General features: G+C 42.4%; 3 protein-coding genes across 5 annotated transcripts in view; 1 reads left to right on the top strand and 2 right to left on the bottom strand.

The window, feature by feature from the left end:
- The first annotated feature begins 7,262 nt into the window (after positions 1-7,262).
- Positions 7,263-20,439, top strand: LOC106582726 (mitochondrial glutamate carrier 1). 2 transcript variants are annotated; one of them, XM_014166098.2, is made up of 10 exons: positions 7,263-7,408; positions 11,981-12,112; positions 12,299-12,424; positions 14,408-14,463; positions 15,585-15,675; positions 15,819-15,937; positions 16,030-16,216; positions 18,531-18,685; positions 18,794-18,869; positions 19,019-20,439. In XM_014166098.2, exons 1-10 carry the CDS (start codon positions 7,314-7,316, stop codon positions 19,164-19,166), a joined length of 1,185 nt encoding a protein of 394 aa, XP_014021573.1. In that variant the 5' UTR covers positions 7,263-7,313; the 3' UTR covers positions 19,167-20,439. The 2 variants fall into 2 exon arrangements, with proteins under 2 accessions (XP_014021573.1, XP_014021572.1); XM_014166097.2 differs by having other exon boundaries at positions 16,027-16,216.
- Positions 20,440-20,514: 75 nt separating this feature from the next.
- On the bottom strand, positions 20,515-36,895 carry tspan2a (tetraspanin 2a). The gene is made up of 8 exons (XM_014166099.2): positions 36,664-36,895; positions 30,159-30,261; positions 27,071-27,168; positions 25,951-26,025; positions 25,728-25,823; positions 25,530-25,592; positions 22,183-22,266; positions 20,515-22,040 (listed from the first exon to the last, which is right to left on the bottom strand). Exons 1-8 carry the CDS (start codon positions 36,730-36,732, stop codon positions 21,975-21,977), a joined length of 654 nt encoding a protein of 217 aa, XP_014021574.1. The 5' UTR covers positions 36,733-36,895; the 3' UTR covers positions 20,515-21,974.
- A 13,957-nt stretch (positions 36,896-50,852) lies between these two features.
- The window catches only part of ngfb (nerve growth factor b (beta polypeptide)), a 24,008-nt gene continuing 8,855 nt past the window's right edge, over positions 50,853-66,005 (bottom strand). The window contains exons 1-3 of one of the 2 annotated variants that reach the window (XM_014166101.2): positions 55,640-56,696; positions 55,390-55,533; positions 50,853-51,761 (exon numbers count right to left, since the gene is read on the bottom strand). In XM_014166101.2, coding sequence (XP_014021576.1) covers positions 51,135-51,749 — 615 coding nt within the window. In that variant the 5' untranslated portion in view covers positions 51,750-51,761; positions 55,390-55,533; positions 55,640-56,696 and the 3' untranslated portion in view covers positions 50,853-51,134. Of the gene's footprint in view, positions 51,762-55,389; positions 55,534-55,639; positions 56,697-66,005 lie in introns of those variants that run through there. The other variant, XM_014166102.2, reaches the window with a different exon arrangement.

Here is a 66,005-nt window from a genome sequence, read left to right as displayed (position 1 = left end):
CGGTAAAGTTTGATGGAGGAGGAATAATGGTCTGGGGCTGTTTTTCATGGTTCAAGCTAGACCCCTTAATTCCAGTGAAGGGAAATCTTAAAGCTACAGCATACAATAACATTCTAGACGATTCTGTGCTTCCAACTTTGTGGCAACAGTTTGGGGAAGGCCCATTCCTGTTTCAGAATGACAATGCCCCTGTGTACAAAGCGAGATCCATGCACATTTCTTTTCGAGATTGGTGGGGAAGAACTTAACTGTCCAACTCCATTGAACACCATTGCGATGAATTGGAACGCGGACTGCGAGCCAAGCCTAATTGCCAAACATCATATACACAGTGCCTTCGGAAAGTATTCAGACCCCTTGACTTTTTTCACATTTTGTTAGGTTACAGCCTAATTCTAAAATGAATTAAATCGTTTTTTCCCCTCATCAATCTACACACAATACCCCATAATGACAAAGCAAAAACCGGCTTTTAGAATTTTTTGCTAATTTTATAAATTGAAAAATAGAAATATCATATTTAAATAAGTATTCAGACTCTTTACTCAGTACTTTGTTGAATTTTTGTTATTTAAATGCAACCTTTATTTAACTAGGCAAGTCAGTTAAGAACAAATGTTTATTTACAATGACGGCCTACCAGGGAACAGTGGGTTAACTGCCTTGTTCAGGGGCAGAACGGCAGATTTTTACCTTGTCAACTCAGGGATTCCATCCAGCAACCTTTCGGTTACTGGCCCAAAGCTCTATCCGCTAGGCTACCTGCCGCCACTAAAGAAGCACCGTTGGCAGCAATTACAGCCTCGATTCTTGGGTATGATGCAACAAGCTGGGCAAACCTGTACGATTAGGGAGATTAATATCATGACGCTCTGAGAAAAAAAATGGAACACTGGGGTGCGGGTCTCTTCATCCTCCTGGATCCAATCACAATCCATTCACACCCGCCAGGGGTAGATCTGATAGCATCCGACTTTTGGCTAGGTTCAGAAGGCCGTAAGGTGGGGAAATGCTCAATATCAATAAAAGTTCCATTACTGGCATCTCTTTGAAAAGAGGCATCAATAAACGCAGTTAAACGGTTAAACGTGAAGCACCCATATTCAAAATTAGACTCATCCAGATGTTCAGTATCATCATAGCATCGTCAGTAAAAATTGTCTTTCACTGTTAGCTTCTCCCTTCAACAGTAACATGTGTCCAAGAAAATGTCCTGCTTTGGGGCAATTTATTTGGTTTCCATTCGTCAATATTTCTGTTTTTCCAGGGTGGGATAGTTAGCCCCACGCCCAACCCCCAACATGGAGGACCATGGACCCTTCGACCTGGCCAGCTTGGTTGCACCTGCCAGGAGTTTAAACCCCTCCGGCTCAGCACTCAGGGTCATTGTAGTATGCAAGCCTCTAAACCGTGGCCAGGTGACAGTCCAGGAGAGAGGCAATTAGGTTTATCTTATTAATTGAAGTGTGCTCGAGCTCAAATATAAGGACCATTTAATAGTTCAACATTATTAAGGGAATTATGTTGCAATCCTAAACCTTCTTCAGCATTAGTTATGTTATCATAATAGACTTACAGCTCTGGATATAAAACTATTTACCTGCTCTACTATAATATAATGCCATAATGAACAAATCAAAAAATGCAATAATGTATTAATTATATTATTTTAAAAAGCATTACAATATGCTTTGTGCATAACCCAAAAACAGTCATGAAGGAAAACAATTACCTCATAAGACCATTCATGTGCCTTCGCATGCATAATGGTGAGGAGAGTGTGCATTTTTAGAAGCTACTTCAACTATGGGCACGCCTGCACAACTTTCTGCAAATATGACCAGGATTTGCATGCAACATCGCAGCAGAAAAAGCCCACCGTGTCAGCAGAAGACAGCTCCTTTTGCAAGTACATTGGATAGCCATATATCTCGCCTCTGTACATGTTGACGGCCTTGAGGAGCACGCTGTGTCAGAAAACTGCTATTTCAAGGCCCTCCTCATCTACTTTGGCAGATGATTTTCCTGACGTCTCTTTGACCGCTGTCAACTCTGACGTGCCACACATTCCTTTGCCTGGTGTCTACAACATGAAAATCACAGTGAAGTGCAGAGATTAACTTAAAATAAACAAGTTCTAAACTGGGTGACATTAAAGCTAGGAACTGTAAGAATAATTACATGATTGGTCTTTGTATGGACACGTTTGACGAAGGATGACGTCATCGTCTTTCGCCAGGAAGACACCCGTCGTAGAAGCCCTTCTCAACACTACATGGAGAGTCAGACTGCAAGATGACATCACAAAATTATACATCAAACCAAACCACAAAGGCGTGGCAAGTAGCCTAGAGGTTAGAGAGGTGGGTTGCAGGTTCAAATCCCAGACATCTGACCGTGTTGCTCCAACCTCTCTGTGTGTGGGTCTGTGTCTGTGTCTCAGGGGGGGTTGGATAAAGCAAAAAGACAAATCACTGTCTCACAATTTTTCTTCAAAGAAAATGCCCTTCTAGTTGACAATTAATGTTCTTCTAAAAAAAAAGACCAACTGCAATATAACATCACACAAATATAATTCATAACACAAAAGAAGAGCAGCATGCACTTTAAGACGGTATAATTTTACCCTGAACAAAACATTGACACATGAGAAGGAAGTACAAACTCTGAGGCTTTCTGGAAGCGGCATTGCTTGCGATTCCCATCCACTGATATGGCATGCATCTCCTGTGAGCAGTCAGGACAATGGAGGAGATCGTGTCCAAGATGGTCTGGTGAGTCATGGTGGCTGTCCAGTAGCCACTATTTACAAGTTCATCCAGCCCCACTGTCCAATCTCTCAGACACCCGGAGAAGTTCAGAGCAGGAAGGGACAGGTTGTAGTGCCCTGAGTCAGGAGTAATTATTAGGAAGTCATTAATTACATAATTTAAACAACCACACAGCTGTGGCACAGCCATGGGCAAAAGACAAACTACAAACCTAAATGTGACACCAAAAAAAGAACAAATAAATTGTTCTATATATATAGTGCATTCAGAAAGTATTCAGACTCCTTGACATTTGTTACATTACAGCCTTTTTCTAAAACGGATTTTAAAAATCTACACACAATATGTAAGGGGTGTGTAACTGGTGGCAGAGAAGTCAGACGCAGGAGAGCAGAACTGGGTAATAACCGGAGCAGTTTAATATACAAAACCACCGGCATCCAGAATAACAACGTATGGGTACAAAACCCGTCGCGTACCAGACAACAATGTGCACAAGCACTTACAACAAACAATTCCGCACAAAGACATGGGTGGAACAGAGGGTTAAATACACAACATGTAATGAGGGAATGAAAACCAAGTGTGTGGGAAAACAAGACAAAACAAATGGAAAATGAAAAATGGATCGGCGATGGCTAGAAGACCGGTGACATTGACCGCCGAACACCGCACGAACAAGGAGAGGAACCGACTTCGGCAGAAGTCGTGACACAATACCCCATAATGACAAAGTGAATACAGGTTTTTAGAAATGTTAGCAAATTGATAAAATATAAAAACAGAAATACCTGATTTACATAAGTATTCAGACCCTTTCTTATGAAAGGTGCATCCTTTTTCATTGGTCATCCTTGAGATCTTTCTAAAACTTGATTGGAGTCCACCACCTGTACTAAATTCAATTGATTGGACATGATTTGGAAAGGCACACACCTGTCTATGTAAGGTCGTACAGTTGACAGTGCATGTTAGAGCAAAAGCCAAGCCATGAGATCGAAGGAATTGTCTGTAGATCTCCGAGACAGGATTGTGTCGAGGCACAGATCTGGGGAAGGGTACCAAAACAGAAGGGCCTTGGTCAGGGAGGTGACCAAAAACCTGATGGTGACTCTGACTAGAGCTCCAGAGGTCCTCTGTGGAGATGGGAGAATCTTACAGGACAACCATCTCTGCAGCACTCCAACAATCAGGCCTTTATAATAGAGTGGCCAGACCGAAGGCACTCCTCAGTAAAAGGCACATGACAGCTCGCTTGGAGTTTGCCAAAAGGCACCTAAAGGACTCTGACAATGAGAAACAAGATTCTCTGGTCTGATGAAACCAAGATTGAAATCTTTGGCCTGAATGCCAAGCGTTGAAGTGAATGCCAAGCATTGGAGAAAACCTGACACCATCCGTACGGTGAAGCATGGTGGTGGCAGAATCATGGTGTGGGGATGTTTTTCAGCGGCATGGACTGGGAGACTAGTCAGGATCAAGGGAAAGATGAACGGAGCAAAGTACAGAGAGGTCCTTGACGAAAACCTGCTCCAGAGCGCTCAGGACCTGACACTGAGGCGAAGGTTCACCTTCCAACAGGACAACGACCCTAAGCACACAACCAAGTCCATGCAGGAGTGACTTCAGGACAACTCTCTGAATGTTCTTGAGTGGCCCAGGCATAACCCGGACTTCAACCTGATCGAACATCTCTGAAAAGACCTGAAAGAAGCTGTACAGCGATGCTCCCCGTCCAACCTGACAGAGCTTGAGAGGATCTGCAGAGAAGAATCGGAGAAACTCCCCAAATACACGTGTGCCAAGCTTATAGCGTCATACCCAAAAAGACTCAAGGCTGTAATCCCTGCCAAAGGTGCTTCAACAAAGTACTGATTAAAGGGTCTGAATACTTACGTAAATGTAATATTTCTTATTTTTTATTCATTTGCTAAAATGTGACATGAAAATAATAGCTTGGCTGTAATAGCCGATAGCCATGTTGGTTAAGTGTGCCTCAAATTCTAAATCAATCACAGACAGTGCCACAGGCATAACACCCCCACACCATCACACCATCTTCCTCCATGCTTCACGGTGGGAACCACACATGCAGAGATTATCCATTCACCTACTCTGCGTCTCACAAAGACACGGCGGTTGGAACCAAAAATCTCAAATTTGCACTCATCAGACCACAGGACAGATTTCCACCAGCCTAATGTCCATTGCTCATGTTTCTTGGCCCAAGAAAGTCTCTGCTTCTTATTGGTGTCCTTTTGTAGTGGTTTCTTTGTAACAATTTGACCATGAAGGTCTGATTCACGTAGTCTCGTCTGAACAGTTGATGTTGAGATATGTCTGTTACTTGAACTCTGTGAGGTAAAATCTTAGGTGCAGTTAATTGCCAATTTCTGAGGCTGGTAACTCTAATTAAATTATCCTCTGCAGCAGAGGTAAGTCTGGGTCTTCCTTTCCTGTGGCAGTCCTCATGAGAGCAAGTTTCATCATAGCGCTTGATGGCTTTTGCAAATGCAGTTGAAGGAATTTTCAAAGTTCTTGAAATTTTCCAGATTGACTGACCCTCTGACCTTAAAGTAATGATGGACTGTCATTTGTCTTTGCTTATTTGAGCTGTTCTTGCCATAATATGGACTTGGTCTTTTACCAAATAGGGCTATCTTCTGTATACCAACCCTACCTTGTCACAACACAACTGATTGGCTCAAATGCATTAAGGAAAGAAATTCCACAAATGTAATTTTAACAAGACACACCTGTAAATTGAAATGCCTTCCAGGTGACTACCTCATGAATCTGGTTGAGAGAATGCCAAGAGTGTGCAAAGCTGTCATCAATGTAAAGGCTGGCTACTTTAAAGAATCTCAAATATAAAATGTTGATTTGTTTAACACTTTTTTGGTTACTACATGATTCCATATGTGTTCTTTCATATTTGTGATGTCTTCCCTATTATTCTGCAATGATAAAAATAGTGAAAAAAGTAACTATGGAATGAGTAGGTGTGTCCAAACTTTTGACTGGTACTATATGTCATTAAATTACATGTGCTTAACTATGTGGTTTTAATGTACATTAGCTGTGGTTCCTCTTATTTTGGGAGTAATATAACATTTTTAAAATCTATTTTCAATACATGCAACCTAAGAGTTCATGCCTGCAAGACAGAGGCTTAGGTTACAGTCAATGACAATATTATACAATTAACATGAGGCAGCCAGGACTGGTGAGGTGTAGTCCAACAGAAGCAAAAAGTGGATCCGATCCTGGGTAAAACTTGCTATTAGGCTACAAAAGCACACTTTTAAAGGCAACAAAACAAACGGAATAGAGAGCTCACCTCACTTTTATGGAGCTGATGCTGGCTATTTAATTGGGAATTAAAGGGGAAGTGTCCTATTGGAAGGAGAAGCAATGAGACGGTTCAGACAAATTCAGGGCCGTCACAATATGCTCTCTATTTAGGAACCAAATTAAATATGTACATAACATTTACCATGTCTTGAGGCCTTCTTAAACCTTTTTTGTCCAGGTCTTTGGTGAATTATGTTGCTGCAGCTGCCCCACTCTATCCATTGGACAGGGGAAAGGCTAATGGAAGGAACAGGCGACTCGCTTTGCAGCTCGCTCCTTCTGATCCTAAAGTATTTATTAAAATCAAACAGAATGGGAATCTGTCTGTGATTAAAATTTCAACAGTGTGGTATGTACCCAGAATTCAACTGCATTAAAAATATACAGGGAATTAGGAAGAAATGTCACTTACAGCTAGCTACATGTTGAAATTATATTGCTGTGTGTTAGCTTTCTTGAAGTGCCGCCTCAAATGCCACCTGTGCCGCATCCCGCTCTTTGCTCAAGCTTTTTTCTCTATTTGGTTGAACATAAGCATTATTGTATGTTGACACAGAAAAGCAAGTACTAAAATGTGTGATCATATACTGTGAGACACAGTCAAATATATAGTAGATTCACACGTCAGAAGTAAATTGGTATACATGGTTGATTTTCATTATCGTGGGAACTGCCTTATATTGTGCAAAAGCGAAAGGCAAAGCCTCCACAGTTAACATGTTTTTGTTATTTATCTGCTTTAACTCAACTTTATTAACTAGATTTGTATATTTAGATTTACACAATTTGTATACAGACAGCAAAATGAGAATTACAGTTTTGTTTAAAATGTGCAGACACCAGTGTAGCTATGTAATCATATTTCTATGGGACACACAGGCCATAACTAAACTAGCTACGCCATCAAATATCTAATTAAAAGGCTTTTTATTCGGTTTATTGGTTGCAACCCAGCCTCTCATTAACTATGTACAAATATGCACAATGTTTTTATGTACTAATTAATGAGATACTGGGTTGGACTTGACCATATTCTACTGTGGAGCGCATGCTACCGCCCACCACACACTCTTCTACAACTAAAAGGACCAATGAACCGTCAATATGTAAATCTGCAAACCACGATTGGATGGATTGGTACTCCAGGTTTGACGATTTGGCCCCTCCTTTACATGAATGAATGAATGAATGGAATTTTCCATTATCTCGCGTTCAGCAAGTTACACGACTACGAGACTGACGATAGCACAAGAACGAAAGATCTCATCTCACATTTATTTTAGGTGAGTAACATTATCGAACGTTGGCAAATATCAATATTAATTGTATTGACAATTGCTATGTCATCGTTGCTCTTTTTCCTAACAATGCATTATTGGAAGAGGAATTGCAGCGGCTAGTTGGAAGTTAGCCAACGATTTTGCTCGCTATCAAATAGCTCACGCTAGTGCAATTAAATTACATGTTAGAGATTTGAGTACGAGTTGTTGCTATAGATACACTTGATCAGTAATGTTTCAGCAACGTTAGCTATTGCTAGCGAAGTTATTGAATTGGCAATTTCCAGATAAATACAAGCTAACTAACGGTAGCTAGCAAGCTATAAGTTAGTCATTATACGTTACCCTGGCCTTTAATGTTAACATTAGCGAAGTCGGTAAATGAGGCAATGGTAATAACACATGAATGTTATTGAATAAGGTTGCTTATAGAAAATATCCTAGATGAATACACTAGTTAGACTGGAGTTGAATCTTGTTCATATGCTGACACGGAATGTGTCTTAGCTAACTTAGCAACTGAGCTGATGCCTCAGGGCCAAGAACACTTTCAATTCATACAAACGGATGCGTTTGGGGTAGCTACATCCAAAGGACACTGATTAGCGCTAACCCTTTAACAGTACTAGCTACACGCCCATTTTACTCGAGTAGTAAGCATTTTTACATTTACATTTTAGTCATTTAGCAGACGCTGGCCCCCCGTGGGAATCGAACCCACAACCCTGGCGTTGCACACACCATGCTTGCGTTGCAAACACCATGCTCTACCAACTGAGCCACAGGGAAGACCAAGCAGGTTGTAATAAGTGGGAAACTCGGACAGTACTACTTGAACTGGGAGCAACGACTTGTGCTCTTTATTTAATTTTTATTTAACAGGGCAAGTCAGTTAAGAACAAATTCTTATTTACAATCACGGCCTACTGGGGAACAGTGGGTTTACTGCCATGTTCAGGGGCAGAACGACCGATTTTTACCTTGTCAGCTCGGGGATTCGACCCAGCAAATTTCGATAACTGGCCTAACGCTCTAACCCAGGTGTGGGGAACCTTTTTGCCATCAAGGGCCATTTGGATATTTATAAATTAATTTGGGGGCCATATTATTACAATTGGCTATTTTCGGCTTCATTCATGTGTTAATGTGACTTTAATCACTGACATTGGTTTCATAGTTTAAATAGGACTTATGTTTCTTGTGTCCTTGAGTATTTAGAAAAGTGCTAGTCCTATTTAAATAAATATTAGTATTGTAAATAATGTTGTTATTTTGGTTACTTGTTCAAACTCGCCTCTAATGCGATGGCTGAAACGGCTTATCTTTGACGAGGCGTTTGATGTCAGCTGCCAGTGAAGATGACTCTACTCGCAGCTGGTTTTCCAGGTTTGTGTCAGTCAGTCTTGAGTGGAATCGAGTCTTTGCAAGAGTCAGTTTGGAAAAGAACTGCTCACGGCAGTAGGTCGTCCCGAACACAGATGCAAATTTAAGTGCATGTCTCCTCAGAACAGGAAAATGCTCAGCACTAATGTACATTTTGTAGAACTCAATGAGAGGTAGGTTGTTGTACCTGGCTTTGAGCTCGTCTTTGCTTTGCAGCTCAATGACGTCGTGTTGTAGGCCATCCGGCACATCCGCTTGTTCAACGTTAAACGGGGTTGCAAATATGTTCAACTCCAGTGGTTTACTTTTTACATCCTTAAACAGTTCACAAAATGACTTTGCGAGTTTTCCACACTCAACGGCATATTCCCACGTAATCTCAGGCTCTTGTCCTTGCGGAGTAGGAAAATGCACTGTGTTACCCCTTTCAAGTTGGACCTGCCACAGTTTTAATTTCGTACGATTTCACGTTTGACAGCAGATCGCTGAGAAGCTGGTTCGTCCCTTTGAGCTTGACGTTCAAGTCAGACAGATACTTGGTTATGTCCACCATGAAGGCCAAATCACACATCCATTTGTCATCACTCAGTTCCGTGACAGGTTTCCCCTTCATCGCCATTAATTGTTTACGACATCCTTCAGTCCGTAAAACCGCGCGAGCATATTTCCACTGCTCGACCATCACACCTCACAGTGGAAAACAAGATCACCATACTCCGATTCAAGATCACTCAATAGCTCCTTAAATTGGTGGTTATTCAGCCCTTTTGCTTTTGATAAAAATTGATGGTCGACACTACAGTTGCCATTACATTGTTCGGCTTCAGGGACTGTGCACACAGACTTTCTTGATGTATGATGCTGTTGCATACAATTAAATCACTTGGATCAAGACTGAGACAACTCATTTATTTTTTCACTAATGTGGTTAACCTCTTTTTCGAGCTGGCTCTCCATCTATATTAAGGCCATTTCCTTTTTCAAATTTACTCATAGCTGAGACAAGTTTCTCACACAAGCCCTCACCTCTGGTGGTGCCATGCATGGCTTCCAAAGACAGCAATTCCTCCCTTGTGTCAAACTCGGCGGTAATCCCACGCACAAAAATGGCGAATTGGGCAGTATTTGTTACGTCAGTCGTTTCATCACATGCCAAAGAGAACCTCGACATCTGGATTTAGGATTTTGATAATGTTATTATTGTGGGAAAACGACATCTAGAGTTTGTTTATTATATATATATATATATATATATATGAATTGGCTTGGGGGCCTGATCAAACGGTCTCGTAGGCTGTATACGACCCGGAGGCCGGACGTCCCTCACCCCTGCTCTAACCAGTAGGCTACCTGCCGCTTTGAGCTTGTTGAGAACGCCGATTGGCAAATAAACAGCATCAACCATAAACTAAAACTACAGCTTCAGTGTACACTACCGTTCAAAAGTTTGGGTTCACTTAGAAATGTTCTTGTTTTTGAAAGAAAAGGACACTTTTTGTCCATTAAGATAACATCAAATTGATCAGAAATACAGTGTAGACAGTGTTAATTCTGTAAATGACTATTGTAGCTGGAAATTGAAGATTTTTTTAAATGGAATATCTACATGGGCGTACAGAGGCCCGTTACCAGCAACCATCACTCCTGTGTTCCAATGGCACGTTGTGTTAGCTAATCCAAGTTTCTCATTTTAAAAGGCTAATTGATCATTAGAAAACCCTTTTGCAATTATGTTAGCACAGTTGAAAACATTTGTCCTGATTTTAAAGAAGCAATAAAACTGGCCTTTAGACTAGTTGAGTATCTGGAGCCTCAGCATTTGGTTGATGTCCTTGGTGATCTTTTTGGCCTTCCTGTGCTATAGGTGTCCTGGAGGGCAGGTAGTTTTCCCCCGGTGATGCGTTGGGCATACCGCACCACCCTTTGGAGAGCCCTGCGGTAGCAGGCGGTGCAGTTGCCGAACCAGGTGGTGATACAGCCCAACAGGATGCTCTCAATTGTGCATCTAAACATTTCTTCGGTCTCCTGAGGTTGAAAAGGCGTTGTTACGTCGGTGTGGATAGGGGAGTGCTGTTTTGTTGACGTTGAGTTTGAGGTTATTTTCCTGGCACCACTCTCCCAGGGCCCTCACCTCCTCCCTGTAGGCTGTCTCGTCATTGTTGACCATGGACCCTTCTGGCTCCTGTGTTGAGGATCAGCGAAGTGGTGTTGTTTCCTACCTTCACCACCTGGGGACGGCCCGTCAGGATGTCCAGGACCCAGTTACACAAGACGGGGTTCAGACCCAGGGCCCCGAGCTTAATGATGAGAATAGAGGGTACTATGGTGTTGAATGCTGAGCTATAGTCAATGAACAGCATTCTTACATGGGTATTCCTCTTGTCCAGATGGGATGGGGTGATTGCATCCTCTGTGGATCTATTGGGACATTTTGCCTGTTCGATTGCCTTACGGAGAGAATAACTACACAATTTGTATTCGGCTATATTCTCAGTCACCTTGCCATGGTTAAATGCAGTTGTTTGCGCTTTCAGTTTTTCGCGAATGCTGCCATCTATCCGCGGTTTCTGGTTTGGGTACATTTTAATAGTCACAGTGGGTACAACATCTCCTATACACTTCCTGATAAACTCAGTCACCGTATCCGTGTATTTGTCGATATTATTCTGAGGCTACCCAGAACATATCCCAGTTCATGTGATCAAAACAATCTTGAAGCATGGATTCCGATTGGTCAGACCAGCATCGAATAGACTTTAGCATGGGTACTTCCTGTTTGATTTTCTGCTTATAGGAAGGGAGAAGCAAAATGGAGTCGTGATCAGATTTGCCAAATGGAGGGTGGGGGAGGGCCTTGTAGGCATTTCGAAAAGTTGAGTAGCAGTGATCCAATATTTTACCAGCGCGAGTACAACAGTCAATGTGTTGGTAGAACTTCGGTAGTGTTTTCCTAAAATGTACTTTGTTAAAATCCCCAGCTACTATAAATGCGGCCTCAGGATATGTGGTTTCCAGTTTGCATCAACTCCAGTGTAGTTCTTTTGAGGGCCGTCGTGGTATCATCTTGAGGGGGAATGTACACGACTGTGACTATAACCGAAGATAATTCTCTTGGAAGGTAATGTTGCGTTTGTGCACCTCGTGCTCTAGACTAATGGTCTATATATAATCTCCCCATCTCTTCCCCTCCAGAAATCTACTCAGCTGCTCATCAGCACTTGATCTACTGACCACTACAATCTTCTTACAACTAGCTAAGATCTCACAGCTCCGTTCTACATCTGCTACCTATCTGAAATATACCATGGCCAAGCAGCAGATCAGGTACTGTCACTGTAGGTTTCTCTATCTCATACTGTATGTGCAATATCTAGATGTTACTAACCCAAGAAAATGAATCATCAGTACAGTTTTCATAAGGGCATGCATCCATTATATTTTATCTATTTCAAGTGCGTTGAAGTTCTGTGATACGCCAATCTGAACATAATCTCAAACTGTTTTTTCCAGCCTTACCGCTAAACTGATTAATGGTGGTATTGCTGGCATTGTGGGGGTTACCTGTGTGTTTCCCATCGACCTGGTAAAGACCAGGCTACAGAATCAGAGGCAAGGCCAACAGATCTACAAAAACATGTGAGTCCTTCACTCTGTCCTCCCTTCTCATGTCATGCCGTGTGACTGCATAGCTAAATCTTGATCGTTTATTGGATGATGATGATGATAATAACAATAATAAGAATTATTATTATTTAAAAAACCTCAAAGGCATGGAAGGATGACACTACCAGACCTGCCAACTTGCATGCACTTTGCATTCCATGCACACAATTACAGTTTAAAGTAGCTGGTACTCAACCGTCTCAAGTTGGAGCTGAGCCAATCAAACGACTTGGGCGAGTTGGAAAAATCTCTAGCGCTCCGTCCAGTGGTCGTAGTACTATTGTCCTTCCACCAACTGGATGGCAGCTCTCCACTTCGTCCATTGATATCACTTATGTGTGAGGGGGAAAAATAGAGAACGAATTGTTAACCAAATATATATATATCATTTGTACAGATGGCGGCAGGTAGCTTAGCGTTTAAGAGCGTTGTGCCAGTAACCAAAGGGTTGCTGGTTCTAATCCCCAAGCCAACTAGGTGGAAAATCTGTCTGCACTTGAGCAAGACAGTTAACCCTAATTGCGCCTCCTGTAAGTCGCGCTGGATAAGAGCGTCTGCTAAATTATTCAAATGTAAATGTTGGTGTTAGTCAAGCACAACCACTATTTTGTAGTTGGCGCCTTAGTTATGGCATCATTACGATGAAGGTAGTTAGCTACAGAGTTTAGTTAACTAAGTGAGAATACTTTCTTGCCCGCTCATGCTTTGATCTCCGCAACGGTAGTGGGTGTGAGGGCATTGACGAGCAAGGAAACGTACAGGGTTGCGGTAGTTTAGTGCGCGTCGCTGCATGGATGGAAACAGACATGGCAGAGAGAGCTATAACGCTAATACTGTCCTTCAGAGAAAGTTGTTAGGCCTACTAATCTGAACAGTCTATGTTCATTAATCAGTACTTGATCTGTCCTCTTGATATAGCTGTATGTCAACAGTAGACTGGTAATGATGTGATAATAGTCAGTTCACCAATGACAACAAGACATGCTGAATGAATGGGAGCCTAGTAGTCGGACCTAACTTGATGGATGAGGTCAGGGATAAAGATCTGCAACAAGCTCATATAGGCCTAGTTCAGTTGTTTCATATTCCAAATAGCCTACAGTAAACTAGAGTACTACATTGCATCCAGTAATTGAATTATTCCGAATTTTCTCTCCGAACAAAATTAAGAAGCCAGTTTACATTTTTACTAGACTATCCACATCGACACCTATTATTTAGAATAATCACTACCCCAAAATTTAACCTAGAAAAATTGTCATTGGGACTACAATTTTATTTAGGATCATACACAGGAAATGGCAGTTGGAGTTTTTCCTTCGTGACCGTAGGCCTACATTAGCACCACCTTGTCGGAAAATCCTAGGGAGAACCCTGATTGAACATTTAAACATATTTCTAGTTGACTACTGAAGAGCAGGCAATTACCAAGTACCCATGAGTCTATAGCCTACCATTCTTATTGAGGCAGTCTTTTTGCCAACATCATTATTAGGCTTAAAAGGTGCTCAACTGGTAAATTCTTCAAGGTTAGCAGATCTGCACTAAATATATAGGATGGGATATCTTGGTCAGTACTTCAAAGAATCGGGTTGCCATTGTGAAAGCATAGACTAATGCCAGGTTTTGAATCCGGTGTCTGTAATGACTGACTCCCGCCATTGTCCTATTCTATCCCGTTGAGTAATCCTGAGGAATGTGCGAGGGGAGATGAAATTTCCCTCTGCTCTGTGCACCCATTCAGCTGTCATCTCCACTCCAAGCCTTAAGCCCCTTGATGTTCCTTAGTTCTGTTTTACCTACATGGGTAGAAATGGCTGTACTTTGTATTTACATATTATTTGTTGGATGATGTCTTTTAAACTTTGTCATGAATGCAACTGTTCATGAAATAATTAGTAGTAATTAGTTGTTGTGAGAAATTTCCCTCATTCTAACATGTCTTTTCTCTCTCAGGATGGACTGCCTTGTCAAAACCGTTAGATCAGAAGGATACTTTGGCATGTATAGAGGTAAGAGTAATTCCATTTTTAGTCGTAGTTTTATAGTAGTGGTTCTATACCTAGTCAACAGGGGGGCTATTAGTGAATTTGCAACAAACTGATCAGAATTGAATTATATATTGACTTAAAGTATAAGCTGTCAAGTTGCTGTTCACAATTAATGCAGTTGCTCATTACTGATAGAAAAAAACAATATTCACGTGATCTTAAAAATTGATAGATTGTCACCGCAATGTAGTGATGTTTATATGCATCCTTCATTATGCAAATTGTTTGTTACTTCATGCTCATTTGAATTTTAATTGAATGATAAATGGTAGAATATTCTCCATCAATCCTTATAAAACGAAATTGCCACATTTTCAATTGATCACATGATCAGTGTTCAGTGAAATGCATTACTATAGTCTTACTGAAACTGAATATTGTATGTAACACATTTATGATGGGCAACAGTGTCTATTGTGGAGAGGAGGTTGGAGCCTGTTTTATGGGGCTCCATTTGTGTGAGGAATGCTTGTTTTTTTTGCATCTGTGTTTTTCATATTACAGACGTGGATCCCCCTGGGATATTGAGAGGCTAGCCGATATGGCGCAGCCACGCTGGAGGCAAATCATTTAATGGTTCTTACTACACTGCTCTATTTCAACTAGGCAAACATTGTTGTTTTCTTATGTGCTATTTGTGAAATATTTTGCTCCTTCATGTCTTTATACAACTTATTCTCACCTCTCCTGTCGACTCTTGACTTTCTCTGTTCGTTCACCAACACTTGTGATCATTGACATTCAGTGTTCTTGGGAAAATGTGTATCGTAGTAGTTGCTAAGGCTACCTTCATTCTCGTCTATCCATTCCCCACTGGCACGTAGACTAGCCTACACCTTAATCTAAAGTCTTCTTCCCACATAGTTTTCTAAAGAAATTTTGGTCTTTCTTACATTTGACTAGCTTAGCTTTTCACATTCTCAATTTTCATTTCCCATCCTCTCTGCATGCCCTTTTCTGGTCTCTTCTCTCATTCATGTTCTGCTTTCATCATGTTTCTCATGTTTTAATGTAACTTATTGTCTTGACTTGCTCGTGATGATTTTTAAGGTTTGACTAATGGTCAATTGTTTTGTCTTCAGGTGCTGCTGTGAATCTGACCCTGGTCACTCCTGAGAAGGCCATCAAACTAGCCGCAAATGACTTCTTCCGGCAGTATCTTAGCAAAAATGAGTAAGTGACCGTTTACATTTCTGCCATTTAAAGACAGTAGATTAAGAGGAAGACTGATGTAGTGTAATAGATGTATAATAATGTGTCCAACTAGTCATTGACGAGACCAATCCCATGCTTTCTAATCTGATTCTTTGTTGCAGGAAGGGCTTGACAGTGTTTAAGGAGATGTTGGCAGGTTGTGGTGCAGGCATGTGCCAGGTTGTCATTACTACTCCTATGGAAATGCTCAAGATTCAACTTCAGGATGCTGGAAGGCTAGGTAAGCAAGGTCACAGTATTTTCCTGATTTGATTGATGATGGAAGGTTATGCAAATATATTAATGTATTTTTGTTGTTCTTCATCCCAGCAGCTCAGCAGAGAAAGCCAGCCTCGATGTCACCCACTAAGCTGGCTGCCACCAGGGTGCTGAGCAGGTCCTACAACGCGGGGCCCAGCACTGCAGCCAGTGCGTTGTCTGCTACCCAGATCGCCCGGGAACTTCTCCGCACACAAGGCATCCAGGGCCTCTACAAAGGCCTCTGGGCCACCCTCATGAGGTAAGGGATTGTTACACATGAATGTGACTCATGTGAAGTAAAATGTTTTATGGGGCGCTGGGCTAGAAAACAAACAGGAATATAACTTATATAAGTTTAAGAACACCAATTCATTCTAGGGTTTTTCTTTATTTTTACTATTTTCTACATTGTAGAATTATAGTGAAGACATCAAAACTATGAAATAACACATATGGAATCATGTAGTAACCAAAATAGTGTTAAACAAATCAAAATATAGTTGAGATCCTTCAAATAGCCACCCTTTGCCTTGATGACAGCTTTGCACGCTCTTGGCATTCTCTCAACTAGCTTCATGAGGTAGTCCCCTGGAATGCATTTCAATTAACAGGTGTGCCTTAAGTCAATTTGTGGGATTTCTTTCCTCCTTAATGCGTTTGAGCCAATCAGTTGTGTTGCGACAAGATAGGGGTGGTAAAACAGAAGAGAGCCCTATTTGGTAAAAGACCAAGTCCATATTATGGCAAGAACAACTCAAATAAGCAAAGCGAAATAACAGTCCATCATTACTTTAACCTTTCTGGCGCAGGCGTTCCGCTAGCGACCCACCTTGACAACATCCGGTGAAATTGCAGAGCGCGGAATTTGAATTATAGAAATAGAAATATTTAACATTCATGAAAATAGAAGTGTCATAAATCAAAATAAAGCTTGTTAATCCAGCCGCTGTGTCAGATTTCAAAAAGACTTTACGGCGAAAGCACACCATGCGATTATCTGAGGACAGCGCCCCGCGTACAAAAGCCTGAAAAATATTTTTCAACCAGGCAGGTGTGCCACGAAAGTCAAAATAACAATTATAATAAATGCCTTACCTTTGAAGATCTTCTTCTGTTGGCACTCCAAAAGGTTCCAGCTACATCACAAATGGTCCTTTTGTTCGATAAAGTCCTTCTTTATAACCCCAAAAACTCAGTTTAGCTGGCGCGCTTCATTCAATAATCCACCGGTTTCCCTCCTTCAAAATGAATCCCAAACGTTACCAATAAACTTCTCCAAACAAGTCAAACAACGGTTATAATCAAACCTCAGGTACCCTAATACGTAAATAAACAATACAATTTAAGACAGAATCGTTATTGTCTTTACCGTTGATAAACAACAAAGAAAGCACTCTCATCCACGTGCATGAAAACACTACAGCCAAAATGGGAGCCACTTAGGAAAAACTACAAATTCTAGCAAATTTTTCCAAAAACAAGCCTGAAACTCTTTCTAAAGACTGTTGACATCTAGTGGAAGCCCAAGGAACTGCAATCTGGGAGGATTTTGCGTCATAATAATCATGACAGCCGTTGGAAACAGTGGTAGGCTGAAATTATTTTTAAAAAAATTGGATGGTTTTCCCTCGGTTTTGCCTGCCATATCAGTTCTGTTATACTCAGACATTATTTTAACAGTTTTAGAAACTTTAGAGTTTTCTATCCATGCATATCCTAGCTTCTGGGCATGAGTAACAGGCAGTTTACTTTGGGCACGCTTTTCATCCGGAAGTCAAAATACTGCCCCCTAGCCCAAAGAGGTTTTAAGACATGAAGGTCAGTCAATCCATAAGATTTCAAGAACTTTGAAAGTTTCTTCAAATGCAATAGCAAAACCTTTCAAGCACTATGATGAAACTGGCTCTCATGAGGACCGCCAAAGGAATGGAAGACCCAGAGTTACCTCTGCTGCAGAGGATAAGTTTGTTAGAGTTACCAGCCTCGGCAATTGCAGCCCAAATAAATGCTTCGGATGTTCAAGTAACAGACACATCTCAACATCATCTTTTCAGAAGTGTGTGTGTGTGTGTGTGTGTGTGTGTGTCAAGCCTTCATGGTTGAATTTCTGCAAAGAAACCACTACGAAAGGTCACCAATAAGAAGAGACTTGCTTGAGTGAAGAAACACGAGCAATGGACATTAGACCGGTGGAAATTTTGTTATTTCGTCTGATGAGTCCAATTTTGGTTTTTGGTTCCAACCGGTGGAAGAGTTGGGTAACATCTCACAGCAAGAAATGGCAAATCTGGTGCAGTCCATGAGGAGGAGATGCACTGCAGTACTTAATGCAGCTGGTGGCCACACCAGATACTGACTGTTACTTTTGATTTTGCCCCCCCCCCAAATTTCTGTTATTCACATGTCTGTGGAACTTGTTCAGTTTATGTCTCAGTGGTTGAATCTTGTTATGTTCATACAAATATTTACACATGTTAAGTTTGCTGAAAATACATGCAGTTGACAGTGAGAGGACGTTTCTTTTTTTGCCGAGTTTATTTACCAACCAGTAAATCACTTGTTTTGTGTTTCAGAGATGTTCCCTTCTCCATGGTCTACTTCCCACTATTTGCCCACCTCAACCGGCTGGGCCAGCCCTCTCGAGATGAATCGGCACCCTTCTACTGGGCTTTCTTCTCTGGCTGTCTGGCTGGCTCTACCGCAGCTGTGGCAGTCAATCCTTGTGATGGTGAGTTCGTAGTCTCGGTTTGTGACCCACTTTTATTAAGCTAGTGGAATGTGGGTTTGATTTACTGCTGTAGTTCCTGCTATAACAAGTTCTCGCACTTTATTCCAGTTGTGAAAACGAGATTGCAATCTCTTAACAAAGGCGCCAGTGAGGAGAGCTACAACGGTGTGGTTGACTGTGTCAGGTACAGTCTTTTTATCACTCTTTTAATACTTTCTATTTTCCTGCCTTTGATCTTTTTGCAACTTCACAACCAGTGAGGTCTACAATAATTGATTTACACACATTCCTGCAGTTCAAGCAGTGATTTATTTACTCTCTGTCCCATGGCAGTAAGATCATGCGTAAGGAGGGTCCCTCTGCCTTCCTGAAGGGAGCAGGTTGCAGGGCGCTGGTCATCGCTCCTCTCTTCGGCATCGCACAGGTCATGTACTTTATTGGCATCGGAGAGTTCATCCTGGACCTGTCCCCTTTCAACTAACTACCTGTCTGCATGAGATGAGCAACCCTGCCTGGCTGTGCATGGGACTCTCACACGTCGGATGAAAAGTATCTCAGCAAAAGATTGGCAGCTATACACCGTCAGTATATATTACAGAAAATAAACCCATGTTAGACTGTTGAGGTGTCAGAGCTTTGGAGCCTGGAAAAGACCGGAAAACCTCCTGTATGGTCTAATGGCTGTACTGCACTTCCTCTAAATGTTTTCCTGGCTTATTTAATGGGCTGTGACCAATGTTTTCGCCAGTTTGCTGAACTGGGGACCGAGAACTGCAGCAGTGGCTCTGCCTGGGGAGTCCCTCTGGTTCCTCTTTCTCTGTGAGGGACAGGAGGTTCAACACAACCACTTCAACACAACCAATGACTGAAGGCCATTTCACACCTATTTCTTTTAGTAATTCATTGGTTGTCTGAAATTTTTGGGGGGATAATTTAAGATTCCACTTTTGTACTGGTGCTTGAATGCAATAGTGTGGAGTAAAGAGATTTTGTGTGGGTATTTCAAAGCCTCAATCATGTACTGTATTTGCAATCATGTGACTTCAAGCCTTCTAGTAATCCGATTTACATGTCTGAATTGTTAAATTCACTGTGGTCAACTGAGGAGGCCAGAAATCTCTCTAAATATTCTAGAAGTAGCTTTTTAACTTTTTTTTATTTAAAGAAACACATTTTTTTTACTGGCACCATTTCACCAAGGTTTAGTTTGAGATTGATGGACCAAGCACTTAATGGCTATTCCACAGCAACACCTCATGGTTTGTTGCCAGACAGATGACCCCATCATGGTTTAATGAATTGTCAGCACTGTTAATATTTTTTTTGAATTGTTTTTATATTCTAAATACTTGTGAGATTAATTCATATAATGTAGTATATACATTAGAGTTGTGGAGTGTTCTGTTATTGTCCATGTTACTTCAGGGATATATATATATATATATATATGTGAAGACTTAGATTAGTTAATGGTCATTATTTAGGTGGGTTTTTTTAAAATTAATAACATGCCCCTAAATTCCATGCAAATAGTTTTGTATTTTCCTTATGAGTGGATTGGTATTTCTCCCCACTGTAAGGAAGCAATACTTTATCCAGACTGACTGAGCCTGCCAAGTGGCATCACTGATTCTATCTGCACCCAGGTAATCTAACACAGGAAATGACTGTTACATTGGTTTGTATGGTGTATTTCTAGTTTTGTTTTCAGTATATGTTTACCAAATAAACATCTAACATCTGTCTGCTCTTAACTGGGTTGAATAGTCTTTCATTTATTTGAGCTTTCTCTCAGGATATCCCAAACATTTTAAAAGAATAGAAACTTGTTCCCATTACTGTTTTATTTTACAGGCAATAAAGCAGCTACTAAATGGACATGCTGATTAAAAGCATTCATTGGTTTCTTTTTTTTGTTTGACATTATTAGCATAAACTGGATTCTACAACAGCCTACAATGCCTACAAGAATTCACACAAAATACACTAACTCACTGTAACTGTTCACACATTGCATGCTCTAATAGAGATCACTCAGGACAATGCAAAATACATTTATCATCTAGACTTCAGAAGGTTAGGCATTTACAGAATGACAGTACTTCATAAATGTAGCTGCTTCCCTGAACACTGATGACAATAGTCATTCAGAATGTCAGTCAAGTTGAAACAGGCTCTTTTTTTGGATTGTAGGCCCACACTCCCGGCTCATAAAGATGCGGGGGATACTTCTAGCAGAGCACCACTTTGCTAATCGAGGGCAAAAACCATACAGGTTGTTCAGGTGAAATATGCAGTTGCGTGAGAATAGGTTGCTTGGGCTTGTCTGTACAAAGATGCAAAATGTAGGCATGTAGTGAGTAATGAAATGTATGCTGCAAAGGTGCAAGTCCCAACAACAGTTAGGTAAAACTCCCAAGACTGGAGTTAAGGTTACTGACCTACATACGACTTTAACGAGCAGATGATGGGTGACTACAGTAGCCCTGTAGACACAATTAACCCTTAAATGGGAAATCTGCATTTGCTACATCCACTCTTGTACTTATAAATTAATATGTACCCATTGATTCTTGAATAATATAACGTATTAGCGCCTCATGGGCTTAGTTCAACTGTTGTACCCCATCATTTTTATATCATGGATGGCCAGTCCTTGCATCCATTGCTCTGTCTATTCATTTGAGAGTTGTTACAGCCCCATCCCTCAGCTTTTTACCAAAACGGGTTGGTAACACACTTTGTTTCAAATGCTGATTGCCCTTTTAAGTTGAGGTTACCAAAGACATTGAATCAATAACGTTAAAAAAGCACACAAAAAAGGGAGTTTGTATTTACATCAATGCTCCTCCGCCATCACATTCTTTCATCAAAAAAAGGAAGCCGTTACACGTACATGGAATGCTAGCAGTGTTAGAGGGTGCAAAAAATGGGGAATGTCTCAGTGTACTGCCAAATCCTGAGCCATGTTGTGCTTGGAGAGAAGCGCGAGAGGGACCAGATATTTAGTGAACAAAGATGCCAGAGGAAAGAGAGATGGCCTGGTCCCACTGGCTCCACACAGTGCAGGCCTCTGTCTAGGGGATGGGGAAATCCTGGTGATATTTTGGGTGTGATATCACACCCACACCACCAAATTGACCCTATGGACTTGTATGTTTGTGTTAAAAAAAAAAAAAGGCTCCCCTGTCATCCAGCCCAGATGTGATGTCGCCTCCTCATTCAGGCATGGTGATTACAAAGGGCTGATGGGTCTGCAGGGTGGGAGGGGTAGAGATACAGGGTCTTTCTATATCACCTCCCTGTTGTTCCGAATTGCACAGCAGAGGACCATACTGAAGATCATACCAATGACCTGAGGAGAGAGCAAAAAAAACATCTATATTAGTAGGCTATACGCTAGTAATACAGTTTTTTGCAGTATAATGTGTAACATTTTGTAAATAATCATATGTAGCATAATGTAATTTGTGCCCGAGTGTCAGTAAGATCCTTACCATTACTCCTGCTACACCAATCCCCACATATCCGATAATGTAGAGCTTTTCATTGAAAAAGTCCATTATTGCATTCAGACAGTCCTGGAAACATATAGATATAGGATAATGTCACTTACAATACCTTTATTCACTATTTCTTACAAAATAATAAGAGCACATTAAGGGTATATTAACCCTATGCTTTAAGCACAGTTAACTGCACTACTGTACTATAACTAGCTTCTAAAACTAAAAATTGTATTTTGTAATGTGACAAACACAACTGTAGGTCTTAGTAATGGCGCTCAGTAGGGGACAAGCAGTAGGCCTATGGTAAAACAATTTTTGTTTTCAACATAGAGGATTCATCTTTGTATCTGCCATTATAGCGTGACAGCATGGGAAGGGTTCCTTTTCTGTCCCCAGGAAATGCGGTGTCTTTTCTGTCCCACGGAAATATCTCTTCTTATTTAGTGTAAAATGTGGATTCCAAAAGGCTTTAAATATAAGGTCAGGTGTCCTTTACTTTAAATACACAAAAATATGGATCTTGAAAGGGAATTTAATCATTTGAAATACTTTAATTCAATGGATGTAGGCATTTTTACCATGTCCTCGGTTGTTATTCATCAACTTTCACAAGAAATACAGATATAAGCCATAAATAAAAATTCAAGCCTTCATTATTTTATAGTTCTAGTTAAATTCTCTCTTGTCAATAATGTTTTTTTTTTCCGGATTATTGTATTTATTATTATTTTATTTAAGCTGTTCTTTGTGTTCCTGATATCACTTTCTATCCTGTTAATTTGTTGAAATTCTCAGTTTAAGAAAACAACCTCTTCCTACAATGTCACCACATTCAGAAAGTGTCATAATTTCTTTGGTGGTAAAACAATGGTGAAAAGCTAAATAAATACACTGCTCAAAAAAATAAACGGAACACTTAAACACAATGTAACTCCAAGTCAATCACACTTCTGTGAAATCAAACTGTCCACTTAGGAAGCAACACTGATTGACAATACATTTCACATGCTGTTGTGCAAATGGAATAGACAACAGGTGGAAATTATAGGCAATTAGCAAGACACCCCCAATAAAGGAGTGGTTCTGCAGGTGGGGACCACAGACCACTTCTCAGTTCCTATGCTTCCTGGCTGATGTTTTGGTCACTTTTGAATGCTGGCGGTGCTTTCACTCTAGTGGTAGCATGAGACGGAGTCTACAACCCACACAAGTGGCTCAGGTAGTGCAGCTCATCCAGGATGGCACATCAATGCGAGCTGTGGCAAAAAGGTTTGCTGTGTCTGTCAGCGTAGTGTCCAGAGCATGGAGGCGCTACCAGGAGACAGGCCAGTACATCAGGAGACGTGGAGGAGGCCGTAGGAGGGCAACAACCCAGCAGCAGGATCGCTACCTCCGCCTTTGTGCAAGGAGGAGCAGGAGAAGCACTGCCAGAGCCCTGCAAAACGACCTCCAGCAGGCCACAAATGTGCATGTGTCTGCTCAAACGGTCAGAAACCGACTCCATGAGGGTGGTATGAGGGCCCGACGTCCACCGGTAGGGGTTGTGCTTACAGCCCAACACCGTGCAGGACGTTTGGCATTTGCCAGAGAACACCAAGATTGGCAAATTTGCCACTGGCGCCCTGTGCTCTTCACAGATGAAAGCAGGTTCACACTGAGCACGTGACAGACGTGACAGAGTCTGGAGACGCCGTGGAGAACGTTCTGCTGCCTGCAACATCCTCTAGCATGACCGGTTTGGCGGTGGGTCAGTCATGGTGTAGGGTGGCATTTCTTTGGGGGGCTGCACAGCCCTCCATGTTCTCGCCAGAGGTAGCCTGACTGCCATTAGGTACCGAGATGAGATCCTCAGACCCCTTGTGAGACCATATGCTGGTGCGGTTGGCCCTGGGTTCCTCCTAATGCAAGACAATGCTAGACCTCATGTGGCTGGAGTGTGTCAGCAGTTCCTGCAAGAGGAAGGCATTGATGCTATGGACTGGCCCGCCCGTTCCCCAGACCTGAATCCAATTGAGCACATCTGGGACATCATGTCTCGCTCCATCCACCAACGCCATGTTGCACCACAGACTGTCCAGGAGTTGGCGGATGCTTTAGTCCAGGTCTGGGAGGAGATCCCTCAGGAGACCATCCGCCACCTCATCAGGAGCATGCCCAGGTGTTGTAGGGAGGTCATACAGGCACGTGGAGGCCACACACACTACTGAGCCTCATTTTGACTTGTTTTAAGGACATTACATCAAAGTTGGATCAGCCTGTAGTGTGGTTTTCCACTTTAATTTTGAGTGTGACTCCAAATCCAGACCTCCATGGGTTGATAAATTGGATTTCCATTGATTATTTTTGTGTGATTTTGTTGTCAGCACATTCAACTATGTAAAGAAAAAAGTATTTAATACGATTATTTCTTTCATTCAGATCTAGGATGTGTTGTTTAAGTGTTCCCTTTATTTTTTTGAGCAGTATATAAACACTCTTTTATAAATTTTTCCATGTTTCATGTTGTTAGTCTGTATGTCCCACTCATACATTTCCACCCTATTAGGCTACATTTTTGAGAACATTTACCAAATTTCTAAATGTTAAAACACTATGTTTTAGAGAAATTAAAATCCTGTTCAAGTGATCAGCAGGTAGCCTAGTGGTTAGAGTGTTGGGCCAGTAACCAAAAGGTTGCTGGATTGAATCCCCTAGCTAACAACCTAAAAATCTGTCATTCTGCCCCTGAACAAGGCAGTTAACCCACTGTTCCCCAAGCACCAAAGACGTGGATGTCGATTAAGGCAGCCACCAGCACCTCTCTGATTCAGAGGTTGGGTTAAATGCGGAAGACACATTTCAGTCGAAGGCAGTCAGTTGTACAATTGACTAGGTATCCCCCTTTCCATTATGCTAGCTCAATCTTGCTCACTGACAGAGCTTTGGCTAATTTAGGCTCCAAATGTATGCACCTAACAGGTTGGAAAATGCACCAAAATAAAAATGAAGTGCTTGAGCTTGACCAATATGTTTTTCTGAAAGTCAAACATGTCCCTTTTCTGATAGAATAATTTTAAAAAGTCCCCTAAAGTTATGAGGTCCAAAAGCCACTGCATAGTATGAATGACCCGGCAGCGCCATTGAGGCAAACCTCCATTTTGATGTAGTCAGTTTTCTTCACGATTGGCTGATCCCTCCTGATGACCCGGTTGGACACGACTCCAACAGGGTCATCGGGAGGGATTAGCCAATGAAGTCCCACCCAGTTGACTAAATTAAAATTGTGGAAGCCCTCAATGTCGCTGCCCATGCTAATATGGCCTTATGGCCACTAGAGGCCTCAATCTGAGTTGTACCTTTGTGTCTTCATCAGCATCAGGACACAAAGGCGAAGGCATGGGGACACCACAGCAATTCAGCTACGGCAACAACAACAAAAAACATAGGATATCAAAAATAAACATTGTATATCCAAACATAGAAATGGACAACATTGACAGTGTGACATGATCATGTACATATGAGAGCAAAAAATAAAATGAAGTTTAACTCACAATGTTCTGGTAAATTTCAGCTACAGCAGTCCCGTTGGAATTTTCAGAACTCTCTGAAATAGATTCACTATAGAATTGTTGAACGTCTTCGATGATCTAAAACATAGATTAAGGGTGAATCAGTAATTCAAATAAGTAAGAGATCGAGATTGCGGTACAAACAATTGGTTGTCTTTAATTCCCATTTAATTAAATATCGGAACATTGATTAAAGTGGATATACCTTGTCTTTGCTCATGAATCCAAACACACCTGCAGCAACCTCTGCACCAAAGATTACAAGAAGGCAGGCAAAGAACTGCAAAACAGAGAAGGCAGTGTTATATTCATTCACAGAGTATCCTGTACATTTGGCCAGGAGATTTCCCTGGTCAGGACATATGGTCAGCTTAAACTCAAGGCCTACCGTATGCCAATACAGTCGCTAGTGAAAGTCTACACACCCCTAGCATAATCTTCACATTTCGTTGCCTTAAAATTAAATATAAAAACATATATATTTTTTTAACTGATCTCTACAACCGCCTTGTGGTGGCAGCATCATGTTATCGGCAGGAACTGGGGAGTGTCAGGGTCAATAGAAATATCAAAGGAGCAAAGCCCAGGTAAAAGTTACAGGAAAACCCACCCAAGTCTTCTGAAAACTTAACTCTGGATAAAGTTTTGTTTTTCAGCAGAACAATTACACAAATGTGAATGCCAAAGACACACCAGACTGGCTTTCCAATAGGTGTTGATTGTTCTTGAGTGGTCTGGTCTCAGTTCTGACTCAAATTTGCTTAAAAATCAGGGACAAGGTTTGAATATTGCTGTCCTTCAACGATTCCCTACCAAATGTACTGATCTTGAGCAATTTTGACAAAAACAATGGATATACAGTATGTTGCTCTAAGAGTTGTGAAACGCTGGTAGAATTTTATTCAAAATAATTCACAGCTGTGATGGCTGCCAAAGGTGCTTCCACCAAGTATTACCTCTGGGGTGTGAAGACATATCAAGACATTTCCATTTCTTAAATGTTCTATAGTTGTCATTCACTTAAAAAAAAAAAAGTGAGTTGGTTGTGTAGATCGGTAGGATAAAAAAAAAATGGTAATACCTTTTTAGATTAAATTTGGACTTTCACTCGGCTTGACTTCACTCAAGATGTTTTGGCGCACCGTTAAAATTCCATTCCACTTAACAGTGAACTTCAAAATGCATACTATGTAATTACAAATCATGATGATGGCACAACAGGTGAAACAGGTTATGATCTAACATGTACAGTACATGAATGACCTTAGGCTAAAGACACAACCTGAGGCTAGGCACCTAAGGTAAAACTCCCACCATTTACCCACCGACGCAAGGAGACACTGTGACTCCTTCACAGCTCCACAGCAACCGAAGAATCCCACCAGCATCATGACCCCGCCTGCACCAATCAGGATGTACACGGCTGAGGAGAGTAGAAAGAGAGAGAGAGAGAGAGGAGAGAGCGAGAGAGAGCAGTGAATCAACAGAGGGTGGCAGCATTAGGCAAGAGTGTTGCACATGGATTCTACCATGCAGCAACACAATCTAACTACAAAGTAAAGTGTTGGAGTATCCCGTATGTAATACTATCTTCATGCTGACTTTCTGAACTGTAAGTTCAAATGAGTCACAGAGGGAAAAGTGGTGAAAAGTCTCATCATTAAAACAAAGTACTTTCCCACTTCAAAGTGCTCATTGCATATTATTCAAATTTATTCTTGGTTGATTTTAATATATTTTGCATACCCTGGACAGCAACGTGTTGCTAAGGTAATCCAATGCTCCACTTTGCTGAATATGCAGCAGTATATGTCTCTGTAATCTGTCTCATCAACACAGCGCTCATATATTCAGAGGCCTGTGGATGTCCTCATTATCTGCTCCACCCCTGCCTGAACAACAGTAACCCTCTCAACACAAGGAGCAGGAGGAGAGACCATCATCGCAGGGCAGGCCTAACAAAGACTCTGCTGGGGTAGCATCTGCTCGGAGACTAGTGTCACAGTCACCACAGCACTGCGGCTGGGATGGTGTCATCTCATCTCCCCGGTGATGCTCCCCCATGCCCCCTCAGCCCAGCCTTCACTACCAGCCCTTCCCTGAGACAGTGAAACAGTGCGACACTTAGACAATGATACGGTAGAGTAATGGTACACCTGGGAAGTCCCCATGCTCAGTGTTTGGCTTAATCGACGACACAGGCAGGAACTGCTACGGCTGCCTAATTAAACCACATGGGGGCCTGTGGTGCGCCGAGGTTGTTTTCGTTGTTTAAGAACAATAGACAGGAGGTGAAGCGAAGCGGTCCGCTGTGGCTGCAATCTGGCTGGGGGAGGAAACTGGAAAGAAGAGGGCTGGCTAAGCTCATAGCTGATCTCCTGCTTAGCGATGGAAAACATCATGAGACAAGACAGGTGCCTTGCTTTACACAAGCAAAGCCGGCGATGTTGATAAGAGAGCCCTCCAATCCAAACACATGTACAGCTCCTTTTCAGTGTCTGCGATATCTAAGCATTTGCATTTCTGTGCTGCCCCAACATTGGTGGAGGTTATCAATGGGCAATGCAAATCTTTGAGCATTTAGTGTGCAAATCGACTCGTACTGTAATAACACTGCTCCCCATAGGCTTGCCTCAGCTTACACAGAGGCACAGAGGCACAGAGGTGACGGAATGGAAAGTGAATCATCCGTAGGGAATGCTGCCTCCTTGTCCCTCTCTGATATCCCTGTCTAATTAGTCTTGTCTTCAGTACAACTGCAAAAAGGTAACCTTTCCCTCACATATTGTTCTTATGCTGCCCAATATAATATTTATCTTGTATCCAAGGCTCCCTTGGACTATGACAAAACATGATCAAACTTAGTGCTATGTTTTTGCCCAGACATTTGTAACGTCTCCACATTAAATGTGAACTCAAATGGATCCGAATACGAGGTTATGCATGTATTGTTGGCTACAACAAATACAGAAAGCCTTATTGGATCCGATTTTGAGTTTGGTTTATGATTCCTGTTGCTGCTGTTCTATTGCTACCATTTCATTACTAATCAAAGCTGTCATCTGATGCTTTATGTGCTTTGCTTTTTACTGTGAGCTGGTCGTACACTTACTATCTGCATACTGCTTGCTTTTCTGCAGAAAAGTCTAGTAGTCAAGTTATATGTAACATGATTCCCAAGCCTTGTTTTATATAGCACATCTGTTCAGGACAGGTGATTGTTATACATTGCCTAGACATTACCAAACTCAGAAGTCCCTATGTTGGGGGTAGCTCTCTTTGTACCACATGGTTTGGATGCCCAGGCAAGAGCTGGTACGGCATTTGCATCGAAAGCCAAAATGAACTTATAGTATTATCATAGCCAGCTACATTGCATACATCATCCCAGCAGTGATGACACACCAACCCAAAAGGCTTGGGCATGTACCCAGCTCTTCTTTCACTGCATTTAACTAGGATTTAATAGAAAAGCTGGCATCAGATGTCAGTATCACAATGTGCAATGAATTATGCAATTGTTGATGATATCATGACTCTCTGGCTGATGGGAGTGGCGGTCGCTAGGAGACAGTCGCCTCAGAGGCCACCCAATGAGATACAGCACCCTGAGGGCAGCAGCCAACTGGGTGAAGGCATGGTGAAGAGTTGGTAAAGTGAGTCACCATTTTAGGTTACGCTCTAAATGGGAGTAACAAGAATAGGCTGCATTCTACTCATGTCCATGTAGGAGACCAATTGAGAGAGAGGATATTATACGGAACACCAATACTTAATACTGAACGTTGAGAGGTCACTTGAAACACAAGACAGAGTCTTTGAATACATACAGTATACAATGGCTAATATAGATTGTGACATGACATGGGGCAATGTGTGAATAATATGTTATTTCAAGTGTAGTTTGCATTTAACCGGATGCTCAGGAAAATGCCCCTCCATGCACTTTCTCTTCAACAAGCTCTTGTGGGGAATATGTGTCTGTTTTTGCAGAAATCAACCTATTATTATGTCCTACAAGGGTATGACCGCAGGCGATTTAGTGTGACTTTAATTTTAGAATAATCCATAAAACAAATGCAATGTTCCTGTCATAGCGTATATGTTCCTATGGGATAGAAACAAGAACAGGTTACATTGATGGGAAATGCTCCAACAAACACAAAGATACCCACCCATTAAATACTGTACTTCAAACGTATTCCTACCTAAGTAAACGTTGTAGGTAGCTGGGTCATGTTCAGTACAAGAATACGTGCAAAACATTTATGAAACTAGAGGAAATATAGCACTTTGCTATGGCTACGTTGTGCCATACTGACCATGGTAACTAAGTACAGTACAATAACTCCAATAGAACCAGTGGGGAAGGTGTTCAGCCGGTCTAGCGTCCTGGTCTGACTGTGGACTCACCTATGAAGAAGGTCTCGGGGGCTCCCTCTCCATTCAGGAGCTGGTCTGTCTTTGGGTCAAACATCAGCCATAACCCCACTGCCAACACCAACGAGCCACACAGCTGGGGAGCAGAAAAGATAAAGCATGAACATTCATGAAATAAATAAATCCTCAACATTCAGGGAATATTCACTGAATAACATCGCAACACAGTAATCAATTAACACATTTTGCACACTATTGTTTAGTTTACACAAATGTGTATTTTGTCATCATAAACCAGGGACCTTTTTTAAAGCATCATGTTGCATACTATAGATGTGAGATACTGTACAGACCGACTAGTGTCTATGAACGTTGTCTAATCTTGACCTGACCTTGAGAACAGATCAGGACACCGCACAGCATTGGTCCCCATGAGAGCTTAAATAGAATAACCCATTGATTGAAACCCAGTAACACAATGTGGTGTCACCCATGACTCCATGTGACTTTGTCACATGTACCATCTGGCCTTTTGTAGAGGCCTGGGCAGATACTGTTCAGTAAAATGTTTTACTCTGAAAACAACAATGCCTGGCAAAAAGGCTGTTTCAATGAACATTCAGTATCAAATAATTGACTTCACAACTAACTAGCCCTTGTGTCCGAGGTGTCCTAGTGTCGATGTCGGCGCCACTGCTGAAATCTAATTAGCATAATAAAAACATCCCCATCCGTCAGTTTAAGCTAGAGATATAAGTTTTTTTTGCATGGGCTGCGTCTCAATCCACCGCTTCCGCCAATGGCGGCCTTCCGCATCTGCAGTGGAAGGTGGCCAAGCTACAGTGGTGTTTGTCAGACGATGAGAGATCTCGAAACTCTGTCTGTAGCAATCCGAACGAACTAGTATGACCACTATATGGAAAGATGAGACTCTCACGAGGGTGTTCTCTGTTACGCGCTACAACCCCCACAAGCGGCACAGGACCGCCGATCTGCCAACTTCTGTCTGTAGCATCCAAACAGTTTGGGCTACACACTGATATGACCCCTCTATGTTTTGGTCTAGGACACCCACAAGCCTCAGAAGAATCGTCTGAAGATTGCTCGGTACCAGCTAAAATAATTTATGGAAGTAGCAATTATTGAAAATAGTTTAGTGCCAAAAAAAGGAGTTAAAAATGGGTCAAAATATATGAATAATTTCCTGATCTCTCAGAAATAGGACAGACACTTTAAAACAAACTTCCTTTTGATTTATTTTTTGACTATCTGTTTTTCCATGTACAGTTGAAGTCGGAAGTTTACATACACTTAAGTTGGTGTCATTAAAACTCGTTTTTCAACCACTCCACAAATTTCTTGTTAACTATAGTTTTGGCAAGTCGGTTAGGACATCTACTTTGTGCATGACGCAAGTAATTTTTCCAACAATTGTTTACAGATGATTATTTCACTGTTTCACAATTCCAGTGGGTTAGACGTTTACATTCACTAAGTTGACTGTGCCTTTAAACAGCTTGGAAAAGTTAAGAAATTGATGTCATGGCTTTAGAAGCTTCTGATAGGCTAAGTGACATAATTTGAGTCAATTGGAGGTGTACCTGTGGATGTATTTCAAGGTCTTCCTTGAAACTCAGTGCCTCTTTGCTTGACATCATGGGAAAATCAAATGAAATCAGCCAAGAACTCAGTTTTCTTTTTAGACCTCCACAAAGTCTAGTTCATCCTTGGGAGCAATTTCCAAACGCCTGAAGGTACCACGTTCATCTGTACAAACAATAGTACGCAAGTATAAACACCATGGGACCACGCAGCCGTCATACCGCTCAGGAAGGAGACGCGTTCTGTCTCCTAGAGATGAACGTACTTTGGTGCAAAACGTGCAAATCAATCCCAGAACAACAGCAAAGGACCTTGTGAAGATGCTGGAGGCAACAGGTACAAAAGTATCTATATCCACAGTAAAACGAGTCCTATATTGACATAACCTGAAAGGCCGCTCAGCAAGGAAGAAGCCACTGCTCCAAAACCGTCATAAAAAAGCCAGACTACGGTTTGCAACTGCACATGGGGACAAAGATCGTACTTTTTGTAGAAATGTCCTCTGGTCTGATGAAACAAAAATAGAAATGTTTGGCCAGAATGACCATCGTTATGTTTGGAGGGAAAAGGGGGAGGCTTGCAAGCTGAAGAACACCATCCCAAATGTGAAGTACGGGGGTGGCAGCATCATGTTGTGGGGGTGCTTTGCTACAGGAGGAACTGGTGCACTTCACAAAATAGATGGCATCATGAGGGAGGAAAATTGTGTGGATATATTTTAGGCAACATCTCAAAACATCAGTCAGGAAGTTAAAGCTTGGTCGCAAATGGGTCTTCCAAATGGACAATGACCCCAAGCATACTTCCAAAGTTGTGGCAAAATGGCTTAGGGACAACAAAGTAAAGGTATTGGAGTGGCCACCACAAAGCCCTGACCTCAATCATATATAACATTTGTGGGCAGGACTGAAGAAGTGTGTGCGAGCAAGGAGGCCTACAAACCTTACTCAGTTACACCAGCTCTGTCAGGAGGAGTGGGCCAAAATTCGCCCAACTTATTGTGGGAAGCTTGTGGAAGGCTACCCGAAACGTTTGAACCAACTTAAACAATTTAAAGGCAATGCTACCAAATACTAATTGAGTGTATGTAAACTTCTGACCCACTGGGAAGGTGATGAAAGAAATAAAAGCTGAAATAAATCCTTCTCTCTACTATTATTCTGACATTTCACATTCTTAAAATAAAGTGGTGATCCTAACTGACCTAATACAGGGAATTTTTACTAGGATTACATGTCAGGAATTGTGAAAAACTGAGTTTAAATGTATTTGGCTAAGGTGTACGTAAACTTCCGACTTCAACTGTATGAATCTGGTATTCAATGTGTTTCTATGGGCTAATAGAAGTAAGGCCAAATTCAATGTTTCATCAATAAAAAATGTATACACTTTTTTTTTGAATTAAAGGGGTCTTAAAATTCCAAATAAAATGAGTAAATGATCCTTGATATAACCATCTTCAGACAATTCCATATGTATTTCAACCCCCTAATGATAATGGCAAGGATAGGCAGAGAGTAAGCTGATCCTAGATCTGTGCCTACAGCTAAAACTCAGAGCAGGACAGCCCATGGTGTCTCAGCCACAGGCTGTGCCAGCCTCACAGGCCTACAGCCTACAGATGGGTGTCGTAACACACACTGGCATTGGCTGCCCGTTGGCACTGTACGCCAAACTGACGGTGTATGCTTTCTCCTGTCCACTATGACCCGCCCTCTTTGGCTCGTCTCACAACGCCACTGCTTTTTGTCTCTTAACTGGGCACAAAGGGCTCCTGTCTGACAAAGTGACATCACTCTTCCCAGTAAAAAGAAAGTTACATCACAGTGCCAACTTGTATGAGGAAGGGGGATAGGAAATATGGTTGGCCATCGTAGCTACAGTATGTTGGAAATGTACCAACAAACTGCAGTTCTGCAAGAACTTCAGTAGTCTTATACTATATGTATACACTGTAAAATATTTCCTGTAAAATTTACAGTAACTTCCTGGCAGCGATTGGCCAAAATGTGTACTGTAATATAACTTACAGTACCAAGTCAGTTACAGTAATCTCATTTACAGTTTAATTACAACATATTACTGTTATTACCAAGTGACATATTACCCAGTAGTCTTTACAAGTTTTAATTTGTACATTTTGGTCATTTAGCGGGCGCTCTTGTCCCTTAGCAACTTACATTTGGTGCATTCAACCAAGGTTGATTAAAAAAAAATAACACATAGGCCTATCATAGTCATAGCAAGTTAAACGTTTCTGTAACAGTTACTGAAAATGTTGTTGTAGTTGAGGATTCACTGGTCTTCAAAATAATTATAATTACAAGATATCTTATGATCTCTGGATAGTGTCAATACATTACTGAGATATTGACGAGAACTTGATGCCAGCTTGCTGTAAGTTACTATAATGCCAAAGTAATGAAACACACTACAATACTGTAAAAGTGACTAATAAACTGTAAGAACGTAATTTATTCACAGTATTTTACAAGGGATTGGAGCAAGCAGGTTGGCTGCTAGGCATTTGTAAAGTTCAGCATATTAATGAATACTATGTGTTTTTAATCACTTATAATTTTAGAGGCCTAAACAAAGGCTTCCAAACTGGCTGTGATTACAGGGCAAAACAGATCAAATGGACGTGGTTAAATATTCAACCATTAAAAGTTTAAGACCTGCTGCTACTCTGATCTGTCCCCTATATACATGTAACTGTTAGGGAACCACTACAACATATCACTTAAAAAGCATTCTTACGAACTGGTGCAACAAATATAGCCTCTTACAAGACACACCTCAAAATATGTTAATGATTCAGAAACATCAATACTATGCACTCGCTAGTAGTGATGTTACGTGTAATACTGGAGCTCTGAACACACCTACAGCGTTTCGCAAAATGGTACACAGCATCATCTGGATATGTGTGCAACAAAAGTTCAATATTCACCTTCTGCAACCATTTCTGTCAAACTGTCTACACATATAATTTGATGCATGTTCGATAAACCCAACGTATGCACCCCACAGAATGCACTGCAACTGCCTCTGCAACGCAATGCTGCAAGGCACACATAGCATTCCATTTGAAATGAATGTACTTCTGGTGTACCAAAATGCAAAAACACTGTTGGTGTGATCGAGGCGTAACTTCAAAGCAGTGTTCAGATGTGTGTATCACTTTATCAGAAGTACGTCATCAGCTTCGCAAGATCCCACTGATTTTACTGTGGTTCCAGTGCTTTCTTCGATTAAGCGGCTTTCAAACACCAACCTTACTGGATAACGTACTTAAAGATATATAGTTAGGATTTTGTACATGTCATTTCACCTGAATGGTAGATTACAAGGTTGAGTAGGGAACATTCAGGGACATCAGGGTATGAGGTTGAATCCTGTTTAAAGCACATTAGTTTGAAAATAATTGTATGTGGAAGCAAACATTCTGCACTGTTGTTCAAATATTCTTTTTATTTAGTATAGTATAAGCTTCTGAGTTAAGCATCCTAAATAATGCCATATATTCAGTTTATGAAAAATAGTCAACTTGAAGGCAAAAAAGGGAAGTATGACGTAAGATGCAATCCAACTGATTGTAGGCTATTAAAGCCAACAACTTACCGCTGTGCCACAGAGTTTTTATACAATTTCAACAGTAAAATGTTTTGTAAAATGTGCATTCTACAGTGTCTTAGTGTTGAAATCACAGAAAAGTATTATAGTGTGCTGTAAAACACATTTGCAGTATTTTGCTGTGCATTCTACAGTGTTTTACTGTTGAAATTAGAGAAACGTCGTACAGTGTAAATCACAACAGTCTAGAGCAAACTATGCATACTGCTGTAATAGATGTCGTAATTGTGCAATTACATAAACCATTTCATTAGTATTTAAATAACATTTTATGTGGAGGTTCATTCACACTTTGAGTTGACACTAAACATGAAGTTCAGTCAGTCCTGTGAAGAACTGTGACCTCAGAATCTCAGGTACAGATGTAATAAACAAATCAAATCCAAATGTATTAGTCACATGTACCGAATACAACAGGTGAAATGCTTACTGACAAGCCCTTAACCATCAATGCAGTTCAAGAAATTGGGTTAAGTAAATATTTACCAAATAAACTTAAAGTAAAAAATACAATAAAAAGTAACACAATAAAATAACAATAACGAGGCTATATAACGGTGGTAGAAGTTAGTCGATGTGTGGCACCACCTAGTACATAGGTCCTGGATGGCAGGAAACTTGGCTCCATTGATGTACTGGGCCGTACGCACTACCTTCTGTAGCGCCTTACGGTCGGATGCCGAGCAGTTGCAACAGGATTTGAACATTTAGTCCATTAGTACAGTTGCTTGGTCAGTGGTAAGACTATAAACTGGACAAAAGTAGGCTACATGAGAAGTGGAATACTGTTATAACCAAGTGTTAGTGCGGGTTTTCAGTGAATGTATGTAAATCATGAAGCTCATGCGCAAATTCTCAACAACAAAAGAGTGATCAAACTAAGATCCTTCAACTACATCTGGAAGGAGGTGAGTCGTGGTTAAAGGAGTTACCATGAGAACATGTCTTTGAAGAAATACTGCTGTAAACATTTAATATAACGTGTGCGTGCGAGAGAGCGCGCACACGCGCGCTTTCTATCTCAACCATCAAATAAGAGAATATGATTATATTTGGTAACAACATGCTTCCATGAAAATGAGTTACGTTGATAAAAATCCGACAACAACAGAGGACATGTACTTTCCCTCCGGACCGGCAGAAGAATATAAATGAATCAGCTACAGCAGCGTGAGAGATGGATTTGCTGCAAAAAGCATATGCAATTTATGAGGAATCACTATAAATCACAATAAATTCTGCACAGATGCAACCATGTTAATGATCGAATAAATGTATCGGTAGTAGGATCAACACTTACCCAGAATATGAAGTTGAAAACAAAAAGAAGATATTTCACGCATTTCATCCCACCTTGCACTTTACTCATGATTCCAGAGATTCTGTAAATCCGTCTCTAATACGACCAATAAAAGAATGAAAATACAGCGATACTTTGTTCTACATGCGTCTTTGACATCAACAATAGTCTACAACCGCGCTGCAATCTCAAAATGACAACATTGGAGAAGCTTTACGCGCGTTGTTGGACCGCCCATTTCCGTCATTGGTTTATGAGTGGTACAAATTAATCAGATGGCAAAAATGCTGTGCCCTCATTAAATAAGCCAATATCAATATTTTGGGATTTTAAACTTCCACTTAATTTGATTGTATTTGTTTCTTGTAACAAGCCTATTTTATTCTAGGCTGAAACACTTTATCGAAGGATTACATTTATAAGTGTATGTTTTCTACGCGTGCAATATTAACTATAAAAGGTTTATTATAAGCTATACTATTTAAATACAGTAATGTTTCACTAAAGACATTATAGCATGTAGAAAAACATGCTTACGCTAAATAGAAATGTGTGGGTTGATTTCATGCTCAATCAGATGGCATTCTATAGGCTATATTCTATCTACAGATTATATTTTAAGATCTTATTTCCAAAAACTGAAACTTGGTAAATAACTTTCTACCCAACCCTTTGAAGTGCATTATGCCAAAAGAAAGCCTAAAACATTTACACATAAGATAAATTGCCAAAAGGGTTCTCTATGGAGGGATAGGGTTATACCAAGAACCGTTTTGATCTGAAGAACCCTTTTTGGAAGACATAGATTCTGTATCGCGACTCAGGATATGACCCAGATGCAGACACCGGAGGGGGATGGTTCGGTTCTCAGAATAGTTATTATCACAAAGGGTCAGGCAAAAGGGCAGGTCGAGGGCAAGCAGAGGTTCGTAATCCAAGACAGAGTCAACGAGGGATAGAACGGCAGGCAGGCTCGGACATGGAGAACATGCTCTTGAGTCAACCGGAAAAAGACAAGGATGTCATCAAGATAGACAAACACAAACCGGTTCAACATGTCACAGAGCCTGGAACACTGAGGGAGCGTTGGTCAGACCAAACTGCATAACCAGGTACTCGTAGTATCCGCTAGCAGTGTTGAAGGCTGTCTTCCACTCGTCTCCTTTCCGTATCCAAACCAGGTAGTAGGCGTTCCGAAGGTCCAACTTTGAAAAGATGGTCGCACCCTAGATAGGCTCGAAAGCCAAGGAGAGAAGTGGTAGGCGGGTGACAATTTTATACAATGATATCATTGTGGCCCCGGAAGTTGATACACGGGCGCAGGGTTTTGTACTTCTTTTCCACAAAGAAAGCTCCCTTCGGCAGGGGAGATTGAAGGACGCATGATTCCGGCCAATAGAGAGTCTTCAATGTATACCTCCATGGTTTTGGTCTCCTGGCCAGGCAGGGAATAAAGCCACCCCCGAGGTGGTGTGGTGCCCAGGAGGAGGTCTATTGCACAATCGTAGGGTCGATGCGGAGGAAGGGATGTGGCGCGAGCCTTGTTGAAAACCTCCCGGAGGTCCTGGTACTTCGCGAGAACGCCGGAGAGATCCGAGGCTTTACCCAAGCCCACAAAAGGACATCCCAGGGCAGGCTGTGCCACCTTAAGGCAATATGCGTGGCAGAACTGGCTCCAACCCAGGATAGAACCAGTAGCCCAGTCGATCAGGGGATTGTGCCTCTGGAGCCATGGAAATCCCAAAACCACAGGTGTATGAGGAGATTAAATTAGTAGAAACTGTATGGACTCACTGTGATTACCCAACACTTGCAGGTTAATGGGAACTGTACTGTCGGTGACCCTGCCAATGAAGCATCTGTTCAAAGCTCTGGCGTCAATGGGAATTGAGAGGAGTTGAGGAGAGATACCCAGCTCAGATACCAGGCTAGCGTCCATGAAGCTCTTGTCAGTCCCAGAGTACTCAGAGATTTTGACCTGTCACCCCACAGCAGGATAGCGTGGACAGGAGTACGAGTAATTGGAGTTTGGAGACTCCCTGTATGGCCCATCAGCGTACTCGTACCTACTGATGAGCCTGGTCTTTTACTGGACAGGTGGATATGTAATGTCCTGTTGTACCACAGTACAGGCAACTGTTGGAGCTCAGCCTGCGTACACGTTCACTAGGAGACAATCTAGCCCTGCCCAGTTGCATGGGCTCAGTAGGAGACAAGTGAGAAACCGTGGACGAGCGATTGTGGCTGAGAACAGACCTCCTTTCCCTCCTGCATTGCCATAGGTGCCTATCAATCCTTATATTCAAGGGTAACTGAAGGGTAACTACCGGGCTGTGAGTTTGTCTTTGATTTCCTCCGATAATCCATGAAGGAAGGTGTCAAACAGGGACTCCAGGTTCCAGGCACTCTCGGCGGGCAGCGTGCAAAAGTCTAGCATGTAGTCTGCCACACTGCGGGAGTCTTGACGAAGTAGCTTCTGAGCCGCCTCTCTCCGGGAAATTGAGCACCTTCCTTACCTTCGCCACAAACTCCTCCAGACTAAGGAAAATGGCTGATTGTTAATACCACGTTGCCTTAGCCCAGGCGAGCACCCTTCCCGACATCAGCATTATAAGATACGCTATCTTCGACTGATCCGAAGGAAATAATGGGCTGCAGCTCAAAGATGAGGGAGTACTGGGAGAGAAACGCCCGGCAGGTTCCAGGATTTTCTGCATAGTGCTCCGGAGGAGGTAAGCGGGGTTCTCGGGAAAGTGGGGTAGGCTGGGGAGAAGCATCACTAGTAGCAATGTTACTGAGCCTGTGGCTTGCTCCAGTACTTGACTATATGGTCAAGGCATTCCTCCAAGGTATGGAGTCCCTCCATAAGGTTCTGAAGTAGCTCCTCATGTCTTCCAATGGTGGCTCCTTGCAGGGAGATAATGTTGTCGAGCTGGTCTGAGTCTTCTGGGTCAGTCATGGCCAGTTGTACTATCACGACTCAAGATTTTACCCAGATGCAGACACAGGAGAAAGATGCTTCGGTTCTCAGTATATTTACAACCACAAAGAGTCAGGCAAAAGGGCAGGTTGTGGGTAAGCAGAGGTTCGTAATCCAAGGAAGAGTCAACAAGTGACAGAACTGCAGGCAGGCTCAGGGCAGGCAGAAAGGTCAGAACCGGGAAGACTGGAAAATAAAACTAGAGAGACGATAACACACGGAAAACACGCTGGGACGACTTGACGAGACAAGACGAATTGGCAACAGATAAACAGAAAACCCAGGTATAAATACACACAGGATAATGTAGAAAAATAGGAGACACCTGGTGGGGGGTGGAAACAAGCACAAGACAAGTGAAACAGATCAGGGTGTGACATTATGTGTAAGGCAAAAGGTTCTACTCAGAACCTATAACATCATAAAGACCGTTTTTGGAAGAAAGGGTTTTTTGATGATTCTTTGGAAGGCAAGAAGGGTTCTACATTGAACATTTATCATATTTCCCAGCATGCTCTATTGCAGGGTGATTTTCAGAATTGTTTGTTTTAATATCTGTGTTTTTTGCATGTACATTGATTGGTTGATTCATGTTATGCTACACAAAGATAAATAGCGTACATTTTTCTAAACTAATCCAATCTGTTAGTAGGCAGACTTATTGCACCCCTTACTGAGATGGTTGTTCCAGTTTATATGATTGAGGCAGTCTCTATAATCAGTCTTTTTAACCCTGGCAGTCATTCAGGATTTCAGTTTGTGGGTAATAAAACATTCCGCTTGTTTGGACATCCTAACTCTATTGATGGGGAACTACATTTCCTGAAGCATTGAAGCTTTCCAGGCAATTATGTAGAAAATAGGTTCATTACTCAGAGCTTCATTATCTGTTCACAATGCACATTAATGACATCTGCTGATCAGCAATAAAAAACTAAGTGTGAGTATCAGTTTCTTTTTTCTCCACTGATTTATCAAAACTCCATGGCGCGGCCGTAAAGTCGTTTGCTTTAATAGCCTACAATCAGTTGTATTCCATCTTACATCATACTTCCCTGTTTTGCCTTCACATTGACTATTTTTCAAAAATGGAATCTATAGCAGTATAGAAAGTGTGGTTCCACATAAAACTATTTTCAAAACAGTGTGCCTTCAACATGAGTCGACTTAATACCCTCACATCCCTAAATTGTCCATAGTTCCCTACTCAACCTTCTAAGCTACCAGTCAGGTGAAATGACATGTACAAAATCCTAACTATATTTATAGGTACGATATCCAGTAGAGGTTGGTGTTTGAAAGCAGCTTAATTGAAGAAAGCACCGGAACCACGGCAAGATCAGTGGGATCTCGCATTTTGCAGCACACGGTTTCAAAAAGCATGTGATCAAACTAACCTTCAGACGTCATTGATGACGGACTTCTGATAAATTAATACACGCATTGGCACACTGTTTCGAAGTTAGCTGCTTAGCAATTTCGATGCATGCCTTGGAGCTCCAGTATCAAATGTAGCATCACTACCTAACTCTGTCTGGATTCCAATAGGAATTAAACATCACATTGCAAGCCAGCACAATGTGACTTACAGGCCTGATGTGGCCTGTAAACCAGGAGTTTCCCAACACCACTGAGTTAGGGTATAACTAGGCCTTCAAAGAAAGGCCTGATGATATATGTAATGTTTTGGCATAAATAATTGAATTTTAAAGGATAATAAGGCTGGTGGAACCTTTGGAGGGTTCTAGGAAGAACCCTCCAAAGATAAAAGGGTTCTCGGTATATCCCTTCATAGAGGGTTCTAGGAAGAACCTTTAGATAATAAAGTGGTTCTCTGTAGAACCCTGTAGATGTCCTGGAACCATTTACAGGGAGTTCTATGAAGAACCCTACATAGATGGTTCTAGGTAGAACTCTCTGCAAAGGTTTCTACCTAGCACCAAAAAGGGATCTCATATGGGGACAAACCAAAGAACCCTACATGGTTCTACGTAGCAACTTTTTTTCTAAGAGTGTAAGTAGGCCTTTATATTTGTTCATAAATTAGAAATAAATAATTAAATGAGCACAGTGTCCAATGGTCTTTAATCTAGAGTCAATATGTTTATTATGGAAATAGTCCTGTGGAATCTTCATTAAGCCCAAAACACCATCATGACTTTTGTAGGTCACTCAGGATTCCACTGTCAAGACATTTTGCTCATCAATCGCTATTGACAAAATAGTTTGTTAAATGTTGGTGGTATTAAATTCCCACCAAATATATGATTGTAAATTAATACAGTGTGCTAGCATATGATTCAGAGACAATGGGTGAAAATCTAAATCAAATCACATTTTATTGGTCGCATCACATACACATATTTAGCAGATGTTACTGTGAGTGTAGTGAAATGCGTATGTTCCTAGTTCCGACAGTGCAGTAAAATCTAACAATACAAAACACGTAAATCTACAAATACATTTTTTTAAATTAAGAAATAGAAAAATATTAGGACTGGCAATGTCAGAGTCCGGAATATAAATATATAGGTATATGATGGGATGCATAGACTTTATGGACAGTATATGGATATAATATGTAGTATATCTGTAGAAAATGAGAGTTTGAATAGAAAATGTACACAGTGGTGGAAAAAGTACTCAATTCTCATACTTGAGTAAAAGTAAAAATACCTTCATAGAAAATGACTCAAGTAAAAGTGAAAGTCACCCAGGAAAATATTACTTGATGTAACGGCTGTCTTCAGGAAAGGACCAAAATGCAGCAGAGTTAGTATTCATCCTTCAATTTAATTGGAAAGAACACTATACAAAAACAAGGAAACTGACAGCCAATAGTCCTGTCATGTGCAACCACACTAAACAAGAAACAATTACCCACAAAACCCAAAGGAAAAACATGCTCCTTATGTGTGACTCCCAATCAGCAGCAACGAGCTTCAGCTGTGCCTGATTGGGAGCCACACACATGGCCCAAAACAAAGAAATACCAAAACATAGAAAAAGGAACATAGAATGCCCACCCAATGTAACACCCTGGCCTAACCAAAATAAAGAACAAAAAACCCCTCTCTATGGCCAGGGCGTTACAGTACCCCCCCCCCAAAGGTGCGGACTCCGGACGCAAAAACCTGACTCTGAAGGGGAGGGTCCGGGTGGGCCTTCTTACGGCGGCGGCTCAGGTGCGGGACGTGGCCTCTGCTCCACCCTTGACGTCGCCCTCTTATGTGGCGCACCTGGCTGCGCCGAAGGTCTGGTGGGCGACGCTGACTGCGCCCGGCTGGCGGGCGACCCTGGTTGCGCCCGTCTGGCGGGCGACCCTGGCTGTGCCCGTCTGGCGGGCGACCCTGGCTGCGCCCGGCTGGCGGGCGTCCCTGGCGGCTCCGACGACACTGACCCAGGATTCACCAGGCTGGGGAGACATGATGGATCCCTGGCCCTGGGCACAGGCACAGGACTCACCAGGCTGGGGAGACAGGACAGAGGCCTGGCCCTAGGCGTAGGCACAGGACTCACCGGGCTGGCGGGCGTCCCTGGCCACTCTGGCAGTTCAGGGCAGTCCGGCCACTCTGGCAGTTCAGGGCAGTCTGGCCACTCTGGCAGTTCAGGGCAGTCTGGCCACTCCGGCAGTTCAGGGCAGTCTGGCCACTCCGGCAGTTCAGCGCAGTCTGGCCACTCCGGCAGTTCAGCGCAGTCTGGCCACTCCGGCAGTTCAGCACAGTCTGACCTCTCTGGCGACTGTTGACTGGCGGGCAGCTCTGACGACTGTTGACTGGCGGGCAGCTCTGACGACTGTTGACTGGCGGGCAGCTCTGACGACTGTTGACTGGCGGGCAGCTCTGACGACTGTTGACTGGCGGGCAGCTCTGGACAGGTGAGACCCACTGGAGGCCTAGTCCTGGGAGGTGGCACAGGACAGACCAGGATGGGGAGACCCACTGGAGGCCTAGTCCTGGGAGGTGGCACAGGATGGACCAGGATGGGGAGACCCACTGGAGGCCTGGTCCTAGGAGGAGGCACAGGATAAACCGGGCTGTGGGGGAGCACTGGAGTTCTGGTACGGACACTCTTTACCCACACTCCAGGCTGAATGCCCACTTTGGCCTGGCACGGGCGGAGAGCAGGCATTGGGCGAACTGGACCCTCCCAGCACTCTGGAGACACAGTGCGCAACGCCGGCGCAGGATAACCTGGACCGAGGAGGCGCACTGGAGACCAGACGCGCTGAGCTGGCACCATCCGCCCTGGCTCGATGCCTGCACTCGCATGGCACTTGCGGGGGGCTGGTATGTAGCGCACCGGGCTTTGAACGCGCACTGGGGACACCGTGCGCTCCACAGCATAACACGGTGTCTTACCAGTACCACGCTGCTTCCGGTAAGCACGGGGAGTTGGCTTAGGTCTACTACCTGACTCCGCCAATCTCCCCGTGTGCCCCCCCCCCAAAAAAAAATTGTGGGGCTGCCTCCCGTGTCCGTTGCGCTCCCTCTCCTCATACCAGCGCCTCTCAGCTCTCAGTAATGAAGCAAAAATATAAATAGTAAAGTAAAGTACAGATACTCCAAAACACTTCTTAAGTAGTACTTTAATGTATTTTAAAGTACTTTACAACACTGTTTGTACAGAAATAGTTAAATAGGATAGGCCTTGACTAGAATACCGTATATACATATGAAATGGGTAAAACAGTATGTAAACATTATTTAAAAGACCAGTGTTCAATGCCTCTATGTACATAGGGCAGCAGTCTCTAAGTTGCAGGGTTGAGTACCGGGTGGCAGTCGGCTAGTGACAGTGACTAAAGTTCAGGCCAGGGTACTGGGCAGAGGATGACTAGTGGTGACTATTTAACAGTCTGATGGCCTTGAGATAGAAGCTGTTTTTCAATCTCGGTCCCAGCTTTGATGCACCTGCACTAACCCCACCTTGTAGATGGTAGCGGGGTGTACAGGCCGTAGCTCGGGTGGCTGTGTTTCTTGATGGTCTTCTTGGCCTTTCTGTGACACAGGGTGCTGTCGATGTCCTGGAGGGCAGGCAGTGTACCCACGGTGATACGTTGGGCAGACCACACCAACCTCTGGAGAGCCCTGTGGTTGTGGAAGGTGCAGTTGCTGTACCAGGTGTTGATACAACCCTACAGGATGCTCTCAATGGTGCATCTGTAAAAGTTTGTGAGGGTCTTAGGGGCCAAGACAAATGTATTCAGCCTCCTGAGGTTGAAGAGGCGCTGTAGCGACCTTCAATTTCACTTGAGTAATTTCCATTAAGCTATCTTTACTTTAACTCAAGTATGACAATTGGGTACTTTTCCCCCCACTGTTTTTTCACCTTCTCCACTGTGGCTCCGTCGATGTGGATGGGGGCGTACTCCCTCTACTGTCTCCTGAAGTCCATGATCAGCTCCATTGTTTTGTTGACGTAGATTGTCTCATCGTTGTTGGTAATCAGGCCTACCTACCACTGTTGTGTCTTCTGCAAACTTGATGATTGAGTTGGAGATGTGCATGGCCACGCAGTCATCATTGAACAGGGTGTACAGAAAGGGGCTGAGCACGCACCCTTGTGGGACCTCTGTGTTGAGGATCAGTGTAACAGAGGTGTTGTTGCCTACCTTCACCACCTGGGGGCGTCCTCTCAGGAAGTCCAGGACCCTGTTGCTCAGGACGGTGTTCAGACCCAGGGCCTTGAGCTTGTTAATGAGCTGGGAGGGTACTATGATGTTGAAGGCTGAGTTGTAGTCAATGAACAGCATTCTTACATTAGTATTCCTCTTGTCCAGATGGGATAGGGCAGTGTCATGGAGATTACGTCATCGTGGATCTATTGGGGAGGTATGCAAATTGCAGTTGGTCTAGGATGTCTGGTAAGGTGGAAGTGATATTAACTAGCCTCTCAAAGCCCCTCATGATGACAGAAGTGAGTTCTACGGGGCGATAGTCATTTAGTTCAGTTACCGTCCTCATGAGCAGTGGTGGCCTGCTTCGGCAGCACTGTGTTTTCATCGAAGCAGGCAAAGAGGGTGGTTTTCCCTTTATAACCCATTATTGTCTGGAGTCCCTGTCACCTACAGTACCTGTCAAAAGTTTAGACACACCTACTCATTCAAGGGTTTTTGTTTATTTTTACTATTTTCTACATTGTAGAATAGTAGTGAAGACATCAACACTATGAAATAACACATATGGAATTAGGTATAAACCAAATAAAGTGTTCAAAAAATCTAAATATATTTAACATTTTGGATACTTCAAAGTAGCCACTTTTTCCTTGATGAAAGCTTTGCACACTCTTGGCATTCTCTCAAACAGCTTCACCTGGAATGCTTTTCCAACAGTCTTGAAGGAGTTCCCGCATATGCTGAGCACTTGTTGGCTGCTTTTTCTTCACTCTACGGTCCAACTCATCCCAAACCATCTCAATTGGGTTGAGGTCGGGTGATTGTGGAGACCACGTCATGCAGCACTCCATCACACTCCTTCTTGGTCAAATAGCCCTTACACATCCTGGAGGTGTGTTTTGTCATGTTGATAAACAAATGATAGCCCCACTAAGCGCAAACCAGATGGGATGGCGTATCGCTGCAGAATGCTGTTGTAGCCATGCTGGTTAAGTGTGCCTTGCATTCTAAATAAATCACAGACAGTGTCACCAGCAAAGCACCCCCACACCATCACACCTCCTCCTCCATACTTCACGGTGGGAACCACACATGCGAAGATCATCCGTTCACCTACTCTGCTTCTCACAAAGACACAGCGGTTGGAACCAAAAATCTCTAATTTGGACTCATTAGACCAAAGGACATATTTTCACCGGTCTAATGTCCATTGCTCATGTTTCTTGGCCTAATCAAGTCTCTTCTTAATATTGGTGTCCTTTAGTAGTGGTTTCTTTGCAGTAATTTGACCATGAAGGCCTGATTAACGCAGTCTCCTCTGAACAGTTGATGTTGAGATGTGTCTGCTACTTGAACTCTGTGAAGCATTTATTTGGGCTGCAATTTCTGAGGCTGGTAAATCTAATGAACTTAGCCTCTGCAGGAGAAGTAACTCTGGGTCTTCCTTTCCTGTGGCTGTCCTCATGAGAGCCAGTTTCATCATAGCGCTTAATGGTTTTTGCGATTACACTTGAAGAAACATTTAAGTTCTTGACATTTTTCGTATTGACTGACCTTCATGTCTTCATGTCATTTCTCTTTGCTTATTTGAGTTGTTCTTGCCATAATATGGGCTTGGTCCTTTACCAAATAGGGCTATCTTCTGTTTACCACCCCTACCTTGTCACAACACAACTGATTGGCTCAAACGAATTAAGAAGGAAATAATTCCACAAATTAACTTTTAACAAGGCACACCTGTTAATTGAAATGCCTTCCAGGTGACTACCTCATGAAGCTGGCTGAGAGAATGCCAAGAGTGTGCAAAGCTTTCATCAAGGCAAAGGGTGGCTACTTTGAAGAATCTCAAATGTAATATATATTTTGATTTGTTTAACACTTATTTTGGTTACGACATGATTCCATATGTGTTATTTCATAGTTTTGATGTCTTCACTATTATTCTACAATGTATAAAATATAAAAAATAAAGAAAAACACTTGAATGAGTAGGACTGTCCAAACCTTTGACTGGTACTGTACGTCTCGTGTCTGAGCCCCTGAATTGCGATTCCACTTTGAGTCTGTACTGACATTTTGCCTGTTTGATTGCCTTACAGAGGGCATAACTGGGCTGTTTGTACACGTCCATGTTCACAGTCACCTTGCCGTGTTTAAATGTGGTGGTACGTGCTTTCAGTTTTGTGCTAATGCTGCCAACTATCCAGTGGCGTCCCATCATTCAGAGCCCCACCTGTTCAGCAATAAAAAATACATGATTTTTTTTTTTTTTGCCTGTTTTGCATTAATACATGTCACATATCAGTTTGGCATACAATATAAAAAAATATATATATTATTTGCTTTCTTGACTAAGGCTGCTCCAAAATGCAGGTGTTTCAGCCTAGGTCAGTGCTTTCTGTGGTGGTGGGGCAGCCAGTGGAAAATACGGACCGTAGGGGATGGTAATGTTCTCCAGTTGCGTCGTGATTGGCTCAGTGTTCTGTCACTCATGGGGACACTACGTCACCGCAAAATCTACGGGGAGAGCTCGAAAATTCAAGCCCCTTGGGTGCTGCCATAGATTTACATTAGAAGTGCCCATCCAAGAAGGCTCAAGGTCATTGCCCACATATAAAATGATGTCAAATCACTTTATATCTACCGTAGCTTGGATTGGACAATCATGTCTACGTCATACTTTCAAAATCTTAGCTAGCAAGCTAGACAAGGAGTCGTAAAAAAAAGGTCTCCCGAGTGGCACAGCAGTCTAAGGCACTGCATCTCAGTGCAAGAGGTGTCACTACAGTCCATGATTTGATTCCAGGCTGTATCACATCCGGTCATGATTGGGAGTCCCAGAGGGCGGCACACAATTGGCCCAGTGTCGTCTGGTTTTGGATGGGGTAGGCCATCATTGTAAATAAGAATTTGTTCTTAACTGACTTGCCTAGTTAAATAAAGGTTAAAAATAAAAATAAATCATCATGAATCACTTTGACAATCTAAGTCACCAAGATTTACATGCACCAAGATTCCACAGTCTGCGTGATCGAAACTGCCATATCATTGTTCCATTCAACCAAATTAAAGGATGTTTTATTAGATTTTTTAAATATTTTGTTTTCTTTTCATTGTAAGACTAGCAGAGGACCTCTAAATGTGTATTCTTTGGGCCTCTTGTCCATGGGCAGGAAGGAGGTCAAGCAGTTGTGGAAGTGATGGTCAAAGCTACAGTCTCTGCTCACTTTGTTTTGACTCTGTATTGGCTGAAGGGAGGTAAACCCCTCTGGATCTGTGTCAGAACGGCTGCTTTCTCCAACTAGCCTGTAGATCAAACAACTTAAACATTGTATTTCTCTCTGGTGAAGGACATGACAAATAATTGAAGCATTTATATTGGGTCATGGTCAAATCCCTGTTTGACAAATGTTTTTGAAGCAAAATGGTTTGTTGTTTTTCAACTAGGAATAGTTCATGGTTATTAAATGTAACTAGTTGGTAAAGAAATCATGCATAGAGATTGTTGGTTTAACATTACTACTCTGAGAGGAGTTTGTAGTTGTCTTTACCTGTCCTTTTTCCATGACCAGAATTGTACCAGCTGTCTATGACAGTATGAGTGGGATGGGCAATGGTCAGTGTAGTGCAGTCTTTGAACTGTAGGGAGATTGTAGATCATCTAAAAGAACACCAGAGGGGAGTGTGGACATGTGGTTTACTCTCCACTATTCAATGTTGGCAAACTTTCAGTGTTTGGCTCTTCTTCAGCTTTAAAACATCCCTTAAAAGGTCAGCCTTTCAAATATCACAGTGGAATAAAAATGCATTTTAGTGTGAATTTGAAAATAAGCACTGTAGGCCTACTATTCATCCAAATACAGTTTTAATAGTAGATGTGGGAGACTGGGAGTTGCAATAGAGACAGCATTGGTTATAGAACTATGGGTCCAAAATAGTAATTTCAGATACATATTACTAGCCAATACGTCCTTGGTCGATAATTTGTCTGCATTCTTCACCAGCATGTCACTTGGGTTATGTAAACAAAAACATCACCTCTACTTCCTCTGGAATTAACAGAACAAGGGCTCTGAAAACTACTAATGCTGGCATGCTCTTATATTTCTGGCTTTGGGATCAAAGTATACTGTCTAACTATGACTTCTGTAAACTCTCAGACTGTAGATCCGTGTACTTCAGTCCTAGTCCCAGGAAACCCACATGTATGCATGTGTTTGTTCCAGCCAATGAATACACTTGATTCAACTACAATGTTAGAAAAAAGGGTTCCAAAAGGGTTCCAAAATAACCTTTTTTCTTTTTCAATGTAAAACCATTTTGGGATCCATGTAGGGTTCTACATGGAACCATAATGGTTCTACTTGGCCCCAAAAGTGTTCTACCTGGAACCAACAAGGGTTCTTCAAAGGGTTCTCATATGGGGACAACTGAAGAACCCTTTTAGATTCTAGATAGCACCTTTTTTTCTAAGAGTGTAATTATGGGCTTCATGATTAGTTGAATACATTGAACCAGCTGTGTTAGCACTGGGCAAAAAAAAAAAGTGTTATTTTCCATGAGTAAGTTCTGGATAAATGCATATGCCACACATAATAAATGAAATACATATGCAACATACATTAAATACATCATTATCTGTGCAAACTTTCATAATATACAATGCATACATTACAACAAGTCAGACCATGTGGGTCTTTTCAGACTTGGGGTTGAAGACCAGTGTCGTAGCTCGCTTCACAGATGTGACCTCATTGCCCTGTGGTTAACTGACCTTTATTAGTGTTTACACCCGACCTGCCCAGGTCCTGGGGTCACAGCCAGGAGGTGGATGGATGGCTATCCAGCTGAGTGTTTGGGCTATGGAAATGCTCTACGCAGCCAGGAGAAGATTCCAATCTCTTGATTTAGACCACCTAGCCAGGACTGCTGGACCACATTAAAAGTGTGTGAGGGACGCTGTGTGGGGGGATTTTCCCGAAAGCATTGATCTGTGTCAGTATTGTATTTGCATTTAGTCATGGGTGAAATAAGCTAAATATGGGAGAAATTAAAGTGCTACTTCAATTACGGAGCTAACGCAAAACCTTTCAAGGGTGATGAACATGACACACCTTCTAAAAATAAAAAGTAAAATAAATATTGGCAAAAATTTGTTTTCTGGGGTGATTTTTCTAAAGGCTTCGTAGCAATCAAGAACCTTAGCTATTCTCTACATGTTATTTCTTTTCATGATGCAAACAGATTGAGGCATTTAGGAAAGTCAGCCCGTGGAGAGAAATTTTACCCACAGGGACTTTTTATTTTAGATATGGCTTGTTCATCCTTCTTGAAATTGACAATTGGAAAAACAGAACTGAAATTGTTCTGAAGTAAAAGAGATCCATCTCAGAGAAGCCATGAGCCAAATGTTGACCAAAGGACCTCAAAATGATGCTGTATGTTTCTATTCATCCACTTTCTCATGGAGCAGACATTTCTACAGTTTAAAAAAAGTGTAGCCACTTCTTTTGACATTAGGAGTGTGCCTGTTGTTCATTGGTCCCTGTGACAGCCACCACCCAGACAATAACGCCAAACAACATGCAGTGCATGTACTGAGGTGTTTAATAAATAACAATATCAACAACAAAACAACAACAACAACAACAAGTGATAAAGAAATGGTTGGTTTATATACTTGCAGTCCTCATAATCAATAATTTACTTTGTGCAGACGGCTAGGTGAGGGCTGTAGTGGGGCAGAGTCTCAGAGCACTCCAGTGGGTAGGTGGTGGGGGGTTGGGACTGCAGTATTGCAGTGACCCGATGATATTACCTAGTGGTCCTGTCGTCAGTACTGAAGTGACCACATGACCAGTGAGAGTACGGTCACTGTCGCCAGGACTTTCGGCTAAGCACACAGACACACGCCACGTTGATGCGGATCAGTCTCCAGGCCACCAGGTTTTTGAAGGAAGTCAGCGCCCGCACAAAGGTGTGCGAGTTGGTGCAGTAGGAGTTCCAGTGTCGCCCATCAATGCCCAGGCAGCCAGTGCTGCCTCCCCGCGCGCCACGGCACGTGGTCTCAAAAAAGTACTGCTTCTTCTTCACGTTGTTAATGTTCACGTCCGGGAGCACCTCCACCTCGTTGCCAGATATATCCGTGGCCTTGGTCTTGTTGCCTACCCAGACGCTGATGCTCTCACACACAGAGTACACCCCCCGGTGCTTCGGCTGACCAACCCTGCGCCTTGCCCTGCTGGTCCCGGACCCCTGGCGTCCCGTGGGCTCAGTGTCGGGCGGCTGGGCACTGAAGAGAACGCGGGGCGAGCGGTAGCGTCGCTTGGTGAACAGTTTGGGATCCACAGTGGGGGCAGAGTTAGGGGTCCTTTTGGGGGCAGGGCCTTGCTGCTGAGCGGAGACCGGGGGGCAGAAGTCCCCTCCCATGGTGGCCACTGCCTGGGCACTGACCATGAGGAGCAGGACCAGCATGGACGACCTCATGGACACACACACCTGGCGGGATCAAACACACACATAGACGTCAACATCAGGGATCAAACACACACACAGACATCAACATCAGGGATCAAATACACACACAGACATCAACATTAGGGATCAAATCCTGTTCAAGAATTGTAGAAACTGACTTTGGATTCCGCTTCTTCCATCATAGAGCATACAGACACGTGGTTTCAAAATAGGTGAGGAACTTTGTCCTATTCATCCATAGAGAAAGGTAGTTTGAGGATTATAATGTGTGACACTGTTGTTAGAGTGTGGGCTCAGTGTGATGGCAGTACTGTGCAGGGATTGAGAGATACAACAACAGCTGTGTCGTTGTCAGCTTACTGGTAATGGCAGCTCGCACAATATGCTTTACACAATACATACTGTGCAGCTAGAAAAACATGTTTACTCTTGTGGTGGCATTGAAAAAAAATCAAATAACCTTTTATTAGTCACATTCGCCGAATACAACAGTGAAATGCGAGCCCCAAAGCAACAATGCAGTTTAAAAAAATATGGATAAGAATAAGAAATAAAAGTAACAAGTAATTAAAGAGCAGGAGTAAAATAACAATAATGAGAATATATACAGGGGGATACCGGTACAGAGTCAATGTGCGGGGGCACCGGTTAGTTAATTATGTACATGTAGGTAGAGTTATTAAAGTGACTATGCGTAGATGATAACAACAGAGAGTAGCAGCGGCGTAAAAGAGGGGGGGACAATGCAAATAGTCAGGGTAGCCATTTGATTAGATGTTCAGGAGTCTTATGGCTTGGGGGTGGAAGCTGTTTAGAAGCCTCTTGGACCTCGTCTTGGAGCTCCGGTACTGCTTGCCGTGCGGTAGCAGAGAGAACAGTCTATGACTAGGGTGTCTGGAGTCTTTGACAATTTTTAGGGCCTTCCTCTGACACTGCCTTGTATAGAGGTCCCGGATGGCAAGAAGCTTGGCACCAGTGATGTACTGGGCCGTTCGCACTACCCTCTGTAGTGCCTTGTGGTCGGAGGCTGATTAGTTGTCATACCAGGCAGTGATGCAATCAGTCAGGATGCTCTCGATAGTGCAGCTGTAGAACCTTTTGAGGATCTGAGGACCCATGCCAAATCTTTTCAGTCTCCTAAGGGGAAAAGGTTTTGTCATGCCCTCTTCACGACTGTCTTGGTGTGCTTGGACCATGTTAGTTTGTTGGTGATGTGGACACCAAGGAACGTGAAGCTCTCAACCTGCTCCACTGCAGCCCCATCGATGAGAATGGGGGCGTGCTCAGTCTTCTTTTCCCTGTAGTCCACAATCATCTCCTTTGTTTTGATCACGTTGAGGGAGAGGTTGTTGTCCTTGCACCACATGGCCAGGCCTCTGACCTCCTCCATATAGGCTGTCTCGGTGCTGTCGGTGATCAGGCCTACCACTGTTGTGTCATCTGCAAACTTAAAGACGTGTTGGAGTCGTGCCTGGCCGTGCAGTCATGAGTGAACAGGGAGTACAGGAGGGGATTGAGCACGCACCCCTGAGGGGTCCCTGTGTTGAGGATCAGCATGGCAGATGTGTTGTTACCTACCCTTACCACCTGGGGGTGGCCCGTCAGGAAGTTCAGGATCCAGTTGCAGAGGGAGGTGTTTAGTCCCAGGTTCCTTAGCTTATTGATGAGCTTTGACGGCGCTATGGTGTTGAACGCTGAGCTGTAGTCAATGATTAGCATTCTCACATAGGTGTTCCTTTTGTCCAGGTGGGAAAGGGCAGTGTGGAGTGCAATAGAGATTGCATCTTCTGTGGATCTGTTGGGGCGGTATGCAAAATGGAGTGGGTCTAGGGTTTCTGGGATAAAGGTGTTGATGTGCGCCATGACCAGCCTTTCAAAGCACTTCATGGCTACAGACATGAGTGCTACGGGTCAGTAGTCATTTAGGCAGGTTACCTTAGTGTTCTTGGGCACAGGCACTATGGTGGTCTGCTTAAAACATGTTATTACAGACTCGGAGAAGGAGAGCTTTGAAATGTCAGTAAAGAAACTTACCAGTTGGTCAGCACATGCTCGCAGTACACATCCTGGTAATCTGTCTGGGGAATGTTGACATGTTTGGCGGTCTTACTCACATCGGCTGCAGAGAGCTTGATCACACAGTGTTCCGGAACAGCTGGTGCTCTCATGCATGTTTCAGTGTTCTTTGCCTCGAAGCGAGCATAGAAGTAGTTTAGCATGTATGGTAGGCTTGTGTTACTGGGCAGCTCTCGGCTGTGCTTCAATTTGTTGTCTGTAATGGTTTGCAAGCCCTGCCACATCCGACGAGCATCAGAGCCCGTGTTGTATGATTCGATCTTAGTCCTGTATTGATGCTTTGCCTGTTTGATGGTTTGTCGGAGGACATAGCGGGATTTCTTATAAGCTTCTGGGTTAGAGTCCTGCTCCTTGAAAGTGGCAGCTCTAGCCTTTAGTTCAGTGCGGATGTTGCCTGTAATCCATGGCTTCTGGTTGGGGTATGTACGTACGGTCACTGTGGGGATGACATCATCGATGCACTTATTGATGAAGTCAGTGACTGATGCGGTGTACTCCTCAATGCCATCGGAGGAATCCTGAAACATATTCTAGTCTTTGCTAGCAAAACAGTTCTGAATGCTTAGTATCTGCTTCATCTAACCACTTTGTTATTGATCTTGTCACTGGTTCTTCCTGCTTTAATTTGTGCTTGTAAGCAGGAATTAGGAGGATAGAATTATGGTCAGATTTGCCAAATGGAGGGCGAGGGAGAGCTGTGTGTGGAGTAGAGGTAGTCTAGAGTTTTTTTCCCTCTGGTTGCACATTTAACATGCTGATAGAAATTTGGTAAAACAGATTTAAGTTTCCCTGCATTAAAGTCCCCGGCTACTAGGAGCGTTGCCTCTGAGTGAGCATTTTCTTGTTTGCTTATGGCGGAATACAGCTCATTCAATGCTGTCTTAGTGCCAGCCTCAGTCTGTGGTGGTATGTAAACAGCTACTAAAAATACAGATGAAAACTCTCTAGGTAGATAGTGTGGTCTACAGCTTATTATGAGATACTCTACTTCAGGCGAGCAATAGCTTGAGACTTCCTTAGATATCGTGCACCAGCTGTTATTTACAAAAATATATAGTCCGCCGCCCCTTGTCTTTCCAGCCGCCGCTGTTCTATCCTGCCAGAACAGCGTATAACCAGCCAGCTGTATGTTGACAGTGTCGTCATTCAGCCACGACTCTGTGAAGCATAAGATATTACAGTTTTGAATGTCCCGTTGGTAGTTTAATCTTCTGCGTAGGTCATCGATTTTATACTCCAAACGTTGCACGTTTGCTAGCAGAATGGAAGGAAGTGGGGGTTTATTCGATCGCCTATGAACACGTAGAACGTAAGCCTTCTCCGGCGTCATTTTACACCAAAAAAAATGAAAGCAGCATTACAGTGTGTTGTATTCTAACTACACCAGGAGTTCTTATAGTGACCTGACTAGGAAAAACTCTGTAAACAGGTGACCCTTTTTGAGATTGTGACCCGCGCAGAAATCTTAACTGATTTTTGCATGTCACTTCTCTCACGTAAAGCTTTATGAAAATAAAATTATTAAAATTTGAATTGGATTCAATATAACAAAAAAAAATCTTGTTCAGCTCACCTGTGCAGTGTTTCCGCGTGAAGTGTGGCCCCTGGCGGGGCGGGCTCCTAGAGCACGTGTTCAGAGCAGACTGCCTTCCAGGTTTCTGCCATCAGGACTGTCTGTCTGGCTCTCTATGGCCCCCAGCTTGGCTCTGGCACCTGCCTATGGCAAGAGAGAAAGACACAAATAACCTGAGGAAGGCATGCAACCAAAGCGCACGGTCTTAACAACAACAAATTATTTCTAAAGCCAACTTCAATGGTCCTACCAAAAGTTGCTGTATATCTTCAGCTTACGCTTTCAGTGTTCATAAACCTTGGTTGGAAAGTGGGGTAGCCACAGTATTATTTTCCCTCTGCGCTGTGGTGAGTCATGCACAGGGTTTGTAAAGCAGCCCATCAAGCCATTCTAAACACACTGACGTGGGAGAGGGATGGCCAAAGAGCGCCAGTGTAATATACTTGTTACATACCAGTACACACGTGATACACAGGACCTGTGGGATTCATTGTACAGTAGGGAACCCACAGGTTTGAACAAAACAGTGCTCAATAAATATATTTCATCAATCCACAGTGAGACATAATAACACATATTCCTCACATGCAGCTGAGGTGATATACTGTCTGTATTAGTGTTTCCATGTGTGGTTTCCCATATGAAAACTAAAAACAAAATTTGGGTCTTAGTGTATTAAACAGCCATTTTCCTCAGAGATCTGTGAACAGAACGCTAAACTCTCTCTCGGTATTGCTCTCCCAGGAATCTCCAAAACATTCCAGTGTAATCCCTCTACCCCCTCTCGCAGAGGCAGCATTGTAAGGACAGTGGATAACCATTTGGGCAGAGAGAAAGAGTTAGCTCCTCACCAAATAGCTCTTCTCCAACAACACCTTGTTACTGTCACACAGTCTGACTGCTACTATAAATCAACCACCCAGAACCCACAGTATCATCCACAGAATCATCCCAACATAATCATTGAGAACACACCACACCAGACAGTCTTTCTCCTGAGGTTGGACAAATGGATGGATGGATGAAGAGGCAAAGAACTTAGCAGAGCTGCCTGTAATATACACTCAGAGAATATCTACAGAATACAGTTTTGAGCTGTAAGTTCCCCTATCATAGTCACAGCCAACGGGCCCAGAAGAAGAAGGGAGAACAAAATCCTATAGTGTGTCAGCTCAATTGTCTTGAACCTTGCCAGATTTATATCAACACTCTTAGAAAAAAAGGTGCTATCTAGAGCCTGAAAGGCTGGCCACATAAGAAAACCCTTTGAAGAACCTTCCACAGAAGAACCAAAAAGTGTTCTCCTATGGGGACAGCTGAAGAAACCCTTTTGGAACTCTTTATTCAATTGTACTGTACTGTATATAATAGCCCTGTTTGTCTTTCGCTCAGGGAAAGACACATTTTCCAAACTAATATGGAACTCTAAATGAAAGAATCTGGTACATCCTGCTTGTTTTCAGTTACATAACCTTCCAAGAATCTTTGAGACCAGTTACTTTGTACCATGACATTTACATTTACATTTAAGTCATTTAGCAGACGCTCTTATCCAGAGCGACTTACAAATTGGTGCATTCACCTTATGATATCCAGTGGAACAACCACTTTACAATAGTGCATCTAAATCTTTTAAGGGGGAGGGGGGGGTTAGAAGGATTACTTTATCCTATCCTAGGTATTCCTTAAAGAGGTGGGGTTTCAGGTGTCTCCGGAAGGTGGTGATTGACTCCGCTGTCCTGGCGTTGTGAGGGAGCTTGTTCCACCATTGGGGTGCCTGAGCAGCGAACAGTTTTGACTGGGCTGAGCGGGAACTGTGCTTCCTCAAGGGTAGGTATGACCACTATATTATTTAAGACTCTGTGGAAGGCACTGTGGTTTTTAACGAGTTTACATTGAATATACATGTATGTAATGACAAAAAAAAAATTGCAGCGTCACTGTCAAGTGCAATTACACCCAGTAATCGATATGGTCTGTTAGTTCAGAATAGCGCGGCCCACCCACAACTACTGACCTACAACTCATTAGCTCTAATGGAGTCAGTCCATTTAATGAATTCCGTCTGGCATGACTGACAACCAGACCCCGGCGACACAGACAATCCACCGTCTGCCACACGGGAACAGCCCCCCCCCTCCCTCCCCCCTCCCAGAAAACGTTGGCTTCATTTATATGGTAAAAGTCACACAGTGCCTCTGGTAACCTGAGCCTGTCTGCCCGGCCCCCATTCAAAGCCGTCCGGCGTAGAGGGAGCTTTGGCCCCGGTGACTTTATCTGAGGGCCACCTCTGGGCTTTGAATGACATGCTGCTCAGTGCGTTGCCGTGGGCATTCTTGCGAAACTGCTCACAGCAGGAATGAAGCATAGCATTGTGCTGGCCTAGAGCCTGATATAGCAGGGTTCTGGGGGGGACAAGCACAAAGAACAGGAGAGAGATATGGATACTGGGACTAGTTTGGTCTTTATATTGTAGAATAACTGTAGTTACTGTAGCTAGTTTTATGCTGCGTGAGACTCTTTTTTTATCTGCCTTTATTCAAAGTTACTCAAAGAGAGATGCTGCAATGCTTCATGAAGGTTTAGCAGATGCTAGAAAAAATGTGTTATCCTAATCAATGAATCAATCTACACTACCATTCAAAAGTTTGGGGTCACTAAGAAATGTCCTTGTTTTTGAAAGAAAAGCACATTTTGTCCATTAAAATAACATCAAATTGATCAGAAATATAGTGCAGACATTGTTAATGTTGTAAATGACTATTGTAGCTGGAAACGGCTGATTTTTAATGGAATATCTACATAGGCGTACAGAGGCCAATTATCAGCAACCATCACTCCTGTGTTCCAATGGCATGTTGTGTTAGCTAAGTTTATCAAGTTTATCATTTTAAAAGGATAATTGATCATTAGAAAACCCTTTTGCAATTATGTTAGCAGAACTGAAAACTGTTGTGCTAATTAAAGAAGCAATAAAACAGGCCTTTAGACAAGTTGAGTATCTGGATCATCAGCATTTGTGGGTTCGATTACAGCCTCAAAATGGCCAGAAACAAATAACTTTCTTCTGAAACTTGTCAGTCTATTCTTGTTCTGAGAAATGAAGGCTATTCCATGCAAGAAATTGGCTAGAAACTGAAGATCTCATTCAATGCTGTGTACTACTCTCTTCACAGAACAGCGTAAACTGGCTCTAACCAGAATAGAAAGAGGAGTGGGAGGTCCCGGTGCACAACTGAGCAAGAGGACAAGTACATTAGAGTGTCTAGTTTGAGAAACAGATGCCTCACAAGTCCTCAACCGGCAGCTTCATTAAATAGTACCCGCAAAACACCAGTCTCAAGGTCAACAGTGAAGAGGTGACTCCGGGATGCTGGCCTTCTAGGCAGAGTCCCTCTGTCCAGTGTCTGTGTTCTTTTGCCCATCTTAATATTTTGTTTTTATTGGCCAGTCTGAGATATGGCTTTTTTTTGCTACTCTGCCTAGAAGGCCAGCATCCCGGAGTCGTCTTTTCACTTTTGACGTTGAGACTGGTGTTTTTAGGGTACTATTTAATGAAGCTGCCAGTTGGTTACTACATGATTCCTTATGTGTTATTTCATAGTTTTGATGTCTTCACTATTATTCTACAATGAAAATAGTGAAACAATCCAAGGGGGTGAGTACTTATTATACTCACTGTAGGTATTAGATCATCCTATGACTGTGTTGGTCCTGGGTCATCTCAGAAAATGTATTTAGCGGGAGATGATAAGGATGAATTTCAAGCAAGAATGGTATGTTGTCATACAGTAGAAGGTTTCACCTTTAAGGAGTTGATGCAAAACACATTAGCTCAACTGAAGCCCTGATTTGGACGGCTGCATTTAGACCCGCTCCAGCTTGTCCAGGAGTTGGGAATTATTGAGCGTGAACATTCTAAGAAGTATAATAGCATGCAATTGAAGCATACTGTTTCCCATTTTCTTGACCACATTCTTGTTTGATCTAGTTGGGGGAAAAGGATGTATTACTGTTATCACGTGATAACTTTGTGGGAAATCATCTAAAATATGACAATTCCAAAGAGTGAAATTGGCAGGCTGTTTTGATTCACTGCAGATGTGTGAGAGTGAAGGAAAGAGGCTGGCGTCTAGGCCTGCTGAAAGCCAAAGAGGACCTGTAGTAATCAACTGCAGGACGGCTCTGTGTTCCAGCACACTGGCTCTGGCTGTTGTGTTGTGGAAGTGGGATGTAGTCCAATGCATCTGCTGATCTCACAGATTGACCCATCACTTACTATTCCATTCAGAATACCAAGAACCCAAAATCAACAAATGGGATTGTAAAGGGGTTGTGTCTACCTGAAGATAATGTGCAGAGCGTGTGTTAGAAATTCCTGCAAAGAGGGTGTTTAGAAATGTCTGGAAAGAGAATGTAGAGGTGTCTCAGCCAGTGAAACAGGCCTGCATTCTGCTGTTGTGATTTCTGCAATAAAATAAAAGTTTGATGAAATATTGAGAATCCGGTAGACCCCCCCCCCCCAAAAAAAAATGAGACATCAGAATAAACACTTTTATCTTTCCTTCCGCCATTCGTCCTTAAATGTTTCAGTGTTAAAAACATAATTCACCAAGACAGAAAAAAGTTCAAGCAGGAAGGTACCATAAACTTGTATGGAACTGGAGTTTAACTAGGACAGTTTCATTAGTCACTGATGGCTGTGTTTGGTCTCTGTGCCTGGAGGGAACACAGCGGACCCTTGTCTCTGTACACACTGTCACTTTATACACATTAGCCTCACTTAAACACATCTGTCAAAAAGACGACAGCCATTTCTGTGAACTACAAACAGCACAAAATAATACTGAGCAAAACGCCTGAAAGTCTTTGTTTTTCCCCTGTAAATGATATATTAAAACTAGATGGTAAAGATTCAAAGATCGGTATTGATTTCTCCATTCAATATGATGTCTTCCTGTCCGATCCCGATCCCTGGGTCGGAGAGGTGTTGGTAAGCAACATTGTAGCAATTGTCTAGCACATTGTTCTGCTCACTTAAACAAAGAGCCTGAAATATTTTGTCGACCTGAATTGGTCGATGTGATCCAGTTTAACCTAATGGAAAGAGTCTTAGCAGGAATAGCACTGATCTCATATCATTCCAATGAAGTGATGTCCACGAAGTAGGCCTAGAAAAGGCAAATAGGGATAGGATAAAATTGTGTTCCTGGGTTAACATTACAGTTCACAGACACAAAGGACCAATTCAGCTATTATAGGACAGATTATCACAAGGCCTTAAACATTATGCGTGACCAATGTATCAAGACTTGGGATGATGATTTTACCTTGATCGTAGTCTGTCCCAAAGCATCCACACCTGGCCACCGAAATAACATATACTTTGATGTAGCTAGAGAATAAATGTGTCTATGAAAAAATATTTTGATACAGACCTCACATCTGGCATACCCTACAAAACATTGAAGCGAACGCATTTGAGTGCATCTCACAGCCAATAATGCATTGTACAGTGTTTAGCTTGGACCAATGGCAGCCAGGAGGCCACTTTTGGCTCATTCAAGTCCATCTAGCTCACAATGTTTTGCTGTGAAATTATGGAGGCTCCGTCTGTTTACACATTTGTTTCATCGGTTTGTGTGTATCTGTGGCTTTACTTGTCATTCAGTATGCGGGGTTCAAAGCCTCTGCCTCAGATTGCATGTTGCTTTATGACTGCTAGGCATGTCAGGATGAAAGCATTATGCTTGTTATGGTCTTTCGCCCCCAGAGTTGCAGAATGTGTTAAATGGCACTGCTCTATTTCAAAGGTAAGCCAAGAGCCCCCCCCCCAAAAAAAAGCATGAGCTTCAGTACCTTCATGCTGTGTGGCCCTCTCACGTTTCCGGTTCTTGGGTAGAGATCACATTAGTGAGGGGCAATGAAGTGAGCAATCGTGGCCCTGTTGTAACTTTGCAAAGGGCAGATCATCTGAGCAGATGTTCAGATTTACATTATGTCCCTTGGCACTGTATACAACTGTCTGCGGTTCCTCTAAATATTGAAATTAGATCCCAAGTTTAGATGGCATACATAAATCTAGTCACGCAGAATATCAGAGATGATTGCCCCTCCGCAAGTAAAATAAACTTGACTTAACGCTTGTGATATACAACATTTTCTCTGGTGTGTGTTATTTCACATGCACTGACCCTCCTTCACCAGTCTGGGCTCAGGGTTCTTAAGAGGGACCTCTCCATGTAACGGCGTTAGAGGCTGTGTAGTGTATCCATCCATCTGACTCGTATAGGAAAAGCTGCCAACAGACTAGAAGAAACATCTTACCCTCTAGAGAAAAAATATCCAGCCTCCAACTGTCAGTGACATTGACTGAATTCTGTCTTGCCTACTACATACTAAAACGTCTTACTGTGCACTCATCATTCCAAGGTCTATTTAGAATGTACTTTACTAAAAATGTATGCAGTAAGTAACAAATATCAACCTACTAGGCTCGCCCATTCTGAGAATGCGTCATCTAATGAGCAATTGTTTCCCGCCATTCGTTCATTTGGTAAGGCGCAACAGCTGGATATCAGGATTCTCCTTCTCAATAGCATGCAGCGAATTCATACTAGATTAAACATTTTAATTAGAATGACATCCTTGCATTTAAAGCATACTCAGTTTCAGTGTTGGGGAGTAGTGAACAACATGTAGATCAAATAGTAATTTAACCACAATGAACAAAAATATAAACGCAACATGAAAAGTGTTGGTCCCATGTTTCATGATCTGAAATAAAAGATCCCACATTTTTTCCATATCCACAAAAAGCTTATTTCTCTCCAAATTTTTGCACCAATTTTTTTACACCCTGTTAGTGAGCATTTCTCCTTTACCAAGATAATCCATCCACCTGACAGATGTGGCATATCAAGAAGCTGATTAAACAGCATGATCATTATACAGGTGCACCTTGTGCTTGGGACAATAAAAGACCACTCTAAAATGTTCAGTTTTGTCACACAACACAATGCTGCAGATGTCTCAAGTTTTGAGGGAGCGTGCAATTGGCATACTGACTGCAGGAATGTCCACCAGAGCTGTTGCCAGATAATTTAATATTACATTTTTCTGTCATAAGCTGTCTCCAACGTCATTTTACAGAATTTGGCAGTGTGTCAAATCGGCCTCACAACCGCAGACCACGTGTATGAAGTCGTGTGGGCGAGCGGTTTGCTGATGACAAAGTTGTGAACAGAGTGCCCCATTGTGGCGGTGGGGTTATGCTATGGGAAGGCATAAGCTACGGACAATGAACACAATTGCATTTTATCACTGGAAATTTGAATGCACAGATATACCGTGACGAGATCCTGGAGGCTCATTGTCATGCCATTCATCTGCCACCCTCACCCCATGTTTCAGCATGATAATGTTGCAAGGATCTGTAAACAATTCCTGGAAGCTGAAAATGTCCCAGTTCTTCCACAGTCTGCATACTTACCAGACATGTCACCCATTGAGCACGTTTGGGATTCTCTGGATCAACATTTATGACAGCGTGTTCCAGTTCCCGCCAATATCTAGCAACTTCGGACAGTCATTGAAGTGAAGGGGCAACATTCCACAGGCCACAATCAACAGCCTGATCAACTCTATGCGGAGGAGATGTGTGGCGCTGCATGAAGAAAATTGTGGTCACACCAGATACTGAATGGTTTTCTGATCTACACCCCTACCTTTTTTTAAGGTATCTGTGACCAACAGATGCATATCTGTATTCCCAGTCATGTGATATCCATAGATTTGGGCCTAATGAATTTATTTCAGTTGACTGATTTCTTTATATGAACTGTAACTCAGTAAAATCATTGAAATTGTTTCTTCTTGCATTCATATTTTGGTTCAGTATACATTTTGCAGTAGATTGGTGGTAGTTGAACTAAATTCAAATCTAGGTAGTGTGTTCAGTAGTTGATTACTGTTTTTCCATGTAGCAGTGTAGCTAACTACTCAAACTACACTCTACTTTTTTTGTAAAAAGAAAACAAACTATGGGTGAAGTAGGCAATAATTTCCTTTCTTTTTAGGCACCAGATCTGCCTATTTCTCCCTTGAAACATAATTTGTGTGTTTAATAGGCTAAATAACACATTATGTTAACATATGACGCCAAAGTGATCTGTCCTTGCAATTTGTAGTCTATGACATTTCAGATTTACACATTTTCACCAAGTAATTTGTAAGTAGTGAACTATTTTTTCAAAGTACATTTAGTTAAGTAAACTCTATTTTTCTTAAGGGTAGATTAAATGTAGCTTAACTTCTTCCAGTTTGAAGTAATTGGTAGCTTGGTAAACTATATTTTCAGAGTAGCTTTCCCAACACTGCTCAGTTTTCGATGTTTCACATACTACAAAATGTTCTATTTTCGCATTTCCAAATAGCCTTCTATTTAGGATACAAGTAAGGGTATCCGGACATGGCCAATCATCTTGCAAGGTTCACCCAAAAATCAAATGACAAATGTTTGCCTTTGGACAAAGGAACTGACTACCTGAGACATTGAATTCCGATTTAGAGTAATAATTGAGACTCACGTCGTTGTGACATACACAGCTTGGAGTTAATGTGCAACCAGGGATGGTTCAACACTTCATTGCCTTCCCACCTACCCCTTGTTGATCATTATTAAATGAACTATTCCATCAAGTGGGTCTTACATTTCAGTCATTTAGCAGACGCTATTATCCAGAGTGACTTACAGTAGTGAATGCATATATTTCATACATATTTTTTTTTTCATTTTTTTTTTTTCATACTGGTCCCCCATGGGAATCAAACCCACAACCCTGGCATTGCAAACACCATGCTCTACCAACTGAGCCACATGGGACCACGGGTCTTATTGTCTACAGAGAATGTAGAGGTTAGGTACAGAGTCTGCGCTTCAAATCATTCTGCACTACCTTAAGAGGCTAACTTGTCCAATGTTATTGTAATGGTTTTTCCATGAGGAATAAAGATGGATTCTGCATTAGGGGAAACCGTGCAACTGTCCGCCCCAGCACCTTTGTTATTGTCTTTGTTTTGTGGACGAAACGGAGGTGTGGGCGTTGAGCAGTGTGGTAAAACAATTAGCAGTACATATTCTGCTGTTCTATCACGCGTGCAATGATGTCTGAGGGACAAAAAACTATATTTCTTGTATTTCTTGTATCCAGTATCCAGTAATTCTTCAATATTTCTTGTATCCAGTAACTTCTTCTTCAACTTCTTCTTATCCCAAACGGACATGACAGTTTCACCATTGAGGATTCCAGCTTTAAAGGGTAGGGTTTATTAACAAAAATGACAAATGTCGAAACAAATTGCATAGTAGATCTACATGCACTGTTGAAGTCGGAAGTTTACATACACCTTAACCAAATACATTTAAACTCAGTTTTTCACAATTCCTGACATTTAATCCTAGTAAAGATTCCCTGTCTTAGGTCAGTTAGGATCACCACTTTATTTTAAGAATGTGAAATGTCAGAATAATTAAATGTACATTTACGTCATTTAGCAGACGCTCTTATCCAGAGCGACTTACAAATTGGTGCATTCACCTTATGATATCCAGTGGAACAACCACTTTACAATAGTACATCTATATCTTTTTTTTTTGGGGGGGGTTAGAAGGATTACTTTATCCTATCCCAGGTATTCCTTAAAGAGGTGGGGTTTCAGGTGTCTCCGGAAGGTGGTGATTGACTCCGCTGTCCTGGCGTCGTGAGGGAGCTTGTTCCACCATTGGGGTGCCAGAGCAGCGAACAGTTTTGACTGGGCTGAGCGGGAACTGTACTTCCGCAGAGGTAGGGGGGCCAGCAGGCCAGAGGTGGATGAACGCAGTGCCCTTGTTTGGGTGTAGGGACTGATCAGAGCCTGACGGTACGGAGGTGCCGTTCCTCTCACAGCTCCGTAGGCAAGCACCATGGTCTTGTAGCAGATGCGAGCTTCACCTGGAAGCCAGTGGAGTGTGCGGACGAGCAGGGTGACATGAGAGAACTTGTATATATAATAGAGAACTTGAATATATACTTGTATATATAATAGCAGAGAGATAGATTTATTTCAGCTTTTATTTCTTTCATCACATTCGCAGTGGGTCAGAAGTTTACATACACTCAATTAATATTTGGTAGCATTGCCTTTAAATTGTTTAACTTGGGTCAAACGTTTCGGGTAGCCTTCCACAAGCTTCCCACAATAAGTTGGGTGAATTTTGTCCTATTCCTGTTGACAGAGCTGGTGTAACTGAGTCAGGTTTGTAGGCCTCCTTGCTCACACACGCTTTTTCAGTCCTGCCCACACAGTTTTTTATGGGATTGAGGTCAGTGCTTTGTGATGGCCACTCCAATACCTTGACTTTGTTGTCCTTCATTTTCCCACAACTTTGTAAGTATGCTTGGGGTCATTGTCCAATTGGAATACCCATTTGCGACCAAGCTTTAACTTCCTGACTGATGTCTTGAGATGTTGCTTCAATTTATCCACGCAATTTTCCTCCCTCATGATGCCATATATTTTGTGAAATGCACCAGTCCCTCCTGCAGCAAAGCACCCCCACAACATGATGCTGCCAC

Source organism: Salmo salar, chromosome ssa22 (assembly GCF_905237065.1).
Source record: "Salmo salar chromosome ssa22, Ssal_v3.1, whole genome shotgun sequence".
NCBI classification, from domain to species: Eukaryota; Metazoa; Chordata; class Actinopteri; order Salmoniformes; family Salmonidae; genus Salmo; species Salmo salar.
Note: the sequence above shows the minus strand (reverse complement) of the source record. Positions and strands in the feature narration are given on the sequence as shown.

What these genes read in the sequence shown, in the direction of transcription:
- tspan2a (XM_014166099.2), bottom strand. Translation starts at nt 36,732, where the DNA reads ATGAGTAAAGTGCAAGGTGGGATGAAATGCGTGAAATATCTTCTTTTT. An exon ending in TTTTCAACTTCATATTCTGG is followed by an intron (nt 30,262 to 36,663) that starts GTAAGTGTTGAT and finishes TCTGCTCCCCAG; the next exon opens with CTGTGTGGCTCGTTGGTGTT. An exon ending in TTGGTGTAGCAGGAGTAATG is followed by an intron (nt 22,041 to 22,182) that starts GTAAGGATCTTA and finishes CTCTCTCCTCAG; the next exon opens with GTCATTGGTATGATCTTCAG.
- LOC106582726 (XM_014166097.2), top strand. Translation starts at nt 7,314, where the DNA reads ATGGAATTTTCCATTATCTCGCGTTCAGCAAGTTACACGACTACGAGA. An exon ending in TCATCTCACATTTATTTTAG is followed by an intron (nt 7,409 to 11,980) that starts GTGAGTAACATT and finishes CTTCCCCTCCAG; the next exon opens with AAATCTACTCAGCTGCTCAT. An exon ending in GGTGTGGTTGACTGTGTCAG is followed by an intron (nt 18,870 to 19,018) that starts GTACAGTCTTTT and finishes GTCCCATGGCAG; the next exon opens with TAAGATCATGCGTAAGGAGG.